Below are 72,089 nucleotides of genomic sequence, written 5' to 3' on the forward strand. Positions count from 1 at the left end.
TTGTTATAATGATTGTTTTTGACATGTTTTAAAAGATAAATGCGAAGGACCTTTGTATACATTTTTGTAAAAGTATATTTGTAAAAGTGTAGAATTGTTAATATTTTAAAAATGTGTATAGAGTTTAATATGGATTAAACATGTCATTGTAATTGTTTAGATTTATGTTTTTGCTAAAACTAATGCATATTTGGATGCACAAAAATTGTGTTTATTTTGCAGACTGAAAGGGGTGAATCTTCATCCTAGGCTCGCAATGCTCCTCCGGAAGATGCAGATCAACATGAAATTAATAACCTATACCGACAAAATATGCCTCACCCAATTGTTTCATATTCAAACATTCATGAGGCAGATTTACATCCGAATTTGAGATTTGATAGATATTGGATAGACTATCCAAAATATCAAAAGAACCTGCACAACCTTGTGTCTAATAATGTTGAGGTACCCAGAGTTATAGATTGAGAACCATTAGAGGTAGTGGAATTGGCCGAGCCAATTAGGAAATTACTTACTCAAAGGTATGGTAATTCTACTTTTAGTGATTGGGTACGTTTATTCAACATGCGTAGACCTGTGTATAGAGAATGGTGTATAGAGTTATTATGTACTATTGAAATAAATGATCGAGTAGATACTTTAACCGATCGTAGTTTTCTTAGATTTTTATTAGGAGGGGAGATGCGCCATATGTCTTTACTAGATATGGCTCGGGCTTTACGTATATATACGCCCGAGGAGCTAGCATCTTATGATTGTCAGAGGTTAATAGTTTATGGTAGGAGGGTGGATGAGAATTTTGATACGAATGACGTATGGAGTAGGATGACTAGCCATCGCCGATTCCAAGGGGGATTATACTCTTATCTTGATATTGATAGAGCTGAATTAAGAGTAATCCATAGGTTTTTAGCCAATTCGATTACACAACGAGGTAAGAATAAGGAAAAGGTAAATGAACAGGATTTGTTTTACCACATGTGTATTCGAGACCCACAGAGCGCTGTAAGTATACCTTTTTGTGTGGGTTATTATTTATTAACTATGGTTGGGGGTATGAGGCGTGGTAGCATAATAGGAGGTGGTATATTTATTACTTTAATTGCTGAATATCTCGGTGTGGATAGAAGTCGGGGGGGATTATTAATGGCAGAACCAGAACCCCGCGATAGAATAGATTTGCATGTTTATCATGGTGCTAAGATCTTAAAGAAACGAAACAACGTGGCAGCACGTTATGATGGCAGGCATCCACAGGTTGAGAGAGATCAACAGCAAGGTCAACCGAAAGGGGGTAATCCAATGACGGAAATGCAAATTTTTATATCTCGACACGAGTATGAAATGGCTATACAAAAAGCATTTCAAGATTAGCAGTATCATCAAAGCCAAATCATAAGTCATTGTACACACGTAGGTAGAAACTACATTCCTACCGTTATGCCCGAATTTGCTCCTTGGACATTAGAGAGCAGACCACCATATCCTACATATGACCCGGCCCAAGCATTTTACAGGATCTATGGATACGCTTGGGACCCATACTGGAACCATCCTCCTCATCCGTAATTTTCTATTTTTGTTTATTTTATTGTAATGTTACTAATTCTTAATTTTCTTATTTCTTATTTCTTATTTTATTATTATAATAGCTTTTATAATTTTCTAACTTTATTAGATTTTAATAATTTTTGAATGTGGTGTGAAAACCCAACTTCAAAAATATGTATATATGTGTTTGTAGTTTATCTCATGTACAAAACAGGGTAAAACAGCGCATTTTCAAAGACTGTCATTAAGTTCAGCAAAAGCTATTAATTTTGACGACAAAACGAAAAACATATGTGATGTACCAACAGACGGAATGAACAAATGATGTGCACCATTTATCATTCAGCAAACAAACGCCAATATATTTGGAAACTTTGGTAAAATTTAATCATTTTTTTTCTACGCTAATCACCCTCAATAATTTAAATTGTTACTGATTTCTTGCAAATGAGGGCATTGCAAGATCTTAAGTGTGGGAAGGGGTTAAATTCTTTCGAATTTTTAAAATTTTTAACTTAAACACTTGGTTACCATTAAAAATACTAGTAACGTAGTAGTTGTATTAGAATCTAGTGCTCTCTGATAACAAAGAACAGCCCTAGTCTTATATACTGACTACCCATTTCTAGTAAAATTTTTCAAAATTTTCAATTAAATGAACTCAAAATCATGTTTATACATATTTATGAACGATAAAACTAGGTGTTAACACCGAAATTATTGTTACCTCGGAAAGGACATAAATTGAGAAACAAACCAAAATGTTAGAATTCATTTAAAATGGAATAGAGGACAATAAAAAGGCAAATAAAAGAAAATAAAAGCCAAGTGTGGGAAAATTTACCAAGTTATCTTAAACATATGTCACATATTTCTGTAATAAATAATTGAAGATACTTTTGCTTTGGACTAAACTAAACAGTTTTACCCGATTTATTATAATATATTTGAAAGAAAGATGGATCTACACGATGAATCAATTCCATCGTTAAAAGGAAGTAAAGTCTTCCTAAAAAGAAACGCGCTTCTTGATTTAGGTCATGAAGTTGTCGTCCAGACCAGCTGTAGGTTGACGAAAAACCTAGAAAAGTCATCTCTAAAATCAGCAGGAAATCCACGGACCTTAGCATAAAACAGGGTCGCCAAGTGGTCAGACTTATCCTAGCCATGAGAGGATCTGTCTTGTAAAATGGGGAGGACGCCGTGCAAATTAGCTGGATAAGACTAATGAATCAGATCCCCAGAAAGGATAATCTCCTTAAAGATCAAAAATCAGCTTTTAAGCCTGATATTACTCAATCCTAGAGATTGACCTTAAAGATTAAGAATTACAAACTCAGGGAATTCAATGATATCTAAACTCGAGCTTGAACGAGAAAATATTTTGATCAAAATTACAAACCGATTTGTTTTCTGAAAACCTATTTTTAATGCGTTCATTACTATTGAACGTAAAATCCTAGGAATTCACCTGGAATTCATTAGGTCACCTGAACCAAATCGGGTGTCAACCGTAAGAACGGTGGTTGCATAGTATGGTCAAAGACAGGACCTTGTGCCAAACCGGAAAATTATAAGGGTGAGCTTTACTATTGCTCCTACCAAGGATAGTAATTGCATCCGACACGTTATAGACCATAATTAAAAGCATGTCACGGGACATTGCCTTAACAGTTGCTTGTTCAATGCTTTCCTTTACAATCGGATGGTAGTTTATCGAAAGGTAATATACGGAGCAAGTATACTAGACGTGTTGCTTTCCTAATACAAGGTTAGCAAGTGGGTAACACAAAACCGCAAGTGTTGAGCTAAAATTTTCAAATCTGAAACCCACCAAAACAATTTGCAAACACCGGTGAAGGGTTATTCCGGAAAATTTATCTAGGGTAAAAGCTAGATTTAATTTTCAAAAGATCAAATGTTTTCATAAAGATCCAATTTCCTAACGGATCTAAATTTTTATAGTCATGTGGGACTGTAAACCACAACGTTACTATCATTGTTCATACCGCCGTAATGAAATCACTGATGTACAAAGTGTAAAGAATAAAGAAGAAACTCTAGTATGTTTTTATTCAAGACTATATTGCTTGAGGACAAGCAACGCTCAAGTGTGGGAATATTTGATAATGCTAAAAACGAACATATATTTCATCGCATTATCCCTCAAGAAAGACAAGATTTTAGTTGCAGTTGTCCTATTTACAAGGAATATTTGTTTAAAAATTAATAGGTGAAAACAAAAGACAGATTCGACGAATTGAAGACGCAAACGACCAAAAAGCTCAAAAGTACAAAGTACAATCAAAGTGGTTCAAATTATTGATGAGAAACGTCTCAAAATTACAAGAGTACAAGACGCAAAACGCAAAGTACAAGATATTAAATTATACGAAAGGACGTTCGAAAATCCGGAACCGAGACATGAACCAACTTTCAACGTACAACGCAACGGATCGGAAATTATAAATTAATTATGTATATAAATATAATATAATATATAATTAATTATATAAATTATATATTTATATTATATTTATAATAAAATCCGTCGGCAGACTAAGATCCAAACTTGTGTGAGCTGGAATCCACAGCTCCGCACTCACGGAGCTTTGAAGACCAAAATGCACCGCACTCGTGGAGCACTCTCTGCTTATAAAAGAACATGCATTTCGATGATTTATAGATACCTTTTATATTTTATATATAATTTTTTTCCCCATTTTTATGTATCAAGTATCACTCCAAATCGTAATCTCAATTTGTAATTTTAATTTTAAGTTAGTGATAATAATAAGGATCGATTAGTCGAATGTTTTAAGGTTTTGTAAGTCGAAACTCTGTCCGTGTACCACTACGCTAATAACAACCACTGTAAGTTATGTTTATGTTATTTTCATTAATGTCTCGTAGCTAAGTTATTATTATGCTTATTTAATGCCGAAGTAATCGTGATGTTTGACTAAAAATATTAAATTTGGGTAATTGGGCTTTGTACCATAATTGGGGTTTGGACAAAAGAACGACACTTGTAGAAATTAGACTATGGGCTATTAATGGGCTTTATATTTTTTTAACTAAATGATAGTTTGTTAATTTTAATATAAAGATTTACAATTGGACGTCCCTATAAATAACCATATACACTCGATCGGACACGATGGGCGGGATATTTATATGTATGAATAATCGTTCATTTAACCGGACACGGGAATGGATTAATAGTCTATGGAATTATTAAAACAGGGGTGAAATTATGTACAAGGACACTTGGCATAATTGATAACAAAGTATTAAAACCTTGGATTACACGCAGTCGATATCCTGGTGTAATTATTAAACAAAGTATTAAGACCTTGTTACAGTTTAAGTCCCCAATTAGTTGGAATATTTAACTTCGGGTATAAGGATAATTTGACGAGGACACTCGCACTTTATATTTATGACTGATGGACTGTTATGGAAAAAAACCAGACGGACATATTGAATAATCCAGGACAAAGAACAATTAACCCATGGGAATAAACTAAAATCAACACGTCAAACATCATGATTACGGAAGTTTAAATAATCATAATTCCTTTATTTTCATATTTAATTGCACTTCTAATTATCACATTTTTATTTATTGTCATTGTATTTAATTGCACTTTTAATTATCGCACTTTTTAATTATCGCAATTTTATTTTATCGCACTTTTATTTATTGCAATTTCATTATCGTTATTTATTTTACGCTTTAAATTAAGTCTTTTATTTATTTAATATTTTACATTAGGTTTTAACTGCGACTAAAGTTTTAAAAATCGACAAACCGGTCATTAAACGGTAAAAACCCCCTTTTTATAATAATAATAATATTACTTATATATATTTGTATTTTTATTAATTAAAACTAATATAGCGTTAAGCTTTGTTTAAAAGATTTCCATGTGGAACGAACCAGACTTACTAAAAACTACACTACTGTACGATTAGGTACACTGCCTATAAGTGTTGTAGCAAGGTTTAGGTATATTCATTCTATAAATAAATAAATATCTTGTGTAAAATTGTATCATATTTAATAGTATTTCCTAGTAAAATATAAGCTATTTCATATACGCCTCGCATAACATCACCACTGGAAGAACTCACAATTGATGACAAACTCCACTTCGTGGAAGAACCCGTCGAAATTATGGACCGTGAGGTTAAAACTTTGAAACGCAACAAGATTCCGATCGTCCGAGTTCGATAGAATGCCAAACGAGGACCTGAGTTTACTTGGGAACGAGAGGATCAAATGATGCATAAATATCCTCACCTTTTCCCAACTCAAACACCTGCCTCAGCTTAAATTTCGGGACGAAATTTCCATTAACAGGTGGGTAATGTAACGACCCAACTTTTTCGACTTGCTTTTGTGCTTTGTGTTTTAACGGAACTGCGTATTTGTGCGTACTGTGCTACTTTATACTCTGGAACCTTTATATACATGGTTTACTTTCATTTATATGTTAAAACGTGCCTTAGAGTACGTAGGATACTTAACTTGATCACCGGATGCTTTATGACCGTTAGTGTCACTTAACGTTTCGATTAAACCGCGAACTGCGCGCACATTTAACTTTTGTCGTAATCGGAAGATTATGACTATGAAATATTAATTATTTTTTATAATAATAATTACTTGGGTTTATGGATGCTTAATTATGCGTAGTAATTTAATTATGCTTACTAGTTAGTCTTGTTGGACTTTCTACCTTGTTGGACTTAAGCCCACCCTACTCTAGCTAGTAGCCCATTTATTTAGCCCACTTATTAATTACTAGTGACCCATTAATAAGTAAGACAAATGCCCATTTATTAGAGAGAACATGCTAACATTTATGTCAAGTATTATCCTTAATGTTGCATGGGATTCCAACATAAGTACCTACTTTAGACAACCATTAACCAAAAAGTAAATCTTGTCTCCCCCTCCCCCCTACCAAAAATCACGGCCAAGAAGGCCTCCCCCCACCCTCATTTCACTATAAATACAAGCCTCATTCATCTCATTTTACACTTGCTCTCATTTGTATTTCACACACACATATTCTCCTATCTTCTCTCTAGTCTTTCTCACTCTAAAACTTGTAAGTTTTTGATTTTTCTTCTTCTTCTTCTCCTTTCTTTTTCGTGTACATCATCATCAATGGAGGATCAAGCTTTTTAGCTTTAATCTTGATTACATCTTGTAGATTCAAGCATGAATCCTTCAAGAACATGGAAGATTCAAGCTTTCTAGCTTTGAATCTTCACCCACTTTGTAGATCTATATATTTTTAACTTTAATCTTGTTATTTTGTTATAAAGATTCAAACTTGTGTTTGTAATCTTCATGTAACTTAAAGATCCAAGCTTTATGCTTCAAGATCTTCAAGAACAACCAATATGCAAGCTTTCTAGCTTGAATCTTCATATCTTTTGTTGGATCTAAGTTTTCTAACTTATGATCTCATTAATTTGTTATAAAGATCAAAACTTTTGTTTATGGTCTTCATATAACTTAAAGATCCAAACTTTATGCTTCAAGATCTTCAAGAACACTAAAGGTTCAAGCTTTCTAGCTTTGTGACCTTATAACTTGTGTGAAAGGGATCCAAGCTCTCTAGCTTAGGGTTCCATCACTTCATTTGACTTAGATCATGTTCATACTTGTTTGATTGATGTAAAGTTTGTAACTTTGTTTGTAAATAAGACTTGTATTTGTGTTAAGACTAAAGATATGATGTAACATTGGTTCATCATCCATCTAAGACTCTTAAATGAGTTGTGTTATTACTTGGTCTTAACATATTGTGTATTGATGGTAGAATCTTGGTCAAAAGTGATGCTAAACCATCAACGAGTTGTACACTTGAAGCTACAAGCATCAAGGATGAGAACCGTGATGAGCATCAAGTACCAAGAACCCCACCGGAGCACTTGTTCACTATTTTTCGGGATCTTATCAGTAACCTGGTGATGTTATGCGAGGTGTATATAAAATAGCTTATATTTTACTAGGAAAAACTATTAAATACAATACAATTTTACACAAGATATTTATTTATTTAGAGAATGGATATACTTAAACCTTGCTACAACACTTATAGGCAGTGTACCTAATCGTACAGTAGTGTAGTTTTTAGTAAGTCCGGTTCGTTCCACAGGGAATCTTTTTTAAACAAAGCTCAACGCTATATTAGTTTACTTTTATAAAAATACAAACATATATATATAAGTAATATTATTATTATAAAAGGGGGGTTTTTACCGTTTAATGACCGGTTTGTCGATTTTAAAACTTTAGTCGCAGTTAAAACCTAATGTAAAATATTAAATAAATAAAAGACTTAAATTAAAACTTAAAGTAAATAACGATAATGAAATTGCGAATAATAAAAGTGCGATAAAATAAACTTGCGATAATTAAAAAGTACGATAATTAAAAGTGCGATTAAACAACATTAAATAAAAGTGCGATAATTAGAAGTGCAATTAAATATAAAATAAAGGAAATTAAATATGAAATAAAAGAATTATGCTTATTTAAACTTCCGTAATCATGATGTTTGACGTGTTGATTTTAGTTTTATGCCCATGGGTTAATTGTCCTTTGTCCTGGATTATTTAATCTGTCCGTCTGGTTTTTGTCCATAACAGTCCATCAGTCATAAATATAAAGTGCGAGTGTCCTCGTCAAATTATTATTATACCCGAAGTTAAATATTCCAACTAATTGGGGATTCGAATTGTAACAAGGTTTTAATACTTTGTTTAATGAATACACCAGGTTATCGACTGCGTGTAAACCAAGGTTTTACTACTTTGTTAACAATTACACCAATTACCCTTGAATGTAATTTCACCCCTGTTTTAATTATTCTAGTGGCTATTAATCCATTCCCGTGTCCGGTTAAATGAACGATTATTCGTACATATAAATACCCCGCCCATCGTGTCCGATTGAGTGTATATGGTAATTTATAGGGACTCCCAATTGTAAATCTTTATATTAACATTAACAAACTTTCATTTAGTTAAACAAATATAAAGCCCATTAATAGCCCATAGTCTAATTTCCACAAGTGTCGTTCTTTTGTCCAAACCCCAATTATGGTACAAAGCCCAATTACCCAATTTTAGTAATTAGCCCAACATCATGATTACTTCGTTTTAAATAAGCATAATAATAACTTAGCTACGAGACATTAATATAAAAAGGTTGAACATAACTTACAATGATTAAAAATAGCGTAGCGTTACACGGACAGAATTTCGACTTACACCCTTACAACATTCGCTAACATACCCTTATTATTAGAATTATAATTAAAATTAAAATTAAAATATAAATTATATATATATATTTTACGTATATATGAGAGAAGAGAGATTGATGGATATATTTTTGGTTCACCAAAGCTCGATTTTATAGGAGATGTGGCCTGACTTTTCATGCCATGCGATCGCATGGACTTTCTTCTTCCTGGCCATGCGATCGCATGGCCAGCTGGGAGAGCTCACATGTTGCTTGTTTCCTTGTGCCGACGTTTTATAAATAATATAATATATTAAATAATTATAAGAATTATTTAAATATTATATTATATTTATGTGCATAGTTGACTTGTAATTTTTAGTCCGTTGCGTCGAGCATTGAGAGTTGACTCCGGTCCCGGTTCCGGATTTTCGAACGTCCTTGCGTACAATTTTATATTTTGTACTTTGCGTTTTGAATCTTGTACTCTTGTAATTTCGAGACGTTTCTTATCAATAATTGGAACCTCTTTGATTGTCTTTTGTACTTTTGAGCTTTTTGGTCGTTTGCGTCTTCAATTCGTCGAATCTGTCTTTTGTCTTCACCTTTTATTATTTAAACGAATATCACTTGTAAATAGAACAATTGCAACTAAAAGCTTGTCTTTCTTGAGGAATAATGCTATGAAATATATGTTCGTTTTTAGCATTATCAAATATTCCCACACTTGAGCGTTGCTTGTCCTCAAGCAATATCGTCTTGAAATACTAGAATCACTTCTTTATTCTTCACACTTTGTACATCAGTGATTTCTATACGGCGGTATAAACAATGGTAGTAACGATATGGTTTACAGTCCCACATGACTATAAAAATTTAGATCCATTAAGGAAATTGGATCTTTATGAAAACATTTGATCTTTTGAAAATTAAATCTAGTTTTTACCCTAGATAAGTTTTCCAGAATAACCCTTTACCGGTGTTTGCAAAATATTTTTGTGGGTTTGGTAGGTTTTAGATTTGAAAATTTTAGCTCAAAACTTATGGTTTTGTGTCACCCACTTGCTAACCTTGTATTTGGAAAGCAACACGTCCAGTTCACTTGTCCCGTATATTACCTTTCGGTAAACTACCGTCCAGTTGTAAAGGAAAGCTTTGAACAAGCAACTGTTAAGGCAATGTCCTCTGACATGCTTTTAATTATGGTCTATAACGTGTCGGACGCAATTACTATCCTTGGTAGGAGCAATAGTAAAGTTCATCCTTATGATTTTTCGGTATGGCACGAGGTCCTGTCTTTGACCACTACGCAACCACCGTTCTTACGGTTGACACCCGATTTGATTCAGGTGACCTAATGAATTCCAGGTGAATTCCTAGGATTTTACGTTCAATGGTAATGAACGCATTAAAAGTAGGGTTTTCAGAAAACAAATCGGTTTGTAATTTTGATCAAAATATTTTCTCGTTCAAGCTCGAGTTTAGATATCATTGAATTCCATAAGTTTGTAATTCTCAATCTTTAAGGTCAATCTCAAGGATTGAGTGATATCAGTCTTAAAAGCTGATTTTTAATCTTTAAGGAGATTATCCTTTATGGGGATCTGATTCATTAGTCTTATCCAGCTAATTTGCATGGTGCCCCCCATTGTACGAGATAAATCCTTCTCATGGTTAGGATAAATCTGACCATTTGGCGACCCTGTTTAATGCTGAGGTCCGTGGATTTCCTGCTGATTTTAGTGATGACTTTTCTAGATTTTTCGTCAACCTACAGCTGGTCTGGACGACAACTTCATGACCTAGATCAAGAAGCGCGTTTCTTTTTCAGAAGACTTTACTTCCTTTTAATGATGGAATTGATTCATCGTGTAGATCCATCTCTTCTTTTCTTTCATTGGGTAAAACAGTTTAGTTTAGTCCAAAGCAAAAGTATTTTCAGTTATTTGTTACAGATATATGTGACATATGTTTAAGATAACTTGGTAAATTTTCCCACACTTGGCTTTTATTTTCCTTTTTTATCGTCCTCTATTCCATTTTAAATGAATTTCAACATTTTGGTTTGTTTCTCAATTTATGTCCTTTCCGAGGTAACAATAATTTCGGTGTTAACACCTAGTTTTATCGTTCATAAATATGTATAAACATGATTTTGAGTTCATTTAATTGAAAATTTTGAAAATTTTTACTAGAATTGGGTAGTCAGTATATAAGACTAGGGATGTTCTTTTTTATCAGAGAGCACTAGATTCTAATACAACTACTATGTTACTAGTATTTTTAATGGTTACCAAGTGTATAAAGTAAAAATTTTTAAAATCCGAAAGAATTTAACCCCTTCCCACACTTAAGATCTTGCAATGCCCTCATTTGCAAGAAATCAGTAACAATTTAAATTATTGAGGGTGATTTGTGTGAAAATGATTAAATTTTACCAAAATTTCCAAATATATTGGCGTTTGTTTGCTGAATGATAAATGGTGCACATCATTTGTTCATTCCGTCTGTTGTGACATCATATTTATTTGTCATCTTGTCGTCAAAATTAGTAGCTTTTGCTGAACTTAATGCCAGTCTTTGAAAATGCGCTGTTTTACCCTGTTTTGAACAATCGACAATATACATACATACAAGTATAATCATGCATGGCAATTTGAAATGGGACTTAATATCCCACTTTTAAATTCTAAATATGAAATATTAGTACACAATAATAATAAAATAATAAAAATTACACAAATTTATCCAATAACATAAGTTTAAACATGAAAAAGTCAAAAGATAAAAACATAAAAATCATAAAAATAACCAATTGGAACTAAATCAGTCTGGATAGGGGTTCCAGTTCATCTCATCGAGTGGGTTCCATTGTTGGTTATAGGTGTTCTGATAGGCTTGGTTATAGTCATACCGGTTAAAGGGTGGTCGGATATCGGGGCTATGTGGCGGAAAATGAGCAGGTCGAGTAGGTACATAGTTATTTGGTACCTGATATGATAGCTGGCTCATGATTTGGTGCTGATGAACTAACCAGCTATCGTGTTGGCGTCGCCTATAATCCTCGTATACTCGCTCGGAGTTCCACTGCTCATACATACTATGTCTTGCCGCGTTCGTCATTGCTTCCTCATCTATACGAACGTGGACGTCAAGAATAGCATCTCGAAAGACATCCCTAATGTCTTCCACCTCCTCCATTTCCTCGTCTGAGCCTCTCTCTACCTGAGGATGAGATCCCTCATAGGGTACTGCCTGGTTACGTCTACTTTTCAATACTTTAGCACCCACATAAACTTTCAATCCTAAGGGCTCAACCTGTTCTCTACAAATCTGTAATGGACCCCCTTGGTTCCTATCAACACCTAAATACTCTCCAATGAGAGTAACAAAAATACCTCCTCCTATTATACTCCCGTCCTGCATTCCCTCTACCATTTTAGATAAATAAAAAGCAACACAGTAAGGGATATTGACAAAGCTTCTAGGATCCCGAATACACTTTAGGTAGAATAAATCATATAAGGTAATTTTTTCTTTATTATGACCTCTTTGTGTAATCGAGTTGGCCAAAAATCTATGAATAATACGAAGCTCGGCCCTGTCAATATGTGTATAGGAGTGTCCTCCTGCTCGTGTAAAAACATCAAAATGTGACATACGCCTCCAAATGGCGTCAGCGTCAAAGTTACTATCTACCCGTTCACCATAATGAATCAAGTTTGTACAATCGGGTAATAGCAACTCACCAGGAGTATAAATCTGTAAGGCCCTGGCCATGTCCAGCATGGACATTCTGTACATCCTACCGCCAAGGATAAACCTAAGAAATCTTCTATCATCTATCCTAACTATATTTGTATCAAGTGATACAGTACTCATCAACTCAACACACCATTCCTTATATACAGGTCTACGAATGGTGAAAAGACGTTCCCAATCTGTAAAAGAAGAACTGCCATACCTTTGAACTAAAAGCTGTCTAACACGGTCAGCTAGATGGACCGTTTCCAAAGGGGCCCAATCAATTACCCTTGGCACCTCTACATTTTTTGTTACCAATTTGAATTTGTTCCTTTGATATGTCTCGTAATCTCTCCATCTTCTATCAAATCTCAGATTAGGATGTAGAGTGTGCTCAGGAATCGTTGGGAATTCTACTGGCGGCCTCATTGGGAATACTATGAATTCATCAACAAACTGTACTGGATCATAATAAGGTATGTGCTGATCAGGCTGTTGTTGTTCCTGTTGTGGTTCTTGTTCGTGTTGCATTTCTGGTTTTGGTTCTGGTGCTGGTGCTGGTCGTCTAGATGATGATGCTCCTGAACCTCCAGTATCGGCTCTCTGTAAAACACATTAAACACAACACACACACATACCCGAAAATACTCCCAAATATTCACCAAATTTCACCAAAATTCACCGTAATTCGTCATTTTTCTTGCTCTAATCATGCCTAGATTCTCATTCCTCAGCAAATTGGTAAAAATTACACCCCTAAACTCTATAAATTCCTAGTTTTTGTGATAATTACCAATTTTTTACCTAATGCAATTTTGTTAATTTCTAGTGTAATTAGTGATAAATTGTTAGTATTTTATGCATGTATAACCTAGATTGATGCTATTTAACATGATTTGAAGCCAAAAACTTCAAAATTTTTAGAAATCTAGGGTTTGTGTTCTTGAGCAATTTGGGGCTTTTTGATATAAACAGGTTATGGCCGATTTTTGTCATGAATTATTGCCAAATTGAGTAGTGTAACATGTTTAGATAGTTAAATGATCAAAACAATGATCCTAAACATGATTTTTAGAGATTAAAGTGGACTTTTTAAGTCCAAAATTCATGAACTTGATTAATTTGATATATTTGCCATTTGAGACTTGTTAAATTATTAGTAATGAATATTTTGACATGTTATTTGAGTTAAATGCTTATGAATTTTGTATACATTTTCATATGTGCTTATTTGAAAAGTGTAGAATTGTGAAAAATTGTGAAAATGTGTATAAGTTTAATTTTGATTTAACATGTTATAGTGATTGTTTTAAGTTGTTATTTTGCTAACACTAATGCATATTTGGATGCACAATTTTTGTGTTTAATGTGTTTTACAGAGAGCCGATACTGGAGGTTCAGGAGCATCATCATGTGATCGCATGGGGTGCCGGCTACAGTGTTTTTTTTTTTTTTTTTAACCTTATACTTTATAAAACTTATAATTATTTAAATTTTAAAAATTTGGTTTCCTTTAGGAGCGAGGGCGTTTCGGATCGTTGTCCTAGTCTGTCCCTTGACAAAATTTTAAAATTTGTCAAATCAAAGCGCTGTTTTTTAAAAGTAAAGATTTTTGGGTTTTTTTAATGTTTTTGGCATACTTTAATTCAATAAGATTAAAAATAATGATAATAAAAGTTCTCGTCCCTCCCTTGGGTAAAGCAATTTCGGTTCAAAGACCTAGTCTTCAACTTACGACGAATTTTAAAAATCATATTTTTAACTTAATGAGATAAAGTAAATTTTTGTTTTTAAATTCACACAACATAAATATAAAATTCAAAATTAAAAAAAATCACACCAAACTTAAAATTTGAAATGCATAAAATTAAAAATTCATATTTTAAAAATTAAAAATTCACACCAGACTTAATTTAAAAATTCAAATATTTACAATTTTAAAAATATTGTTTTTACAAAGTTTACAATATTAATTTAAGGTTTAAATATTTATTTTAAAAACATGGTAAAAATAAAATTAAAAATCTTTTTGGCTTTTTTTTTCACTTTAATCAATCAAATATTATCAAAAATATGCGCCCCTCTTTTCGGTAAAGTAATTTCGGTTCCAAGACCTAATTTAACTCATGACGAATTTTTGAAATATTTTGGGTTGATTGATTAAAGATATTTATACCTTAAGAATAAACGTTAAATTTCGCAGTGATGTAATAAATTTTTGAATGATATCAATAATTTCGGTCGCCAAACCTAATTTTATTTAATACCAATTTAATACTTTTTAGCGAACAAATTAGCGTTTATTATCAAAAGGTTAAAAAAATAAAAAAATAAAAACTGTACAGACATACCTGTGAAATAGATTTCTTAGTTATATGATCTATCCCATTCATAAGATAGTCGGTTTAATTGGTTTTCCATGGCTACATAGGCGTAACCTCGAGCATTCAGTGTCTTTTCTTCTAAACATATGAACGGTCCGTCTCTGCATAAAGTAACAAATTCGGTATTTGAATAGGTTTGATTATTTGAACATTTACCTCCATGTGACCATTTTCCGCATTTGTGACATCGTTCTAGGTGTCGTGCTCTTCTTTTCGCTGCGGATTTTGATTTTCCTTTACCAAATTGTAACTTATTATCTTCGCATCTGGATTCTTTTCTAACTCCGTCCATTCTTTCTCTGATTACTGATACTATTTCACTCGGTAGTATGTCATTATTTCTTTTAGTGATCAAAGCGTGTAGCATTAGACCATGGTTTAGTTCACAGGCAGTCTTCATTTTGTAAAAACCTAAAAAAAATAAAAATTCAGAATGGAGGGAGAAGACTAGTTCTTTAGGGTCTGCTAGGGAAAGACCATTCGGGTTCCATTTTCGAGAAATACACGAAAACAGACAATCTAACTCTAACAGAAATACATATTATCCTTTAAAGACTTGATTCTCCCCACACTTAGTTAGCTGTGGTGTCGAAATTGTGATTAACTTCGTTGTCGACTTCCATCGGACCATGTATGTAATGTTTAACTCTGTGACCATTAACTTTAAATTCAATCCCATTTGAATTTATTAATTCTATCGTTCCGTATGGGAAAACTCTTTTGACTATGAATGGTCCAGACCATCTTGATTTCAATTTTCCAGGAAATAGCTTGAATCGTGAATTGAAAAGAAGAACTCTGTCTCCTTCTTTAAATTCTTTTGAACTTTTGATTCTTTTATCATGCCATTTCTTCGTTCTTTCTTTATAGATTAACGAATTTTCATATGCTTCATGTCTTAATTCTTCTAATTCGTTTAGTTGACTTAATCGTAGACGTCCGGCTTCATGTAAATCAAGATTACATGTTTTCAAAGCCCAAAATGCTTTGTGTTCAATTTCTACTGGAAGATGACATGCTTTTCCATAAACAAGTCTAAAAGGTGTGGTTGCAATTGGAGTTTTGTAGGCTGTTCTAAAAGCCCAGAGTGCATCCTCCAATTTAATGGACCATTCCTTCGGATTTGATCCTACGGTTTTCTCTAGAATACGTTTTAAAGCTCGGTTAGTATTTTCAACTTGTCCACTTGTTTGTGGATGATATGCGGTGGAGATTTTATGAGTTACTCCATATCTTTTAAGAACTTTCTCAAGTTGATTATTACAGAAATGAGTACCCCGATCACTTATTAAAGCTTTCGGTGTTCCAAACCTTGCAAAAAGACGTTTTAAAAAGTTGACTACAACTCGTGCATCGTTAGTTGGGAGAGCTTGTGCTTCCGCCCATTTAGATACATAATCAATGGCTACGAGTATATATAGATTATTATGAGATTTTGAAAATGGACCCATAAAGTCAATACCCCAAATGTCAAATACTTCACATACTTGGATGACATTTTGTGGCATTTCATCACGTTGACTTATTTTTCCGGCCCTTTGACATGCATCACAGGATTTGCAAAGAAGGTGTGCGTCTTTGTAAATTGTAGGCCAATAGAATCCAGCTTCATAAACTTTTCTTGCTGTTAGTTGAGGCCCATAATGCCCTCCTGTTGGTCCTGTGTGACAATGGTTTAATATTTTACTAGCTTCATCTCCAAATACACATCGGCGTATTATTCCATCGGGACAACTTTTAAACAAATGTGGATCTTCCCAGAAATAGTGTTTTATATCACTGAAGAATTTCTTTCGTCTTTGGTACGATAATCCTTTTTCAAGGAATCCACAAACTAAATAGTTTGCATAGTCTGCAAACCATGGGATTTCTTTATAATCTATCTTCAATAGATATTCATCAGGAAAGTTGTCTTGTATGGCTGATTCATTTAGAACTTCTAATTCGGGATTTTCAAGACGTGAAAGATGATCAGCGGCGAGATTTTCTGCTCCTCTTTTATCTCGGATTTCAATATCAAACTCTTGTAAGAGTAAGATCCAACGGATTAATCTTGGTTTAGCATCTTGTTTTGAAAATAGGTATCTAAGAGCAGAATGGTCGGTATAGACCACCGTTTTTGCTAGAACGAGATATGATCGAAATTTGTCAAAAGCAAAGACAATAGCAAGGAGTTCTTTTTCAGTAGTTGTATAGTTCGTTTGTGCTCCTTGTAATGTCTTACTAGCATAATATATAGGTTGAAATCGTTTTTCAATCCTTTGTCCTAAAACGGCTCCCATTGCAAAATCACTTGCATCGCACATTAGTTCAAATGGTAGATTCCAATTTGGTGTTATCATGATCGGTGCATTAATGAGTTTCTCTTTAAGAATATTAAAAGATTTGATACACTCATCTGAAAAGATGAATGGCGCATCCTTTTCTAGGAGTTTATTCATAGGAGTGGCAATTTTAGAAAAATCTTTTATGAAACGTCGGTAAAAACCGGCATGCCCTAGAAAACTCCTAACTCCTCTAACATTGGTGGGATGTGGAAGTTTAGCAATTACATCTACTTTAGCTCTATCCACTTCAATTCCTTCTTTTGAAATTTTATGTCCAAGAACGATGCCTTCTTTAACCATGAAATGGCATTTCTCCCAATTAAGTACTAGATTTAATTTTTCGCATCTAATTAGCATTCGTTCCAGATTAACTAGACATGATTTAAATGTATCACCGAAGACTGAAAAGTCATCCATGAATACTTCCATGCATTCTTCTATCATGTCGTGAAAAATCGCCATCATACACCTTTGAAAGGTTGCAGGGGCGTTGCAAAGTCCAAATGGCATGCGTTTGTAAGCAAAAGTACCATAAGGGCACGTGAATGTGGTTTTCTCTTGGTCCTCGGGTGCTATTGGAATTTGAAAATATCCGGAAAATCCATCTAGAAAACAATAGTAACTATTTCCGGCTAATCTTTCCAACATTTGATCAATGAAAGGTAAGGGAAAGTGATCTTTTCTGGTGGCGTCATTTAATTTTCTATAATCAATACATACACGCCATCCTGTTACAGTCCTAGTAGGAATAAGCTCTTTTTTCTCATTTGTAATGACAGTCATGCCACCCTTCTTAGGTACGCATTGAACTGGGCTTACCCATGGACTATCAGAAATTGGATATATCAAACCTGCATCTAGCAGTTTAATAATCTCTTTCTTAACTACATCTTGCATATTAGGATTTAGTCTTCATTGGCGTTGCACATACGTTTTATGACCTTCTTCCATAAGGATTTTATGTGTGCAATACGAAGGACTTATTCCTTTAATATCATGAATCTTCCATGCAATGGCTGGTTTATGAGCTTTCAACACAGAAATGAGTTGTGATTTCTCATTTTCAGTAAGAGAAGACGATATTATTACAGGTAATTCAGATTCACCATGTAAATAAGCATATTCCAAATGGTTTGGAAGTGGCTTTAACTCTAATTTTGGAGGTTCTTCTATCGATGATTTATATCGATATCTGTCTTCTTCTTTTAGCATTTGAATTTCTTCTGTTGTTGGTTCATATCCATTAGCTATAAGTGTAGCTAACATTTTAGCTTCATCAATTGGTTCATTACCTTCTCCTAAAGAACATTCTCCTGTTCCTTGTAATTCTGGAAATTCTTCTAATAATTCTGCATGTGCATCTATAGTTTGAATATAATAACATGTATCATCTGCAGATTGTGGTTGTTGCATTGCTCTATCAACTGAAAAGGTAACACTCTCATCCTCTATACTTAGGGTCAGTTTCTTACCGAACACGTCTATCATTGCTTTAGCCGTGTTTAAGAATGGTCTTCCTAATATGAGAGGAACTTGAGAATCTTCTTCCATGTCTAAAACAACAAAATCTACTGGAAATACTAAAGTACCAACTTTAACTAGCATGTTCTCCATTATCCCTCTAGGATATTTTATTGATCTATCGGCTAGTTGTATGCTTATTCTAGTTGGTTTCAATTCTCCAAGGTCTAGTTTAGCGTATAGTGAATACGGCATTAGATTTATACTAGCACCTAAGTCTGCCAATGCTTCTATTGAACTAAGACTACCCAAAAAATATGGAATTGTGAAACTTCCTGGATCATATAGTTTTTCTGGTATCTTATTCAACAGCACTGCTGAACAATTAGCATTCATAGTAACAGCCGAGAGTTCTTCCATTTTCTTTCTATTTGAGATTAGATCTTTCAAGAATTTAGCATATCTAGGCATTCCTGAAATCACATCAATGAAAGGAAGATTTACATTTATCTATTTAAACATATCCAAGAATTTGGATTGCTCGGCTTCAAGTTTCTCTTTCTTCATTTTACTCGGGTAAGGAAGTGGTGGTTGATATGGTTTAACATAAGGTTTATCCTTAACTGTGTTATCTTCATTAACCTTTTCAACTACCGGTTCTTTTTCCTTATCTTGGTCAGGTTGTGGTTCTTGTGGAGTAGGAATAGTTTCATCAGAAGTTACAGGTATTTCAGGTGGTTTAAGTGTTGTACCACTTCTTGTGGTAATGGCTTTAACTGTTTCATTTCGGGGGTTAGCGTTTGTATCACTAGGTAGACTTCCCGGTTTTCTTTCACCTATTAACCTTGCTAGGTTACTTACTTCTTGTTCCAGATTTTGAATAGAAGCTTGTTGATTTCTAAATGCTTGAGCATTTTGTTCATTGGTTTGTTTCTGAGATGTGAAAAACTGTGTTTGAGTTTCAACTAGCTTCGTCATCATATCTTCTAAATTCGGCTTTTTATCATCGGTTTGTTGTGGTGGTTTGTTTTGAAAATTCGGTCTTTGCTGGTTGTAAGTATTATTGGATACTTGTTGATTGCTAGGACCTTGTTGGTTGTTGTATGGAATATTTCGGTTATAATTCTGGTTTTGATTGTAAATCGGTCTTGGCGGTTGATAATTATTCTGATAATTATTTCCAGGCCTTTGGTTTATGTATGAAATATTCTCTCTTTGTTCCATTGTTAATTCAATACTGAGACAATCTTTTGTCAAATGTGGTCCTCCACACTGCTCACAACTAATTCGTATTGAGTGAATATCTTTAGTCATCTTTTCCATTCGTCTCTCCACAGCATCTATCTTTGCGGAAATGGAATCTAAGTCATGGCTAGAATCGGCTCTAGCTGCTTTAGATGATCTAATGATATCTTTTTCTTGGTGCCACTCATGTGAGTGGGAAGCAGTGTTATCAATAATTTTGTAAGCATCAGTTTCGGTTTTCTTCATAATAGAACCACCAGCTGCTATATCTATGTCTTTTCTTGTAGTGATGTCGCATCCTTGGTAGAATATTTGTACTATTTGACAGGTGTCTAAACCATGTTGCGGACATCCTCTTAATAACTTTTCATATCTTGTCCACGCCTCATATAGAGTTTCATTTGGTTTCTGTGTGAACGTAACAATTTCTGCTTGAAGTCTTACGGCTTTAGATGCAGGAAAGAATTGTTTAAGAAATTTGTCAACTAAAACGTCCCATGTATCAATCGCCCCTTCAGGTAACGATTCCAACCAATCTTTGGCTTCTCCCTTTAAAGTCCAGGGAAATAACATGAGATATATCTGTTCATCCTCCACTTCTCGGATTTTAAATAGTGTGCAGATCCTATTAAAGGTACGTAGATGTTCATTTGGATCTTCCTTCGGCGCACCACTAAATTGGCATTGATTAGTCACCATGTGTAGAATTTGTCCTTTGATTTCATAATCTGGCGCATTAATGTCTGGATGAGTAATTGCGTGACCTTGGCCAGTGCGTTTAGCTCTCATTCGGTCTTCTATACTTAAAGGTTCCAGATTCTCCATAATTGAATTTGTTGAATCGGTATCACTAGATGATTCTGATTTAATGGTTCGTTCCTCAACAATCTCTGTTTGAATGATTGGTGGTTCCGGAGGAAAGTTTAATGGTTCAGGATCTACGAACCGTTCCTGAATATTCTCCGGATTCTCAATTGTGAGGTCGGGTTCAAAAAATGGATTATCGGAAATTTGAACTGAAGTACTTGGTCTACTGGATGACGATTCTAAAGAAAAATCAACGGCGGTTATATTTGCTAAATGTCTTGATCTAGTTACAGGTGGTGAACGTACAAAAGGTGGTGAACGTCTTGCTCGGTGCATTCACTGAATATCCTATTAGTTTTTAAAAGGAAAGAAAAATTATAATAAGTTATCCAATCAATAGACTTTTCTGATTTTGCCCACGTTTCGAATAGCCAAAAGATGCAGCAGAGGGGCAGGATTCGTTTGGTCTCAATATAATTGAGGACTGTTTGGCTCCAATAACCCGGTCCACGTACAAATCCAACTATTACTACGAACCAGAAAATTTTGATGTCTATTAATTTAACCACTTAAAATAAATTTTCGTAATTTTAAGAAAGTTTAGATAAGAAGTAGAATAAAAATCTATGTCCTAAAACTAGAATAGCGAGAAATAAGAAAGAAAAAGAGTTTGTCGAAAAAGGTCGAAAAAGAAAAATGGTTGAAAAATAAAAGGCGACGAAAAAAAATAAAAGAAACTTATAAAACTTAAAAATAATAACCTAACCTTATTACTACAACTAACTTAAAATTATAATCGCAAATTGAGATTACTAATTGGAATGATAATTGATACATAGTAAAAGGTCGTCTAAAAATATTAAAGCTTACAAGAAAAACTAAATCCCAAATAAAAGAAACTAAAACTTAAAAAGGCGTCGCAAAATTTTAAAGTACCTAAATCTTAGTCTAAAGAAAAAGCACTTAAGGAATTCTACGGCAAAGCCTAAAAATCTAGGAGTAAAAATAACTATAGCAAAAACTAAGTTTAAAACTAAATATGAGCTAAAAATACAAAAGTTATGCTACAACGATTAAAAAGGGACAAAATATAAAAATATATAAAAAGTTGTAAAAAGTACAATTTTTATAAAAATATTATTTTTATATTATTTATTTTATAAAACTATTAATTTTATAATTTAATGAAAACTAAAATAAAACTAAATATAATAAATTAATAATAAAAAAAACTAAACTAATAATAAAAACAATAATACCCTAATTAGGGTTTTAATTATATAATAATAATAATAATTTCGTAATTATTGCAGCAGGAAGTCAAATCTGGCGTGTCAGATGGGCTCATGCGATCGCATGAGTCCTCAGTTGCCCAGCCATGCGATCGCATGGGATAGGGTTTCGGGCCATAGAGTGGGCTGCTACAGTACAGGCCGAAATTTTTTTTTTTTTTTTTTTCTGTTTTAATAAAATTATGTAATATATTTATATAAATTAAATAAAACTTATATTTTTATAAAATAAAGATAAAGAAACTTTTATATAACTTACAAACTCTTAAAAAATATTTATATTTTTGTTTTTATTTTTATATTTTCGAATATTTAAAACGTATTTCTACAAAACGTACTAAAAATAAAAAAAAATTATTTATGTGTGTGGCGTTTCGCTTCGGCGTTTCCCCGGCAGCGGCGCCAAAAATACTTGATGTTATGCGAGGTGTATATAAAATAGCTTATATTTTACTAGGAAAAACTATTAAATACAATACAATTTTACACAAGATATTTATTTATTTAGAGAATGGATATACTTAAACCTTGCTACAACACTTATAGGCAGTGTACCTAATCGTACAGTAGTGTAGTTTTTAGTAAGTCCGGTTCGTTCCACAGGGAATCTTTTTTAAACAAAGCTCAACGCTATATTAGTTTACTTTTATAAAAATACAAACATATATATATAAGTAATATTATTATTATAAAAGGGGGGTTTTTACCGTTTAATGACCGGTTTGTCGATTTTAAAACTTTAGTCACAGTTAAAACCTAATGTAAAATATTAAATAAATAAAAGACTTAAATTAAAACTTAAAGTAAATAACGATAATGAAATTGCGAATAATAAAAGTGCGATAAAATAAACTTGCGATAATTAAAAAGTACGATAATTAAAAGTGCGATTAAACAACATTAAATAAAAGTGCGATAATTAGAAGTGCAATTAAATATAAAATAAAGGAAATTAAATATGAAATAAAAGAATTATGCTTATTTAAACTTCCGTAATCATGATGTTTGACGTGTTGATTTTAGTTTTATGCCCATGGGTTAATTGTCCTTTGTCCTGGATTATTTAATCTGTCCGTCTGGTTTTTGTCCATAACAGTCCATCAGTCATAAATATAAAGTGCGAGTGTCCTCGTCAAATTATTATTATACCCGAAGTTAAATATTCCAACTAATTGGGGATTCGAATTGTAACAAGGTTTTAATACTTTGTTTAATGAATACACCAGGTTATCGACTGCGTGTAAACCAAGGTTTTACTACTTTGTTAACAATTACACCAATTACCCTTGAATGTAATTTCACCCCTGTTTTAATTATTCTAGTGGCTATTAATCCATTCCCGTGTCCGGTTAAATGAACGATTATTCGTACATATAAATACCCCGCCCATCGTGTCCGATTGAGTGTATATGGTAATTTATAGGGACTCCCAATTCTAAATCTTTATATTAACATTAACAAACTTTCATTTAGTTAAACAAATATAAAGCCCATTAATAGCCCATAGTCTAATTTCCACAAGTGTCGTTCTTTTGTCCAAACCCCAATTATGGTACAAAGCCCAATTATCCAATTTTAGTAATTAGCCCAACATCATGATTACTTCGTTTTAAATAAGCATAATAATAACTTAGCTACGAGACATTAATATAAAAAGGTTGAACATAACTTACAATGATTAAAAATAGCGTAGCGTTACACGGACAGAATTTCGACTTACACCCTTACAACATTCGCTAACATACCCTTATTATTAGAATTATAATTAAAATTAAAATTAAAATATAAATTATATATATATATTTTACGTATATATGAGAGAAGAGAGATTGATGGATATATTTTTGGTTCACCAAAGCTCGATTTTATAGGAGATGTGGCCTGACTTTTCATGCCATGCGATCGCATGGACTTTCTTCTTCCTGGCCATGCGATCGCATGGCCAGCTGGGAGAGCTCACATGTTGCTTGTTTCCTTGTGCCGACGTTTTATAAATAATATAATATATTAAATAATTATAAGAATTATTTAAATATTATATTATATTTATGTGCATAGTTGACTTGTAATTTTTAGTCCGTTGCGTCGAGCATTGAGAGTTGACTCCGGTCCCGGTTCCGGATTTTCGAACGTCCTTGCGTACAATTTTATATTTTGTACTTTGCGTTTTGAATCTTGTACTCTTGTAATTTCGAGACGTTTCTTATCAATAATTGGAACCTCTTTGATTGTCTTTTGTACTTTTGAGCTTTTTGGTCGTTTGCGTCTTCAATTCGTCGAATCTGTCTTTTGTCTTCACCTTTTATTATTTAAACGAATATCACTTGTAAATAGAACAATTGCAACTAAAAGCTTGTCTTTCTTGAGGAATAATGCTATGAAATATATGTTCGTTTTTAGCATTATCACCTGGGCAACTGGAAATTTAATTTTCAGTTATTTCGGTTCGATTAGATGATTTTCCGTTTAGACCTTATCTTAATCCGAGTTACGGTTTAGGATTTATGGCCTTCCGAAAGTCGTTACACCATATTAACGTTGTGCTGAAATTTCTGACCGACTCGTACTTAAACTGTCGCCACAGTCAAACGAAGACGATTTTGGTTCTGGAAATTGGTCAGCAACTAGGGGACTCACATACGGAGTCATAGCCACTGATTACATGTCTTTTTGATTTACGTAGAGTTCGTAGCAGCTAACCGAAGTCAGCCTATTGTTTCGATCTCTATTTTTGTCAAACTTACTTAGCTTTTATGATGATGAATGATGATGATGATGACACTTAAACTTATTTTATGCACTATTAGAACTTATAAGGACAACCTACTGACCTAGTAACCTTTGATTTAGGTTGACGGCCTTTCGGACCAACTTACTACTTGCAAACTTTCATTACCGAATTTACCGCTTTTATCACTGTGAGTTATAGCATCCCTTTTTACTTATACTATTTTTGGGACTGAGAATACATGCGCTTTTTATGTTTTATTTATTTGACACGAGTACTTAAACTTTACATATGTGTGGGTTATACAACGGCATAAAGATTCCCCTTAGCACGGTAACGTTTAACTATTGGCTTTTGAACCGGCAGACGCGAATATTAGATATGGATCCATAGGGTTTGACATCCCCACTCGGGCTAGTCGCGCTAGCATTTAACGGGTGTTTAATACTTCGAGGACATACGCACTCGCCAGGTGTACTTTCAGGGGGTGATATTTATATTTACGTTAAGTCTAGTTACCATGTGCCCACGATTATACATATACTTTTCATACTATTTTGAAACATTGAAATCTCGTGGTCAATCTTATATTCCTATTACAACTTAAACTATAGCTCACCAACATTATTGTTGACGTTTTTAAGCATGTTTTCTCAGGTGCTTAGAGGTTTGTTGCTTCCGCTGTTAGACTTGCTGTCATGCTGTTTAGACTTGCTGTTAAGGACCTACTGTGTTAGATTTCCGCTGCATTACTTAGAGATGTCTCAATCATGAAACTTTTAATTTGCATTCGCAACTTATGTTATTTGAATAATGGCTTTTTAATGACCTCTGTGTCACATTATCTTTTGTAAACACTATGTTTTTATGAATGTAAACTGGTTTTCAAACAGCATGTAGTATTCAACTGTGTAAAGATCCTGTTGTTGACGAATCGTACACGATGGTTTTGTACGGGGTGTCACAGATGACATAATACTTATTAGAAATAACATTCCAATTTGCAAGATGTCAAGTCTTGGCTTGAAAAATGTATTTCCATAAAGGATCTTGATGAAGCTACTTATATTATTGGAATGAGGATCTATACAATAGATCCAATTGGCTTATTGGTTTGAATCAAAGTACATATATTATCTTGTAGAGATTTAGCATGCAAAACTCCAAGCATGGAGCTTTGCCAATGCAAAAGGTCATAACCGTGAGAAAGTCTCAAAAGTCCTATCACAGCAGATGAGATGAGACAAATGAAATGTATCACATATGCTTCGGCTATATGATCCATTATGTATGCCATGATATGTACTATGCTCGATTTTTCATTAGTTTTGAGTTTGACGAGTCATTGTCAACATAATCCAGATGAAGTATATTGGATTGTTGTTAAGAATATACTTTAGTATTTGCAGAGTACTAATGATATGTTCTTGATTTACGGTAATTTGGAAGAAGAGATAAGTATTAAGTTTTATACTGATTCTAGTTTCCAAACTGATCAAGATGATTCTCGATCCAGTCACGTTGTTTCTTTGTCATGATGGGCAAGACAGTTGATTGGAAGAGCTTTAGGCAAAGCACTATTGAACAATCTACAACAAAAGTAGAATACATTGTTGACTGAGAAGCTGCTCAGAAAGCTGTCTGGATAAGGAAGTTTGTTGTTATACTCAGAGTAGTACACAACATTTAATCTTCTATAATATGTACTGTGATAGTTCGAGTGTTAATATACTTTTGAAAGAATCACATGTACATTTAAGTATCTGGCACATTCTTCAAAAGTTTGATTACATTTCATTAAGTCATTAAGAGGAATGATATTAGTATTCTTAAAGATTCATACAAATGATAATGTGGCTGACCCGTTCACGAAGCCCATGATGCACAACAAACATGATGATCATGCTAGTAGTATTGGACTTCGTTATGCTGCTGATCTTTTTCATTTGTAATTTAATATTTGGATATTTTTGGAATATTAAGCAGTTTTATATTAATGAATTGACATACTTGATATGGTCGTTTTCATTTATATCATTGTGTTCTATATTAGCATGTTTAATCCATGAATAATTGTTGATTATTCAAAATCTCCATAATCGATCATGTTATGGGAATAACAGGAATTAAGATTAATGTGAAATTTTAGTTATATTCATTGATGATGAATAGTTAACTTGTTGAGACCAAAATTCATATGTATTCATTGATTATGAATATTGGAATGACCCAACCATGAGATGTCACTACATGGATCGTAGTCAGTAGTGAATCTTTTAGTGATTATGTCTTTGTGTCATTAGACTTGAGATGCACGCCCGTCTTGATGAGTGTAGCATTGTACTTTGATATGGTTAAACGCTGTCCTGAATAAGGTTGTTATAAAGACCATTTTTGGGTATAATGTAAAGCTCGTGATAGACACGTGTATGCAATATAGGATTTGTTCCTCTAAAATGTTTGGAGTTAGATACTTTTTGAGCTCCTCGATGAATGAATAAGATATTTGTGTGGCCGCACCCAGATGTAATTAAGATGATACTTAATTAATTTGGTGATCTAATTCAGTTCTAAGATCGAGAAACAAAATTGTTAAACAAATGAGAATGACCGATGATCCATATCTCAAGTTTAACTAAAGTATCTGAAACAAAAGGACGAATAACATTTAAAACTTACCATAAACAGTTTCGAGAAACTACCCTCACATGAATTTGGGGACAATGACGTGTTGCTAGACGCTTACCATTGTTTGTATAGTTACTTAGTGTTGTGTCATGCACAAGTGAGAGTCTGTAGGATTAATGTGCAAGGTACAACATATAACTATTTGGCCAACTTCATTTGAGCCTTCTGGGTCACACACATATACACCGAGACGTCAAATAAAATATATATATGATGTATATATATTACTCAAGTAACAAAATAGTAAATCGAAATTAATTCATTTACTATTCATATGAATAGGAAATGAAACGAAATTAATTAATTTACTATTCACATGAAAGCGACATGATAGAAATTATTAATTATAAATTACATATTTTGACAATTATTAGTGGTGTAACTGGATCTTTGGGAAAGAATAATCGTGTGCATGTTTCATTAAATAAGTGAAAATTTAATCTTGATAAATTTTGTTCATAAAATAATAAAAGATTATTATTTTAACTATCCGCTGCGTTAATCTGATTTAAAAGTACACACGATTTTCCAACAAAAACTTGTTAACCTGGCAGTTAGTAAGTTATAGAGACCCGTTGAGATGGGATTTCTTAATCAAATTCGGAGCCGGGATCACCTACACCCGACCAATTCCCATCCTATTGATTAACACTTGCTATTATTCGATAAATTCATCTTTTATTCTTTTGGTCGAAACTTTTAACTTGAATCTCACTAAAAGCAACCGGTTCGATCTAACATATTTTCTGAAAATCTTTTATTTCTATTCTTCATATCTTATATCTATGATATCCGCTTACCTCGTCGACCATTTCCCCCACTACCTAGATACCCTTGTTCTCCCTTCCATTTGTCAATACTCAAGTACTGGCATTATTCTTCTTTTTGCTCGCCAAATGAACACGCTAATTTTGAATGAGTAGATTATTTTGTACCATATCACTAGGGATGGCAATGGATCGGATATGGATCGGGTGATGCCGTATCCATATCCATATCCATTTAGTTTTGTTCATCCATATCCATATCCATATCCATTTAGTTTCAGGTCATCCATCCATATCCATATCCATATCCAGTGGATTAAGCGGGTTAATGGATATCCAATGGATACTAAAAAAATGTTATAGTATTTTCTAATATGCGATTAAAATAAAAACGTAGTACAGTGAAATAAATATAACATGTCATAATTAAAATATATCCATAAGAATGTGTAATCTATGTCGAAGATACTATAAAACATAGCTTATGAAAAATTAAATATAAAATTTGTAAGTTTATTTTATTAGATATACGAGTTTTATTGTAATATATTATAGCTATTTCATTATAGGGTTGAAAATAAATTGTAAAACTAACGGTAAATGAACTTGTAATAGTAATATGTAAGCATATATCTATATTTATGTATTCGTATATGTATTTCGGGTGGTAATGGATATATCCATGGATGAAACTTTTCATCCATGTCCATATTCATATCCATTTAGGTTCATCCATATTCGTATCCATATCCATTTAGGTTCATCCATATCTATCACGAAGCGGGTGGATCGGGTGAATATCCACCGGATCGGGTGGCCATTGCCATCCCCGCTACCATGTAGGATCATACTCTGTTATTTTTACCCATAATACACCGTACTCGATCATGCTAGCCAAATTAACACGCCAACTATACACGCCAATTTGTATTGTTTAGTCTTTATCATAATTAAATGAATACTTAGGTCTGCCATCTGAAAGACTTTGTGAAGAATCATAATCAAATGAATGCATATTGTTTTATAATTTATAACAACATTATCTAATATATATGTCAAATGAATTAGCCATAGTAACTTGTTTTTGTCTAGCACATAATCTAATATCTACATATGAAAATGAACATGGTCGCCAATCTTTGTCACCTTTTATAAAGTTTGGTATTCTTGCTTAAAATTTATCTGTAACTTTTATTTTTCTAATAAAAAGTAAAGGAAAATAAGCAAAGATTTTAACATCTTGCTTCTTCTCTAAATATAAATTGATTTGAAAGCTAAAACGTTTTATTTTCTTATCACGTTGATGTTCAACCAAGATGAGGTAGGGCCTTAAGAAAATAAAATTGATTATTAATGGTCATTTAATTATTGATGTAACGTATGCTTCTAGAAACGTAAACACTAAACAAAATATCAGGTCGAAAACGCCATATTTATATTTATATTTATATTACATTATATTATATTATATTATATTAATATTAATATTAATATTAATATTAATATTAATATTAATATTAATATTATTAATATTAATTAATATTAATATTAATATTAATACTTAGTTAATAAAAGTGGTGGAGCTTTCCGTCGTTTCAGTTATATCGAATTGTCGTTTTGAGTTTGCGTTTATATATATATATATATATATATATATATATATATATATATATATATATATATATATATATATATATATATATATATATATATAGTCCATCAACTTCGACTATATTTACACAACGGCTCCTGAAGTTTACGCTTTTTCAGGGATAAAAAGTGTAAATATATAATTTTATTAAAATAAAAGAAACTAATTTCATCCGAATTTATAACGGGCCCTATCTTATCGCTCAGTGCGAGTTAAATTTTTTCGAGACTACCGTTCAACTCGAAAAAATCTTACGAACCCAACGGGACTAACTATACGCGAAACGGACACTTTTTAAAAAACGCTAAACACAACGACAGCCCGTATCTTTCTGTTCGCCGCGAGTTAAATTTTTCCGACAGCACCGTTACGCTTGAAAAAATTTATGGAACAAAACAAAACTAACTACATTCGAAACGGATACTTTTTAAAAAACGATTAACACAACGACATCCAAAACGGCGCTTAACACATGGGCTGTGTTCCCCTCTGTAAATACACAACGCTACGTTAAATATGAATTCGCAGGCTGAAAGCCCCTGCCGCAACGCACGGGCCGGTCCGGACTAGTTTATACCTAAAAGCCCCTCATATTTGTGTCGTTCGACTTATTCAAACGACATTACTCCACTTTTATAATTACTCCATATTATTTAACACGCAAAGATCGGTCAAACGGCACCATTCGCAACATGTAATAGTCTTGACAATGACCTAGTAACTAAGCCACGACTTGACTTCTAGGTGTCGAACATGCCAAAAAATACCCTTTCTTAGCTTATTTTGTTGATATCGTAAAATTGAATCCAATGGCGCAAGAATGAAAGAAAACGGAGTAACTATATTTAATAAGAAATTAATACGGAGTATGTCTTTTTTTTTAACTTGGTTACAAAATATCTTTTTAGCTACAGGTTATACTAACTATTTATGACAATTAATTTGATATATCTCGAAAGGGAATATTTTTTTTTTTAAAAGCAAGAAAAACTTTATTGTTGATAATGATAGTAATTACAAATATACAGTATTCTTGAAAGGGAAAGCTAATAATAAAATAGGACAAAATATATATAGGTTTTGAACGATTGTCGATAGGCATATTATTTTTATAAAATTATTGAAATTGTGTTTAACGTATTTAACCTATAAGTGAAATTATTTCTCGAAGCAACATAACCTATGTTAATCAAATCTATAGTTAATATTAAAATCCTATAATGATGATGTCATTATTAGGTTAATTCTTTTTTTAGAAAAAATTAAAAAGAAAAAGAAAAAAAATCAAAGCATGGTGGGTGATGTCATTAATCTAAATAATTTTGAATTAAAATTAAATCTTATTAATTAATTATTATTATTAAATCTTATTAATAATTATTTTAATTATTAAAATTAAAAAATTTTGAATTATTTTAATTAATTATTTTAAATTGAGTACAAGAAGATATAAAAGCTAGCCAGAAGAAACTAATTCTAAATTTATATTTTAATTTACACTTTTAAAATAAAATGACAACCAATATTATCTCTTATGATTGAATGTGGATTGTTTAATATGCATTTTAGGTGTTTGATGAAATGTTATGCTGACGAGTTTCTTAGTCGGACTTTGTGGTTCCACGGATCATTAAACTAAATAACTTTAGCATTTACGTTCACTTAATACCTAAAACATATCATTAAACTTTTTTGTTTAAACAAACTCGTAGTTCCACGGGTCATTTTACTAGTAAAACATACATGTAGCAATGAGCGGGTCAATCATTAACTAGTTTATTAATATTATTATTATACGAGTAGTGTATAATATAAAATAAAATTGACTAAGGAAGGCAGTAATAAGATGATGAATAAGAATGGGTCTTTGTCTTTTTTCTAACAAGTATCTACACATTACATATTCCAATTTCATGCATTTTATATTTTATATTTTCCGCAGCCCCACTGGTTTGACCAATTATATTCAAAATAAGTACGTGTGTTAATCACACTGTCGTTTCAAGTGATTCCTATGTCGTTTTTTGAGCCGGTAGAAACCATATTACCCAGATTTCCCTCTTTCATATTCAATACAAGCTCTTTCCTTTCCTACTTTCACATTAACCGTTTTTATTATTCTTTAATTTTATTTTATATTCTATTCTATTCTATTCTTGATCAGATTTAAAGCTTAAAACTCATCTGTTTGCATCATCATCCTCTAAAGGTATGATTAAATTACACATTTTCATGGTTAATTAATGAATTCTTAGTTGTGGGGTTTGGTTGAATTTATGTTATAAATTGAATTGTTTGATGGGCTTTTGTTGCAATAGTGAATTAAGTTGATTAGTCAGATGGATGGTTATGCTAAATGTATATAGTATTGACTTTTTATATCTTTAGTTTAAAATATGCAGTGGAATTGCATATATTTCTATGTTTTATCTTTTGCTCATGTGAATTGATGACTTTTTATCTGCTGTTGGGTTTTGACTTTTGAATTTAATTGTTATAAGATTTTGTAATGGCTTTTTGAAGCTATATTGTGTTCCTAATTTTTGGAGGTCAAACTTCTATTTGCAAAATTGTTAATTGCTATTTTGCATATTTAACACCATATTGTTTTTTTGTTTGTAACAGAATGTATCCTTTGATGTAATTAAAAGTTATTCTGCAGAAAGTTAAGCATATTCATATGAATTCGGAAATTAAAAAGATTTCTTTATTGACCTATAAGGTCAAAACATGATCATAAGTTGTGAAGTTTCAACTTTACATATTAGGGGAGAAATATTTATAGACTTTTAGGATCTTCAATTGTTCCATTCGGTTAATGATATGCGATTTTGGACCAAATTTTTTCAGTTTCTCATCCTTTTATCATGTGAAATGTGGTATTTTCCTTCAACAAGCATAAAAAGATTATTTACCGATTTTCTTCTTTTTTTGCAGATCAAATTCCGATAAAAAGATGAACTTTTTTTGTACTAGGAACATGACCGATGAATCATCAACTTCTGAACCAAATATCGCTAGTTGCCCATTTTTACGTAACATTAACGAACCAACTAATTTCTCCTTTTCTTCATCAGTGGCTATCCCATTTCCTGTAAGTTACCTTCCATTTATTTCTCAAATTTAGTAACTTTATTGCAATTATATGCTGGTCATATCATCTTTTATCTATTGTACGAACATTTCGTCTATAAGCAGTAAAACATATTTTAAAGAACACCAAAAAGACCACTCCAGTACTCGAAAAAAAAAAAAAAAAACAGTTGAAATGTTTTGAACACATATCCTCATGGTTTTATATCTTTTCTGTTGGTTAGGTACGAGGAACCAAAGGTCCTATATTTGAGGACGGTCCCAATTTTGATTCGGCGTTTAGGGTCTTCCATGGGCAAAATGGTGTAGTTCCGCTTTCTGAGCCATTATCACTTGGTACCCAGAAATCGAGGTCTGAACCACCTCCACCGCAGTTCAACCCTTTAGTTGCGAAAGCGGCTACTATAAGTCTCTCGGGTTTTGGTGGAGCCTTTGGGTTCGATATGTTTAATGAGATGTTTAAGAATCAACAAAGAAAACACAAACCATCTAAGAAACAGTCTTCACAGGTACATTAGCTAATTCTGATTATTTAAGGTTAAAGTAATTATCAGAAAAACATAAAATTAACTTAACTAATCACTCTTCTTAACTTGGTTTTTAGAGGCTTTTACTTTAATATGAACATATATGTATATCCTTTTCTGGATAGATATCTTTTATTTTGTTATATGAAATATAAATATACTCTTTATACTGTATTTACTTTACAATAAAAAAATATCATTATCACACTTCACACTGTATTTTTTGTTTACAATCCTCTTTGTATTTTTGTTTACTTATGTACATGTTCCAACAGTCCCAATTGATTACTTATGTACAATTTCAAACAATAAAAACACACACAAACACTGTCTCATACAACCCAATTGTTATAACTGATTGATGACGTGATTATGATCATTCAAGATTACATAATCACTTTTAAACAACACGATTAAAAACACCGCAAGTCAAATTTTTTGAAAGCTTCCTCTAAAACAAAGCTTTACAATTTTTTGACCATTCGAATGTAAAAAGTTATCTAACTCGTCTTCTAACTAATTTTACAGAAACGAGACTTCAATCATGAAGCAATGGGTGAAGAATGGCTACAAAACGGAAAATGTCCAATGGCCAAATCGTACAGATCAGTCACTAACGTCCTTCCAATAATGGCGAACGCGTTTAAACTCCCATCAGGCATAAACTACAGGTGTCCACCTGTCATCGTGGCGGCTCGAGCCGCTTTAGCCAAAACCGCGTTTGCAAAGAACCTAAGACCCCAACCACTGCCTGCAAAAGTACTCGTGATTGGGGTCATGGGTATGGCTGCAAATGTTCCGTTAGGGATATGGAGAGAACACACTGAAAAATTCTCACCATCGTGGTTTGCAGCGGTTCATGCAGCCGTTCCATTTATTGCCATGCTTAGAAAGTCGGTTTTGATGCCCAAATCAGCCTTGGCGTTTACCATAGCAGCTTCTGTTTTGGGTCAGGTGATTGGGTCAAGGGCAGAACGGTATCGTTTAAAAGCAATGGTTGGTGGGTCCAGTCAAGTAGGGGTTACGGGTGGACATTGTGGTGAGGTGGTCGAATGGGAATCTACAAAAATGCAGGTTGCTAGACCCATTTCTTAAGAGGTTTTATTGATTTTGTTAAGTATTGTGTTGTATTGTTTTATAACTTTTATAAATAAAGTTTTTTAGGTGGGGATTTTTGTATGTTGTTTCTATAGTTCATAAGTTTGTCAGCTGAGTATAGAGCTTCCTTGTAATGTGATTAAGGAAGTTGATTAAATTGATCATTTCTATTGGTATTGTGTTAGTTTGAGTAGTATGAGAAACAAAAGTGAGTCCTTTGAATTGAAGTTTTAGTGTGATTGATTTCATTTTACTTTGATGCGACTTATTTTAACCACAAACTTATAAGCAATTATTTTGGACCAAACATGAAATACACTTGGTGAGTATTTCAAACAACGTTGGTGTTTTCGCATGAGGGAACGAGTATTTCTTAAAACTGTAGAAGGTATAACGGTATAACTAATTACTTTGAACAACCTATAAGCTATACCCGATCATTTTACATTTTTTGAAAAAAAAAAAACCGCTATGTACCGAGCTTTACTACGATTTTAAAAGTGACGTCCTACTTCAATTGTCATACAACACATCAATGAATGCTTTTGACGAGTATTTACAGATGTCTAAGCGGAAGCTAATTGAAACTTCACGAAATTTTTGCAAAGTGTATATTTTTTTCTTTTAACTGACATATATTCAAATGTGAATATGAGAGAAACCACTTATGAAGACATGCAATGATTGTATGTTAAACATGAAAAGCTTCATGGCTCTTCGAGAATGCTTGGTTGTATAGATTGTATTCAAGTTTACAGCTTATGGGGTGAGCTTACAGCTTATGGGGTGGGTCCTATGACCCTACTAGTGGGAAATTTTTTTTTTTTAGATAATGCACTCTTCAAGTTGTATATAACTATAGAATCTTATATATTTTTAACATTTATAGTTTTTTTTAGAGGTAAACAACCAATAAATTACCTTTCAAATATAGTTAATTGAATTTTTTTTGGTGACCCCAATGGGTTTTTCGTCCTGGATTTGCCACTGCCAGCAACTACTTCGAGCAAAATACCATCGGTCATCGGGAACACCAAAAAACGTCATATTCGCTGAAATCCGGAATGCCCAGAGACACATATGCTCACGAGTCGCCACTTGCTGCTAAATTTTCCTTGTTACGCGCTCATTTTATGGATCTTAGAGGTTGCAGACGTTTTGGGTTTAGGCCTCATTCGAGGGGGTTTTATCATACATGATGCCTGTGTGGATTTGTCATATGGGTTTCCTCCTGAGTAGCGGTATGATTGTAATGATTCGTAGCAAGGAAATGATCGAATGATTGAGTGTTGACATTGAGTTTGATTTCCGTTAGTGACTTCTAACCGTCGTTAAAAAAAGCACCTCAATTGCTAAAAAAAAAAAAAAAAAAAAAAGGTCATAACTCGGGAGCTGCTAAAACCTCGCGGTTAGGTTTCCCTGATTTTAAAATCATAAAAACCTCTTGTATCGGTGACTCCCTACCGTGTAACATAAGAGAGAGGTCCCAATGGTTGTGTCTTGCTCCACGTCCACACCCCAACCCACGAGGACGCCATTGGCAGCGGCTAATCCTCATGTCCCTCGTGTTAGTCTTTCTGTTAGTCCTCGGTTCTTTTGTAAAATATTTGAGGAGGAAGTATATGTATTTGTTTATTGTACTAGTAGTACTAGTAGTATTAAAATTTGTATATTCTTTAATTAAATAATACAGTATAAGTGAGTCTCTGATACAACTATGTGTCCTGGATTTAGTCTGGGAGACTTTGAGTCTCACCCTTCATTGGGACCTCTCTAATAATCAATCAAAATTTTTGAACGGCGAAAAATAATTAATCAATCATGTCTGCAAACATGACCGATAGTTCATCTCCGGCAACGTTTGGTGAGCCTTGGCCGGAATTAAACGCCGGTCTTACTTACCGAGACCTTCTCCGTTCACCTGATTCTGGTCCTTCTCGTTCTCTCTCTAAGAATACACTGTATTCTCTCTTTACGTACGCGTTAAATTAAGTTTTGATTAATAAATATTTCAGGTCTGAGGTTAATTGACTTCTATTCACGCAAGTATCAAAATTCAGCTCCATTATTAGGGTAATAACCTTTTCAATTTAAACTACTGGCATTAAATTATATAATCACAAAACTTAATAAATGTTACGGAATAAATTAATCCTTTATTTTTAGGGTTTTAACTTTAGTATATGTTAAACATCTTATAATAATGTATAGATATAAGCCAAGCATATAATGCTTATACACTAGAAGATGAAGGACAGTAAGAATTCTTAATTTTTATTGTAGTTCAAACTTCAAACCATATTAATCGAAAAATATAGCATATTCTATTTTTATACTATAATTAAATCCCAATTGAAGTGTTTTAATCTGTGAATCTATTCCATGTGCATGTATGTGAACCGGCGCATCTACGTTTTTTCAGCTTATATGATAATTTCCATCAATGCATCTATTTATACATGAGATATGAAAATGCCAACATTGTAAATTTTTCTACTTATATGATTCTTTTCGAAAAATTCAACGTTATTATTTTGATAGTGTTCTCGCATGATCCTTAGCGTATTTTTATTGGTGTGTGTGTGTGTGTGTGTGTGTGTGTTGCCTATTCATTGTACTTATTTTTTGAATAGTTGGTTGCAGAGGATAGAAAATGGTCAGGTTGGTATCTTGATATTGGTATTACTTTGATGGAGTATCGAAGAAGATGGCTGTTATTAAGAGTGGAGGTTTTTGTTGAATGCAGATTACAGTCGATGGTAAAGTTGTTGTTGATCCAAACATTGTTCTCAGGTAATCTTATCTTATCAATGATTCAAATATTATTTAATCTTTTTATACAACAAAAATTGTTCGTTATTATTCGAGACTGTATGTTTTAGGGCTGGTACAGAACTAGTATACCAGAGACTTCCATGGAGAGAACCATATGCGCCATACCTGCTCGAGGTTTTGTTTGAAGATGATCATTTGGTACGTAGTCGATACACAGCGTATTGGTTTAGTTTCTTTCTTTTTTTTTTTTTTTTGTTGATTAGCGGCTTCATTTGTTCTCAGATTGCTATAAATAAACCATCTGGTCTACAAGTTTTACCTGGGGGATTATTTCAACAGCGAACTGTCTTGACACAGCTTCAATGGCGTGTAAAGAATCAAAGATCCGAATTGACAGGTCAAGAATTGTCTCCAGTTCCAGTTCCAGTTCATCGGCTTGGAAGAGGCACATCAGGTAACGTATTCTTAATTGCTCACTTTATTGTAACATAGCATAGACATGTTTTGTGAAGCTAAATAATCATTTTTGTTATGCACATGATATATAATATATAATCATTTATCTTTGTTTAATATTTTAATCACCATGAGTCCCTAACAGGAATATTACTTTGTGCAAAGACAAAGCTTGCAAAAACTCGGCTTGCAGCTCTTTTTGCTGACAAAACATCGGCAGTTGTGGGCAACAGGTTAAGGAAAAATTGATTCATTCTTTTTCATACCCTTCGAAATTTCTGCGTGTTAACTATATTGCTCACGTTGTTTTCAATATGTATGTGGGTAGAAAAAGCGACACTGAAGTTAATAAGGCCGTGAAAATGTCAAAGGTATACAGGGCGTTAGCATGTGGAATTATAAATGAAGATGAGGTGAATCTTTTTGACGTGGCTTTTGTTATTTTTTTATGAATCTTTTTTTGTCGTATGCATAATTCGCAGTATATAATATCATTTTTATTTGGATAAAAGTTAAAGTTTACTACCTCTATTGAGTCATATCTTTGGATCATAAACACATCATGTTACAGATTGTGATTGGTCAGCCAATTGGAACGTTAAAATATCCCGGAGTTGCAAAAGGATTATATGTTGCATCACCTTCAGGTATCTCATTATACAAGTGCATGCTCGTTGGTCATAATATTCGGTTACTATATTTGAATGTTATATTTACAGTAACCATACTTCCAAGATTATCGAGGTCAAGCATTTGGTAAAAAACAACCTTTTGGCGAGATGTTATCTTTTATAGCTAATCACCATAACTGTGATCTTTACCCTTTATATGTGTCTTGTCATACAGGAAGACCGGCATTGAGCAAAGTTCACGTTCTGAAGAGAGATGTACCGAATAACCTCACAGTTGTTCAGGTGACATGAATCTTAACGATAGACTTGTGTGAAGTGTGTTTGTTTTTTTGAATTTGAATATTAATCCAATATATTATTAGTATCAGGTGGTATGATTTATTATCTATCAAAGATTACCAAGTTTTTAAGAAATTGTTACTATCGCAATGATATAATGTGATGTGAACTAGCAAATTTTAATTATTAAAATGTAGTTAAAAGTAGCATCGGGACATCAAAGATCACTTTTTTTGGCTTTAAACATGAATATAAGGGTTTCTTTTTTGGCTCAATTTAGATATAACGTGTTCTTTATTTCCGCTTCCTACCTTTTTACACTTATGTGTTCTGTGGCAATGTGAGCAGGTGGAGATTCAATCTGGTAGGCCCCACCAAATCCGGATTCATCTTTCGTTCATTGGTCATCCTTTAATTGGTAAACCTTTTTTCATGCTCTACACGTTATTATGCCTCTGTTTCTTTTGTAAACCCTCTTTCTTTCTTCACAATAATGATATGATCATGAACGTAATAGAAATTTCTGTGTAGTTAGCACCCAGATCAAGGTGCTTAACGATATCCTTATTTTGGCAGGTGATCCACTTTATGTTAGTGGTGGGATACCACAGCTATCTGCTACCGAAACCCTAGATGAGACATTTGCTGAAGATGGGTAAGACACTTATCCTAACATCAAGTTTTAATGAAACTTTCTCAAGGGTTATGCATCCACATTCCGTAATTTAATAAGATAATAATGCTGCCCGGGATTCAACAATTTATTTCACAACTTTACAAGAATGTGCCTTTGTCAACTCATACAAATCCATCTATATGGATTTGTTATCAAATCAGACTCATTCTTGCATGTCATTATACCAACACGTTGCATTTTGTGTGTGAACATTTGCTATTTGTGCATTCTACATGAAGTTTTATTTTTTGGAGTTCCAGAGCTGTAAAGTTACTTGGTCTGTTAGCAATATGTAACAATTGGTGTTTTATTTTGTTAAGAGGGTATAACAGGCCTGCAAATCCTGTTCCCGGAGACTGTGGGTACTACTTGCACGCTCATCAGTTAGTTCTTTCTCATCCGATGACTAATGAGGTTTGCCTAAAACTTTAAATAACTGTAATGTTTGACTATATATATTTTTCATATAATTATTACGCCATTGCAAGACTAATATTTACTTATCTAAAATCAAATTGCAAACTAGTTGTCAAGTTAATTTTAAGTTATTGATGCTCAGAAGTCAAAAGTGGGAAAAAATTACGTCGTTGGTCACTCATATTTATCACATATTTCACGTTAGCCACTGACGTTTATTTTGGACGCGGTTGGTCACCCAACTATGCACATAGTTTCATGGTTGGTCACTCGGTCTGACGGACGTTTGTGTCAGTCCGTTAAGTGCTTCACAGGAGTAACTGTGAGGAAAGAAGGGAAAATGGTAAATTTACGAAATTACCCTCACATGTTACTCATGTGAACCACTTAATGACCAACCACGAAACATGTGCATAGTTGGGTGACCAACCTCGTTCAAAATAAACTTTACTGGTTAATGTGAAATATTTGACAATCATGAGTGACCAACGACGTAATTTTTTCTCAAAAGTGGATCTAATTTAGGGACCGACTATTATGCAAGTACATTATAAGCGTAACATGGTAAATAGCCATATCAGAAATCAAGGTTAACAAAAATCCAGTCAATTGTAGCATTTCAAAAACTTTATATGATTTTTTAGTATAACTATGACTTGTTTGAATATATATTTATAAACTTATTTTTTTTCCTGCAGATGCTTAAGATAACAGCAGAACTACCATCAGCCTTCATAAATCATGAACTGACAATTTAATTATATAGAAGATATTAAAGCACGGTGTATCGGTCTGTCTGGTCTCTATTACTTGTCAATTCAATACATTTTGTGATAGAACTTGGTTATTTTACAAAGGTAATAGACCTGTTTTTAGCAAAATTAGTTTGTTTTTTTTTTTTTTTTTTTTACAATTTAGAGCATGTTAGGTGTAGATTTCGACCTATTTTAAACATGATGCTGATGCAGACAATCGTTCTCTACTAGGTGTTGAGTACTAATTGTTTTTATTCAACTATTTGTTTATTTGCTATATAATACTTTCCCATGTCTTATTTGTATTTGTGCATCTTTATACAAAATAAACTCCCTCCGTGTCCAACTTAATAGGCCATTTTTTGAGATATTTTAAATTAATTATCGTCTATCAAATATGGATTCGTATTGTTTTTTATTAGTATTAAAATTAAACAAGTGAGACGAATCTTTTATTAATGGGGGATGATTCTCACACACACTTTTTTGATCCTCGCACACTAATTGAGTATTATTAGAAGAGTAAAAGGTTAAAATATGTGTGTGAGGATCAAAAAAGTGTGTGTGAGAATCATCCCCCTTTATTAATTGGTGAAAACTTAAAATGTTATTTTAATGTAAAGTAAGTATTTATGATTATTTATTTTTAAACTATGTATTTTTTTTTGTCTAGAAACAATTAAAGTGGGACTGAAAGATTATTTAATTTGTGTCCTATCTTCAGTGGTGATTTCAAGATCAGAATTCAAGAATTCAATGGGTCCAAAAAATTATTTTCAATGTTAATTTTGTTTGAACATTATTTTAGTGGTTATTTACCTTTAAAAAACTACAAATTCGAAAAATATGTGAGATCCGAGTAGTTAAATTTAGTGATGTCATATATAGTTTTTAAAGAAAAAAACTATAAATTTTAAAAACATAGGGAGTCTTTTTATTAAGTTTAGTGGTGTTTAAAGAGTATATAGTAATAAAAAAAATTTGAACTAATTGGGTCCTCTACCTAGATTCGCCATTGCCTATCATTGACGTTGACTATTTAGCTTTAACGTAAGCTTTTGGTATATTTAGTTACGCCTTTGCATGCGTAATCTGTAATTCGTTAACCCACTAGCTTTTATACTTTTTGGTCAATTATCTTCGTTCATACTACCTACGAGTAAAAAATAAAGGCTATTATAACTACACATATAACCCAGAATTAGATTATTATTTTTACAAATGGCTTTGCACGTTTATAGCTTGGAATAGGGCGGATTAAGTGGTAGCCTGTATCTTCATATTTAAGCAAATTGCAATACAATTCAACATTACTTTCACTAAACACATTTTAATGTTAAATTCACTAAAAACACGTTTTATTGAAAGACAAGTTGTCGGCATCACTCAGAGGGAACTTAACCACCTTCACGATCATATGCCGCGCATGCACGCGCTTTCGGGAAGAAAACCCGAATCGCATTGCAGGAACCCGATCCTTAAAAACACGTTAATGTCAAAACTTTAAAATATCTTTATAATCCTTAATTAACATTATACTTTATGAGTTTATAATCTTTTAAATACATGAGTATTGCATTCTTTTTATTCCATTACTGTTTATATCTGAAACAACATACTAACTTAGAATGATGTACATAATATACGTAATATAGATGATCTACCATGATAAATAATATATTTGAGTGACCTGTGAAATATATAGTCACTACTTTTAATCAATAAATCAAAAATAGTTATTCAGTGCTCAAAAAATAACACATGAAAAAATAAGCATAGAACTAAAAATTACACGCAAATTATAATATTAACATGATATATTATTAAATCTATTTTACATTTAATTTTTAAGCAAACTCTTACATTGTTACTTAAGTAAGACTCAAGTTATACTTTAATTTTATAGAACATATAAGCTCACATGATCCCAAACACATGCCAAAATAAGGCTTTTAATTTGAGCAATGATGAGAGGCTACTTTTGTTTCCTAATTTATGTATTGGCCTTGATCACCATTCTCAGCCCCACCACAACCGGTACGTCAGCTGCCGATCGAGTTCATCGGTACCAACGCTACAATGACAAGATTCACAACTTGCCAGGACAACCGCCAAATGTGACGTTTAATCAGTATTCAGGATATATTACGGTTGATAAGAAACAGGGCCGAGCTCTTTTTTATTGGTTGATTGAGGCGAGTAATGTCCCGGCCTCATCAAAGCCTCTTGTACTCTGGCTCAATGGTGGGCCAGGGTGCTCATCAATCGCCTATGGAGCGTTCGAGGAAGTTGGACCCTTTCGAGTGGGTCCCGATGGGAAAACTCTTTCCTTGAATCCATATGCTTGGAACAAAGGCAATTTCTAAGCTTATAGTACTAAAGATCTATCTTTTCATCGTAAAACTTTTTCTTTCGCACGTGCACATTTTGTTATTATGTACGTATTTCACATGTTTTATGATGCAGAGGCGAACATGCTCTTTGTTGATTCACCGGCTGGAGTTGGTTTTTCGTATACCAACACTTCTTTTGACCAAATTACGGGCGATCAAAGAACAGGTTCTTAGCATTCCCTAATCGATTTCGAAATATTCAAACTTATAATGCACAAAAACTCCATTTATGATGTATAATGTTTGTGTAAAATTGAACTTTTCAGCAAAAGATGCATATGCATTTCTTACCAATTGGTTTCTAAGATTTCCACAATATAAACATAGGCCGTTTTATATCGCAGGGGAAAGTTATGCAGGTTAGTATCACTCACACACATAATATATTCATATATTCGTTTTAAGTCATATTCGACGCATAACCATATCAAGATAGCCTAGTAGTTGTAGCTCTGATATCCTCGTAAGAGGTCTCGAGTTCAAACCTCGCTAGCAACATGTTTTCCTGATTTGTTGGATCACTTTAGACCCAACAAAATGTCTAACATATAAGCTCATTGAGTTCCTTATTACTCACCGAATTTCAGGTCACTATGTTCCTCAATTATCTCAAATCATAGTACGTTATAACAAAGGTGTCAAGAATCCTGAAATCAACTTTAAAGGTTTCTTGGTAAGCAAGTCACCATCTTTAAATCTTGCTAATTCGTTACACTACGATACACGCGTAGATTAAGGAACAATATCTAACTTGCCAAGTTTTTTTGATTAGTTAGGAAATCCACTACTCGACGATTACTATGACAACATTGGGACGTTCGAGTTCTGGTGGAACCACGGTTTGATATCAGACACAACGTATCAAATATTGAACGAATCATGTCCATATGACTCGTTTTTGTTCCCGAGTGGAGATTGTTACAAATACATACTACGAGCGTATTCTGAATTCGGCGACATCAACTTTTATGGCATTTACGACCCGCCTTGCCATGAATTGGGCACTAGGCTACCTTCGGTACGGTTACCTTTTATGTAAATTTTTGTACGAGTAACGATAAATAAACCCAAAATTCGACCTAATACCACATCATGTCAACCAACTTTAGAGGGTTGACGTACGATATTAGGCGAATCTTCCTAGACCAAATTTTAAACTGGTAAATTGATAACGTTTACCAAGACAGGGGTTAGAGTATTTTAAATGTGAGCCTAATCTAGTTATCCCGTAAACGTATTTTTAGCCCAAATTTCAATCTCATTTATTGTTTCTCTATATGTTTTTGTATATTTGTTTTACATGTGTTTTTGTTATTGTTACTTGGATTGCAGCCATGGATGTTAAGAGGGAGTGATAATTGCATTATAAAGTACACAAAGTTGTACATGAACCGACCCGATGTACAAAAAGCTATTCATGCTAACGTTACACGATTACCATATTCTTGGATCACGTGCAGGTGATATATTCAAACCAAATATAATAACGAATCATAATCATATATCCAATAAGGATGATATATTTATTTCATTAAATTTGATTACTCCGTAATTCACTAGAATTATGCGAAAAATACTTGTAATATGCGCGAATATATAAAGTTAAATTTTGTTAATTTTTCGTAACAGTGATATCGTCAGGGGAAGTTGGACAGATTCACCAACGACAATGCTTCCGATTTTTAAAGAACTTATCAAGGCGGGAATTCGAATATGGGTATTTAGGTACTTAATTAACAATTTATAATGATGAAATTAAATTAAATTGATATTAGGCTGTTTCGACATTACTGTATTTATTTTTTAAATTATGGCTATAAAAACAGCGGTGACACGGATGCTGTACTACCGCTGACTGGTACTCGTTACTCCATCAGAGCTCTGAAATTGAAAACCCTTGTTGATTGGCATGCTTGGTATGATAAGAAAAAGGTACGTACATAATTAATTTTTTTAAGTTTCATAATGCTCCTCATTTCATTTTGTGTGTATTTCACTATTTTGTCGTTGTTTCAATAAAATTATTGATAGTACCATTTGCTTTTATTGGGTATGCTATTCTATTCTATAGCAATAATGATATTTACTAGTACAATGATGTGTATAAGATTTTAAACGTTGAATGGTATGAATAGGTTGGTGGATGGAGCCAAGTATATGAAGGGATGACATATTTGACAGTGACAGGGGCTGGCCATGAGGTTCCAATGGATCGCCCCAGGCTTGCTCTTACTGTTTTTGCTCACTTCTTAAACACCATTCCTTTACCATCATCTTCTCATTAATTTTTATCTTATTTTTATAAATAAATACATTTGCTTAATTATATGAATTTTCTATTTGCTATTACTGTAACTTTTAATTTCTCATAACACCTAGTATATTCTACATAGAGATCAATTCATGTGTATTGTTCTGCTCTCAAACAAGTGACAATATTTGATGTCAATCTTAAATCCTAATCCTAATCCTAATCCTAATCCTAATCCTAATCCTAATCCTAATCCGATTCAAATTATCCCGCCTATTGTTTTATGTCATTATGTGCTTTTGTTCTGTTCTTAACAACCTGAACCTGCAACACATTTGCAATAAGAATGTAAAGAAAAGGTAATCGAGACCACTCAAGTCATAGTTAACCGGTTAGTCAGATATATGTAAAATTTTCAAATCACTCCAAATCCAATTCCCTTTCTAATTTTCTCACACTTAGTCAAATATTTTCTCACATGCCCATTTTCCAAAGGGCTTATAGCATAGTAGTATCAAGTATTTGAGGACCCCTATCAACTAAGAGGTAGGGAGTTCAAACCTCGTAGTAGGCATGTATATGTTCATGGATAAATACGTACCGGGGGTGTGAGTTTGCCGCTTTTCTTTCATATTAGCCAAAGGTCTTTATTAAATTCGTCTTTTTATCAACATCCTCTCTTTGTAAATGAAAAGGAGGACCTGCTAAAAACAGTCTTTACGAGCGGATAAAACAGTACTTGTCCTCCCCTGGAAAAAAAAAAAAAAAAAAAAAAAAAAAACAACTTCCCCTGGATAGAGAGGATTAAGTATTGTTTCTAAAACATTTGTAAATCAACATAGGTTACATTCAAAAATGTAGTACTCCGTAATATGTATTTTTCAAGGTTACAGAATAAATAGTATATTCCTAAAAAGTTATCACACTGTGTTTGATGGAGCAACATCAAATACAAAAAACAGGGCTAACACTTCAAATTTACAACACAACTCAAAACATGGCGACAGTTAATTTCTCGGACAGTGTTTCAGCTGAGAATATATTTTTTTCCAGATGAATCGTACGAGAAAACTCGACAAACCAAGAATCATATGATAAAAATTTGGTTCTTAATGTCATCTAGAACAATTAGATTAAATGACATTATCATTAAGCTTGTTTGATATATATAATATATAATTCTAAAAGTGATTCAATGAGATGGTCTGCACAAATTGAATCTGTAAGCAAAAGCATGTTCATATTTACAAGATAATAAGTCATAAATGATTACACACTTGAATCGGCTCTTGAGTTGTGCAATCAGATTTGCAGATAGGGCATATTTTCTTCATTAGCAACCATTTCTTAATACAATCCATATGATACTCATGCCCACATTTATACATTTTTCCAAGCTTTTCGCCATTCTTGTACTCCTCCTGTTGATATTCAAAGTCAGAACAAACTTTTAATTATCAAAAGACAAAGGACAAAGGACATAGTATAGCAACCGCATAAAATAATGATCATCATAACCCCTCTACACTCATAAATGTTTGATTTTAGCTGTACTATTTTATTCGACATAAATGGTGGGAAAAGGAGGGCAAGGCTGGCAGGCGAACAGAAATAATTTTTGTCTGCGTCGAAATGGGTTACATTGGGTTGGCCCATATGTCTAGATTTACAAAAATTAAAATTAATAATAATAATCCAATTTTAGTACTTATAGAACGAATTAGTAGATTTTAGTCAATTAATAGTATTCTTTAGGGAACCTACATGTTTCCCTTTAAGCCAATGTTATTTATTGCACTTGACCAATCACAGAAAAAAACAAGCCCCAAGCCGACACAGCCAATAGTTAATGCGTTAAAATTGGCACGCGTGATGGTGACCGTAACATGAATTTATAATAAGAACATCAAAAATCTGTGCAGGGTCACTTACGAGGCAGATTGAACAACTAGCTTCGTCACGGCTCTGGTCCATAGAGTAGTAAATTAGTTCGTTTAAACATTTAGACATTTCATCCTCACACAAACCAGCGTTCACATGCCCTATGCTTTCCTCAAGAGCAAGTAGTTCCTGTTCAATTTGTCAAGCATGATGGTTATGAAAAAAAAGAAACATACAGAAACACAATTTATTCTAAACATTTTACATTCTATATTCGATAATATTTAATTAAATAGAGGTTGCATAAATGGTGTGACTTTCAACCAGTTGACATTTACATTCCCAATCAAACAATCAATATTTATATGGGTCAAAATTACCACCTTTATCTTATAAGGTATTTAAAAAAGAAGTGATATACAAATGATTGTACTAATAAAAAAGAACCTCAGAAAACAAAGGTAAGTGTTTTAAATCAAAGTATCCAACCTCATAGCTCATGTCGTCAATGTCGAGCCTCATATCTTGATACTCATCAGACATATTGCTTGAATTCATATAAAAAGATGACTGCAGGGGAATTAATATGAAAATAAAAAATAAGACGAAAGTTGCATCGTATGTGAGACAATAAAAAATGTTGATAGTTATCAGTGAAATAAGTGGCACACCTCATATCCTAATACTTCATGGGAATTCATGGCATTCACAATAGGACTTGCACCCCTTCCTCTATAGATATTTTCGGGTGGAAAATGTAGCTCTCGAATTCTTAAACCACCACCAAGGGTATTACAGTAATTTGACCCATTTCTATAGACATGTGTATCTCCTGAAGAATGGTGACTGCGTCCATCTCTAATGTACTGAGTGTGGGGAACATGATGATGATGCGAAGATAAAACATGAGTCCTATGAAATTGATCATGTTGGCAGCCATTGTTATCAAAAGAACTCCCTCCAGCACAAAATTGACGTTCATCATGTCTTGGCCCATTAATACCTGCATTTCCACAACACTAAGGGTTAATCGTATAGTATAGATGGGAAATTTGACCCGTTTACAACTACTCTGTTATAAGTACAGTGAAAGTAAAGATTTTTTACCCATAGGTGGAATCCTTTCTTGAAAGGAAGCAGCATAATGAACAGAATTCCACTCTCGACTCGCCACATCAGCACTTAGATTGACAGGGTGGACAGGCAGAGAGTAGTTCGAAGAGTGTGTTATTGGTTGGTAATATTGAGAAGTGTAGTTTGGAACATGTGTTCTTGGCATCCAAGGTTCCAACTCAGATCTACTTCGAACATTCCTCGTTGAATCTTGACCGTCAATCGAGAGACCAGATCCTCTAAACATTTGAGAATTAGATGAACTCCCTGCCCCATAAAAGCTGCTCGAGCTACCTTCGGATATAATAGTGTTCTTTCTCTTATATGATCCTCCATTGCCAGTGGGGCCCATTGGTGTGACAGATGTGTTATGACTGGTTGATGGATATGGATGACAAGGAGGCCTTGGGAAAGGTGGAGTGTGGTGTTGTACTTCCCTGTTAACGTACGTTGAATGTCGCTCGTCTTGTGGGCCCCATAAATCAGAATGATAATTTGAACGTACCCCGCCTCTTGCTATATGATCTATTGGAGTGACAGAAGGACCATTATCAGTGGCAACACCCCTTACTGAAAAAAGGTGATCATAATAAACTCGGGTACAGATATAAAAAAAATAATATCTCATAACAAGAAAATCTGTTAACCCAAAGGTGAAAGAGTAGATAAAATCTTTCTTAATAATAATTGATCTCTAGTGGGTCGTAATTTAGAAAATAAACTATAATGGAAGCAGGTCTCCAACGAGGTTGTAGGTCGCACAATATTGACAATGCACAAAACATCATAATCAGACAGTTACATAATTATTAAAATAATGAACCTTGTATTATTAAAATAATGAACCTTGTAATCATTTAATACACTTCTTATAAAAGGATTTTAATATGTTGGGCAAAATACTTTATGGACCAGTTTAGTCGTTTAGACCTAAACCAACAGTTATCCAATTTACCCATATTGCCACCTTTACAAGTTACCAGTAAAAGATAAGCAACACTTGCATCGACTAATAAACAATATTTACTTCAAAAAAATTTGAATACAAGAATGTATGTAAATAAGAAGTTACCCATGGGACCGTAAGACGGTTCTGCAGGAGTATGATTGTAATGATGTTGATCAGACCCTGGTATCATAAATTGATTTGACGCCTGTCTATGCCCCATCCTTTTTGACAGAAGTTGATCTCAATCGGTCGTTTAGTACTGTTCTGTAGATACATGAGAAGAGTGTATAAGATCAGATAAAAAACGGTAGCCAATATCCGTCTTACAAGTATTTCCATTAAGCAGTGTCACACAGGTTAAAAAGACACAGAAAGTAACATTCGCATCGAAAAAGGGACCACCGAGTAAAGGTACAAATTAACCATTGATGTAAAGTGTTGTTGAATGAATAATGCTCACACCAATACCAATCATTTCCGAAATGGATCCATAACAATGAAACTTCGAAATCCCATTCAGTAAATAAATAAGTTGTGGCTGGCTTATATATATGCTTGTCATGCACCGTAACGCTACTAAGCCTACCAATATTTTTCCATCATTACTTTACTGGTTGGTCATACATAGAAGACGAATTGATAAGCCTAAAAACAGATTGTGTAGTAGCAAAGACCATTGGCAACTGTGCAAGGATACCCTTACAATTTTGAATACTCTAGGCCTTCAATTACACTTCTACTTTGACCTAAAAAAAAAAAAAAATCCAAAATGCATATTGTGGGACTAAATAAGGATTTTTATCTTTCCTAAATCATCTTGAAAGCAACTAGACTTACCTGCCGTGAAGTTGAAAAAACGAGGTTGGCTGATTTTGGCATCAGCCAACCTGAATGGTAATTTAAGTAAAAGAAGATGGTGTATGGAATACGAATACGAATCCCTTTCGAAATTGAAATTGTAATCGAACACAAGGGTCTTCGGTTTACCAGTACATATACACACAGACAACTCCAAAGTGGTAAATTTCAATGAATCCATTGTGTGATATGAAGAACAAGCCACCATATAGGTCACATAGCACATGAAGAAGATACATTAGTTTATACTAATATACTTGAGTTAATTCTGATAACATGCGAGTCTATTCCTAATTATTAAGAAACTTGTGACCTCAAGCAAGCCATATAGGTCACATAAATGGTGGCAGCAGCTCTGCACCTCAGACCCTAGTGTAGAACTTAAAAGGAAACCTGATTTCATGTTCCCATGTTTCTATATGTGTAATATTGGTTGCAGTTTAGCAATTAACCGTGTCATGAAAAAACTGGATGAAATGAACTCTTTATAGGAAACTATCTTCAGAATATATTATCTAACATCAACAAAAAAACCATTAACCAATCAGATCCTTATATGAAAAAAGATACCAAAAAAACATTATTATAACGCCACTAGAATAATAATAATATCAAAATACACAAGATCTGGTATATCCTTCCATTGTGACTGTGTGTTCGCCTGTTCGTAGGGTTGTTCTTACGAAGGCTTAACCTGCCTTTTAAAACAAAGAATTGTTTAAAAGCTAGAGAACTTGAAATATAACGTCTAGAAAATGAATTGTGTATTTGTGTTGTACAACAGTGAAAAGCAATGACATTTATCAATATATATGCAACAATCCCTTCTTAGATGTAACCTGATTAATGCAACATATCCCTTTTTTCAAAACATTCAATTTAAAGTTTAGACAATCGAATTGCCAATTAGTAACCATAATAGTATATAAATCCACATTGCCACTTCCATTAAGTTACTTTGTTGTAAAACATTAAGTTTATTGTCTGTGGGGGGTAGATATAAAAAAAAGTTGTCTAATGTAAATAAGAATAAAAGAGACCATATGATAGAGGCATTAATAGACAGCATACCTATAACAGTGCCAAATTAGCAGAGAATAATCAACTCGTGTCTACCGATAGCGCCAGCCCAGCCCTCTCAAGGACTAGAACAAGAGGTATTGTCACACTACATGCAAGGTTGCAAAAATCGTTGCTCGAGGGTACTCGGTCGGGACTTGTTAAGGAGTACTAGGAAAATCGAGGAGTACTCGGATGTTGACTGATCCAAGTTTGACTTTGACTAATTTTCACCGAGTTTTGACCGATTTTGATCGCGGGTTTTGACCGATTTTCCGAGTAACCCCGAGTCTTGGCCGAGTTTTGACCCATTTTCCGAGTAATCGCCGAGTATTCCCCGAGTTGCAAAAACCAAGAACTCGCCGAGTAATTCCGAGTTCTGCAATACTGACTACAGGTTGAAACCCTGGTAGATATAACTGATGGTACAAGTATAGTAAGTACAAGATAAATTTATATAGATCTAGTCACTAAATTGCTATTAGTCTAATATAAAAAGCTTATCCACTACATATGGAACTACTTCTTATATATACATAAGAAACGTGTACATGTATTTATGGTATCTAAAACTTTTACAACTACAAATGATTTGTCATACCCAATCAGCTTAACTATACACTTTAAGTAAATGCGATCGTCTGACCTTAAAAATCACAGGTAAATCTTCGACAGCTGAGTAGCAGTCACATATAAATGTCATTTCACGCATTAAAATCAGAGATTGTTAGATCCATGCACAATAAGAAACCCACAACTCAGTACTCATAACCAACACCGCCCAGGTGCAGCGGCATTCTAGTTCAAATCTTACAAGTCAGCATTTCAAGGATCATATAACCCAACATTTTTTAATGTGGCTGATAATTATGTTCTTCAGTAGCACTATATCATCAAAACAACATCTACTGTGGACCTCTGCATGCAACTCTTAGTCCATTACAACACTAAGTCATATTACCGATGACCTCCAAAGTCCCAAACTTTATAGTCTTGTGGTTTAATAACATCTCAGACCTCCAATAAACGCATTATGAAAAACCCGACACTATCATCACTAGCTCAATGTATCGTTGTATAAAACCCAATTATCTTTATAGATGTACCTAAATAGTAAAAATTCTAGGATCCAACCCCGGTGTAAATGGTACCGCACTCACTACAAAATGTCACTTCTTGCAATGCGTAGAACCAATTAAGGTAACGTAAATAATTTTCATCCACTACTGGATGTAGAAATTCATGCTCAATATGAAGTTTAGTGATAAGAATAATCATCTCCCCTCACATGCTTGGTAGTGAAAAAAAGACTAGTTCTAATCAATATTTGCATACCCCTTGTGGTATTTATGAGACAAAAGATGGCATGCACTACCATTTCAACTACTCAAAAGGTTTTTGCCCCTAAAAGTAGTGTTTTTAGCACAACTGGATTACAGGCTAAACTTGCATTCTTTTAGGCTCCAAAGTCACGTCACAAATGGGAATAAGACCTACATTTGTGCAAAAGGGAGAGCCCTCTCTTTAGGTTTTCACTAGAGAAACAGAACTGCAGCTATCAAAAAGATGATAGGAATAGAGAACTCAAAAACAGTTGTTCAGTTGCTTGGTTAGTTAAAAGTCCCCTGCAATGGAATGCCATATATAATTCAGAAAATGATAGAATAAAGGAGCAATAGCTCTACCATATGAGTATCCTACCAATGACTAAACTGTGCTAACTAGAACGACATATATCTATGTACGTGTATGAGGTGTACGAAATGACTAAAGTATGATGTTAAATTACTTGAAACAATAAAACCTAACCACCAATGTAAACGGACGCATTTGTGCTTGTGTGTGAAAGAAAATCAATCAGACTTCGATAATAGAACCACTCACCAGTCAATCCTGATAATAGAGATGTACTATATGGAAGCAGTTCAGCTGCCTATATGTATTATGAGGAATCGTCATATATCATCAACATATTGATCCTGCGGTAATACCTTAAAAGAGAACACGTTGACGAAATGGTACCAACTTCCACAGGAGCTTAAGTTCACATCCTACGAATATACAAGGCAATTACATTTGCACGCTCAACCTATCTTAGTGAAGGTTTGGAACACTAAGGCTCCGTTTGGATCACGGAATCCAATGGGATTCCGGCGGAATTCGAATTAATTTTAGACACGACGTGTGTCTAAATTCAATTTCAATTCCGCCGGAATACCATTGGATTCCGTGAGCCAAACGGGGCCTAAACAAATGTACAAGTTATTTAGATATAAACGAATGAAGTTCTTCAATTAATAAATACAAGAAAAAAGATAAATGATAATAGTATTATTAAAATATTGAGCAATAATATACTATAATATTTAATTTTAATAGTAATAATAATAATGAAACGAAAGAGAAAGAGAGAGGAAAAAAAATTTCATTAACAAATGTAAACCCCCAGTTTAGATCAGTACAGACTAACCCTTTTTTTTTTTTTTTCCTTTTTGAATGGAAAAAATTTATTCTTGCTAACTTCATTTTACAAATCCTTAAAGTCTAGTAAGACAAACCAATTTTCTTTTACAGATCCTTAAAGGTTAGTAATATTACCCAGCTTCATTTTACAAATCCTGTACGGTTAGTAATATAAGCCAACTTCCTTTTACAAATCCTCAAAGGTTGTTAATATAAGCCAACTTCATTTTACAAATCCGTTAAGGTAACTACAATTAGCTAATTTAATTTCACACATCTAATTTTGACACAAACAATTACTATACAACAAACAGTAACACATACAAATATACAGAAATCATCATCTCTGCATATCTGCCAAAGCAGCAATATATTTTGTGCTTGTAAAGTGTGCTTGGAAACACAACAATCAATTGCATGTGCATCATATACGGAGTAGCACTTATCAGAATGATCCATATATAGCAAAAAGAAATTGTGCTTCGAAGTAAACCTTACAAAAAACCGAAAAACAACTCGAGCAGATGAAGCATGACTATACTCAACATAACGAAGATCAACATACAAAACCTAAACGTACACGAAAACGCTTAAAATATTCAAGGATCTACATTATTTTTTGTTGCATGTAATAACAACAACAATCACAAACGTTCTAATCAACATAAACACTAATCGAAATATTTATATCTTCAAAAAATTTAATTATCAAAGCTACAGAAAAAAAAATTAACGAAGTTGAACCAAAACGTCTAACAAATAGATAATATTATTTTCAAAAACTGCCAGAATATAACAGAGCATAAGCATATAAGGCGATAAGTAAAACTCGGAGGATATAATAATAATAATATAATCGAACATGATATACATTCATACGAACGAAATTAAGTGACATAAACCCTAGCAAAACTTCTCACAAACAATTATACGGAAATTGTGACGATATAATTATTTAATTTTAATTCGATTAAACGAAGATATATATATATATAGATTATTGAGATAAACAAACAAAAATAGTAAACGAGAAACGGAAATAACGATCAGATGTATGATGAAGAAGATGATCGGAAATAGGAACGTACCGTCGGCGCCGGCAAGTCGATGATCAGAGACGTTGGATTAGAAAGAATGGGGTAACTTTTTGGTGTTTATGTTTGTGTGTGTTTGATTTACCTTTTTGAAGAGACCACCGTTTGCGTGGGGTTGCATTTGTTTATGAAGCGACAGAGTTCCATCCGCAACCATATAAGAAAAGGAAAATATATATTTTCAATCTATCTATCTATTTCTATTTCTATTGAATTGAATAAATAAGTTTTTAGTCCGTATGATTGTATAAGTTGTAATATTTTCTATAACAGTTGTAACATTCTAATTTGATAATATCATAATTTTTAACTTAATTTATATTTATATAACAAATAATGGCAATACATTGGAAATCTATATCTATATAGTATAGTCTAATAAACCTCTAAAATGATAATGTCATCATTAAACTTAAATTTTATAATGATGATGTCATAATTATATATTAATTTAATTCAAAAAATAATACAAAATCTTTTATAAAAGGAAATATTAATCTTTCCTAAATTGTAATTTTATTTTTCTAAAAAAATTTAAAAGACATTTATTATTATTTATTATTATTATTATTATTATTATTAAAAATATAAATATAAATACTCAACTTTGAGCGAACTTTATGCTTGTAAAATCAACGACAAGTTTCTTAGTCGTAATCCGTGGTTCCACGGGGCAATAAACTAAATGACTTTAACATTTACATTCACTTAATACGTAAAACATATCATTAAACTGTTTCGTTTAAACATACCCGTGTTTCTACGGGTCATTTCACTAGTATATATTTGACAAGCCTTCACAATGCCCACATTAATGACATTGGGTCGGGTTTGGGACGGGTCTAGGTAATTCTAGACCCAAACCAGGTTAGGAAACCCTGTCCCAAACCCGATACCATACATGTCGGGTGCTCATTTACTTACTAATCATCGAGTTATCGAGTATCCCCATGGGTAAACGGAGTTCCCCATTTACATAGTAACTCCCGCGTTATTGGATTTTCTCGCGGATGTCGAATATTCTCATTGTTAGCCATTATCATTCACCATTCACTTATTTCAATTTATGTATCAATGATGCTATTAAATTTATATAAATATTATTATTATTAAATTTTATTATTGATATTAATGAAATTGAAAATCCCTTCAGGTCTGGTATACGGGTATATGGATCGTGACACGGGCCGGGTATGCGTGTTTGTATCTAAATCCATCCCCATACCTAAACCAAAAAAAATTAAAACCATCCCCATACTCGGCCCAAGACACGAATACCCGAACCTAAACCCGGCCACAAAGTATCAGGTTTCGAGTTTACCCATCGGGTACGGGTCTTTTTTCCATCCTAAAATGCTCAACATCGTGAGGCTACACAATTTATTTATATAGTTATTCAAAAAAAAATTCTCAATATCTTTGAATGTATTTTTACCACTGCATGACATTAATATTAATTAACGGGTCATCTATTCTATCTAATAAATGAGAGTTTTTGATAAGGTCGTCATATAACTTTATAAGTTGTAATATTTGCTATAAGAGTTGTAACATTCCAATTTGATGATGTCATAATTTTTAATTAATTTATATTTATATAATGAATAATGACAATACATTGAAAATATATATTTGAAAAGCCTTCACAATGCCCACATATGGATGACAATGGGTCAGGTTTAGGACGAGTCTAGGTAATCCCAAACCCAAACCGGTTAGGAAACCCTGTCCCAAACCCGGTACCATACCTGTCAGGTCCTCATTTACTTACTAATCATCGGGTTATCGGGTTTCCCCATGGGTAAACGGAGATCCCCATTTACATAGTAACTCTCGGGTTATTGGATTTTCTCACGGGTATCGAATATTCTCAGTGTTAGCCATTATCATTCACCATTCACTTATTTCAATTTATGTATCAATGATGCTATTAAATTTATATAAATATTATTATTATTAAATTTTATTATTGATATTAATGAAATTGAAAATCCCTGCGGGACTGGTATACGGGTATATGCCGGGTATACGGGCCAGGTATGCGGGTTTGTAACTAAACCCAACCCCATACTCAAACTCGAACAAAATTAAAAGCATCCCCATACTCGGCCCAAGACACGAATACCCCGAACCTAAACCCGGCCCAAAAGTATCGGGTTTCGGGTTTAACTGTGACACCGCTATTTTTTTTTTAATACGTGGCGGAAGCATAATATTAATTAATTACGATATCAACATTTAATATTTACATATCCAAAACATTTGACAGCTAGCATTAAACTAATACATCTGGTGTCACGTGACATTACAACAAAATTTAGTTTTAACAGAAAAGACACATCAGAGTTTCTTCATTGTCAAACACAACATCGCAAGCCCGTCTTCTCCCCAAAAGCATAATCTACAAAAGCTAATAACCTGTAGGGAGGAGATGGAGGGGAATTAGCACGAAGCTAAGTGAGTACGACTAACTACAGGCCATAGCATACAGAAGTGTTATACTAATCATGTCACAATAGTCTAACACACAAACATCACCCAAGTGCCGTCTACAGAGACTCTGGCGGCTCGGCCAAACCATTAACCACCAGCTGATCGGGCTGGGGCTTACCAGAAGTTCCTCCACCACCGTATGTATATACATAATCCACACGTGACGGACGCGTCATTCACATATATATACACCACGGCTGTCTAGGCCACCACATGAGGAACCCAACCCGCAGGTTGATCTCTCCTACCGAGGCCACCACACAATAGGGACGCACTGGGCTCCAGCCGACAAGCATCAACCAACATGCAGTCATCACAATGTACCAACTATCCACAATAATAAGTATATCTAACAAGCATGGCAGTCATAATATAACATGCTACTATATACTATATACTCCAGTTAGTCCCACTCACCAAATACCAGCAAACGAGAAGGTATTCAGCTATCTAATCACTGAACCTTCTCTTTCTCCTTTTCTCCTGAGAAAACATATACACAAGTTAGTTTCTGTCCCTTAACACCAAATAACACAATATAAAAATTTTTGTCAGAAAAACTGTCCGCTAACATTTTTCTCCTTAACACTTGTGCACTTTCAAAATTTACATCAAAATCATCAAAATACAAACGGGCAGCATAACGGCTAAAACTCAACACTTTGGTAAAATATTCTGCCCTGGACACTCAGTCGGTCGACTGACACTGACAGTCGGTCGACTGTCTACACAATCGGTCGACTGACCTTCTCAGTCGGTCGACTCACTTGGTATTACATCAATCGGCCGAATGTAATTCTCAGTCGGTCGGTTGTCATCGTCAATCAGTCGGTTCACCCTCGGTCGGTCGACTGTCGACCGACAGTCGGCCGACTGTGTTCATCTTCTTCAGAAGCTGAACAAAGGCTACGGACTTCAAGCTAAATTCACCAAAACTCGATCTAGAGCTCGTTTTCGACATCAAAACTTACCACAACTCAATTACTACATGTTATAGACTATAAACCCACAACAATTTGACCATAACAACACTTAAATCACTTGTTTTGACACAAATTCAAGCTTTTGAACAAATACACTTAAAAACACCATTTTAACACCAAATTGATCATGAAAGCTCATGATTCATACCTTAAAAGAATCAGTAGAGTGTAAAGAACGTGATTCCAAGACCAATTCGAGCTCAAGATCAACAATGGAGAATTAGGGTTTGATTGTAGGTGAAAGGGAGGGTACGGGAGTGTTTGGGATTTTTCTAGAAATGGGAAGAAGAACACAGGCCACTAGTCACTTAATTGGGTTTAATTCCCACACTGTGTGACACACGGGTATTTATCAGTTATCTGATATCTTTCGTACATCATTTGGCAACCCAAACGAAGTCCAAATTACATAAACAAACCTGTTCTGTGACCCTTGTCACAAACTGGTCCTAACCACATTATTATTTAATAGTAAACATTAAATAAAAATAAAAGCATATAATAACACAATACTAACTTAAGGGCAATCTAGTAATCTTACATCTAGGCCCGATTTAGGATGTTACAAATCTACCCCCTTAAGAAGATTCCGTCCTCGGAATCTGGTCAAGGTCAAACAAATGGGGATAGCGCGCTCTCATTAACTCCTCGGTTTCCCACGTCAAGTTAGAACCTAAACTGTGCCGCCATTCCACTAACACCATTGGAATCTGTTTCTTTCTCAACTTTGTGACTTTCTTGTCCACTATTCTAACCGGCTCTTCTACTAGTTTCTTAGTCAAGTCGACTTTCAAATCTTTCAATGAAAGAATCTGACTTTCATCGTCTATTTTGCACTTTCTCAGATAGCACACGTTGAACGTGTTGTGAATTCCTGCTAACTCTGATGGAAGATCTAAAACAACAGTTTGATCATTCAGAATTTCTATGATTGGAAATGGCCCAATAAACCTCGGAGCTAGTTTACCACGTTTGCCAAATCTGATCACCCCTTTCCACGGTGATACCTTCAAGTATACACGATCACCTACATGAAATGTTACCGGACGTCTGCGCGGATCAGCATACATCTTTTGTCGATCTCTAGCTGCCTTTAATTTCTCACGTGCAATTTCAACTTTTTCTGCAGTTATCTGAACAATCTCGGGACCTGCAAATTGTTTCTCACCTGCTTCTAACCAACATGTCGGAGTTCTACACTTACGACCATACAACATTTCATATGGTGGCATTCTGATACTCGAATGATATGAATTGTTGTAAGCAAACTCTATCAATGGAAGATGCGAATCCCAAGAACCACCATACTCTAAGATACATGCTCTCAACATGTCTTCTAACGTTTGAATCGTTCGTTCACTCTGACCGTCTGTTTGTGGATGATATGCTGTACTTAAATTCACACGCGTACCCAGATTCTGTTGTAGACTGTTCCAGAAGTTCGATACAAACCTAGTATCTCTATCAGAAACTATTGACAACGGTACACCATGACGACTAACGATTTCTTTCAAGTACAACTCTGCCAAATCACTCAACGAGGCTGTTTCACGAGTAGCTAAAAAGTGAGCACTCTTTGTTAAACGATCCACAATCACCCAGATCATGTCGTGACCTTTCTGGGTTCGGGGTAACTTGGTTACAAAATCCATCGTTATATGATCCCATTTCCACTGAGGAATTTCTAACTGTCTTAGAGATCCATACGGTTTCTGATGTTCTGCCTTAACTTGCGCACAAATATGACATTTTTCGACAAAATTTGCAACATCTGCCTTCATTGTTGGCCACCAATACAATGTTTTCAAGTCTTTATACATCTTTGTACTACCTGGATGCACTGATAATCTCGATTTATGCGCTTCAGTAAGGATTAAATCCCTCAAATCTCCAAGCATAGGCACCCAAATTCGGTCATTATAGGTCTTTAATCCTCTAGAATCATTGCATAGGTCAAATTTTCTTTTAGTCATTTGTTCAGTCTTTAGGTTTTCGTCATTCAAAGCTACTAACTGAACGGTTTTCAATCGATCAATCAGGTCTGAAACTATCTCAATTCTCATAAATCTAACATTTTCGACTGTTTTCTTGCGACTCAGAGCATCTGCGACCACATTTGCTTTACCCGGATGGTATTTAATCTCACAGTCATAGTCTTTAATCAATTCTAAACATCGACGTTGACGCATATTTAATTCTTTCTGTCAAAAGATATATTGAAGACTCTTATGATCTGTATAGATTTCACAATGTGTACCATACAAATAATGTCTCCAAAGCTTCAAAGCAAACACAACTGCAGTTAACTCTAAATCGTGAGTAGGGTAGTTTCGTTCATGATTCTTCAACTGTCGTGAAGCATACGCTATAACTTTATTTCTCTGCATCAAAACACAACCCAGACCTATACATGACGCATCGCAGTAGACCACAAAATCTTCTGTTCCCTCTGGTAAAGCTAAAACCAGCGCTTGACATAACAACTGTTTGAGAGTCTGAAAAGCCTTTTCTTGTTCATCAGTCCATCGAAAGGCTACATCTTTTCTAGTTAACTTATTCAATGGACCTGCTATTTTAGAGAAGCCTTTGATAAATCGGCGGTAATAACCTGCTAAACCCAGAAAACTCTTAATTTCTGTCGGCATTTTCGGTGAGTTCCAATTCATTACGGCCTCTATCTTAGACTGATCCACTTTAATACCCTGTTCACAAATCACATGACCCAGAAACTGTACTTCCCGTAACCAAAATTCACACTTAGAAAACTTACCGTACAACTGTTCCTGTTTCAAAAGTTCTAACACCAATCTCAGATGTGTAGCATGATCTTTCTCGATTTTTGAATATATCAAGATATCATCTATGAAGACAATCACAAACTTGTCAAGATACTGATGACACACCCTGTTCATTAAATCCATAAACACTGCTGGCGCGTTTGTTAACCCGAATGGCATAACTAAAAATTCATAATGACCATATCTAGTTCTAAACGCTATTTTCGGTATATCACTCTCGGCAACACGTACCTGGTGATACCCTGAACGTAAATCAATCTTTGAAAAGTAGGAAGCACCCTGTAACTGATCAAATAAGTCATCTATTCTTGGTAACGGATACTTATTCTTGATTGTTCTCTTGTTTAAATCACGATAATCTATACACATACGAAGCGACCCATCTTTCTTTTTCACAAACAAAACAGGAGCACCCCACGGTGAAGAACTTGGCCGGATAAACCCCTTATCTAACAGTTCCTGAATTTGAGACATCATTTCTCGGATTTCTGACGGAGCTAATCTGTAAGGAGCTTTTGCAACTGGCGTAGCACCTGGAACCAAATCAATTTTATACTCTACTTCACGTACTGGAGGTAATCCTGGTAAATCATCTGGAAATACTTCTGGAAATTCTGACACAACGGGAATATCGGTCACCTGCTTCTTCTCTTTCTTAACATCAATCACGTAGGCTAAGAATGAATCACACCCTTTCGTTATTGCCTTCTGAGCTTTCATTAGGGAAACCATAGGGAAGTTAAATCCACTGCGCTCTCCCCTAGCTATCACTCGGGATCCGTCGGCCAAACGGAAAGAAATCATCTTCTTATCACACTTAATATTAGCCCTATTAGCTCTTAACCAATTCATGCCTATGACTACATCAAAGCTAGGTATAGGCATCAACAAACAGGTTAAAGGAAAGGAATGGCCGTCAATTTCGATGGTAATTCCAGACACAGATGATGTGCATGGAACCATTTTACCATCAGCTACTTCTATTCCCAAAGGCGCATCTAACATTCTAACAGGCAACTTCAACTTATCACAGAAGCCTAAGGACATAAAAGATCGATTCGCTCCTGAATCAAATAACACACGAGCTGGCAAGGAATTAACCAAGAACATACCGGTAATGACGGCATCGGTAGTGGTTGCAGTGTCTACCGTCATCTGAAACGCCCTTGCCTCTGCTGTTGGAGGATTCTTCCTCTTCTGCCCGGCAGAAGAAGCAGAAGATTCCCCGGAAGTAACTGACCTCGCCCCTGACCCTGCCCCAGAACCAGCTCTTGACGCAGATGGACAATCCGCCGATCTATGACCTTCCTTATGGCAACTCCAACAAACATTTGACTTAAAAGAACAAGTTGTTGATTCATGACCTTTCACTCCACATTTCAAACATCTTCGGGTCATTGGAGAACACGGTCCGGCATGAGTCGACTTACAAACATTACACCAATCAGGCTGACTTGAACTCGATCCACTTATACCGGACTTACTCTTCTGTTTAAACCCACCTGACTTCTTCCCACGAAATCCTGATTGCTTACTTGATTGCTGGCCAGACTGACCACCAGTTTGACTTTCTGATTTTCCCCCAAAAGATCCACTTTTTGAACTTTCTCTTTTCGCTGCCTTGATATCACCTTCAGTAATCTTCGCCATCTCATGAGCCTGTGCCAACGTGGTTGCAAATCTCGCAACTGTTCTATATTCTGGCTTAATCACCCACATAAAATGTTGAATCTTATCCTTTTCAGTCGGTACCCACTGTTGAACAAACCTTAACTTCGATGTAAAATCTCTGAAAACTTCATCAATCATCATACTTTCTGTCATCTTCATACTCAGAAACTCAGTTTTCAATCTTTCCATCTCATACTCAGAACAATACTGCTCCCGAACCTTAGCAGCGAACTGTTCCCAAGTTATTTGACTGATCTGTTCTTTGGGTAAATATGCAGTAATAGAATCCCACCACTCCATTGCTTCACCTTTGAGAAGCCTACTAGCAAACAGTACCATAGATTCAGGCTCACAAAAACATGCTTCTAATGCTCGTTCTACTTCTCTTAACCAATTGAGCGTCGCTGTAGGGTTTGTGTGACCACTGTACTCAGGAGGTTTGCAGTCCATAAACTGTTTATAGGTACACTTCCTTCTTGTCTCAGGGATTTGAAATGGGTACATCATTTGATTAGGAAAAGTCTGGTTAAACAGAAATGGCATTTGATAGTTTTGATAGGTATTTTGTGGAAATTGTGACTGAGAACTGCCACCGGCTTGATTATAAAAATTAGGAGGAAAGGTTGTGTTCAACGCAGTGGTATTTGGGTTCCATTGCGCCCGTTCTTGTTCTAATTCCTTAATTTTCTCCTGAGCTTCTAGTAACCGACTTTGAAGTTCTATTACTTCTTGAGAAGTTTCTTCTTCTGAAGACACATGTCCATCTTCGCCAGGGGCTCTAAAAGTACCAGTTCCAGGGACAGTGGGGCCAGTAGCGTTAGCTTCGTTATCTGCCATTACTGCACTACCACAACACTCACACCAAAGCTTAGTATAAACTCTGTTAGTACTAACAACTAACACATAACCTGTCCTAATACTCACTTAACCCATCCCCAGCATGTTATGTTTGACATGACTCTTCTAAGTTTGGGAACATGACATGTAGATCACAATGTACATGCTGCCAAACTAAGCTCTGATACCAACTTGTGACACCGCTATTTTTTTTTTTATACGTGGCGGAAGCATAATATTAATTAATTACGATATCAACATTTAATATTTACATATCCAAAACATTTTACAGCTAGCATTAAACTAATACATCTGGTGTCACGTGACATTACAACAAAATTTAGTTTTAACAGAAAAGACACATCAGAGTTTCTTCATTGTCAAACACAACATAGCAAGCCCGTCTTCTCCCCAAGGGCATTATCTACAAAAGCTAATAACCTGCAAGAGGAGATGGAGGGGAATTAGCATGAAGCTAAGTGAGTACGACTAACTACAGGCCATAGCATACAAAAGTGTTATACTAATCATGTCACAATAGTCTAACACACAAACATCACCCAAGTGCCGTCTACAGAGACTCTGGCGGCTCGGCCAAACCATTAACCACCAGCTGATCGGACTGGGGCTTACCAGAAGTTCCTCCACCACCGTATGTATATACATAATCCACACGCGACGGACGCGTCATTCACATATATATACACCACGGCTGTCTAGGCCACCACATGAGGAACCCAACCCGCAGGTTGATCTCTCCTACTGAGGCCACCACACAATAGGGACGCACTGGGCTCCAGCAGACAAGCATCAACCAACATGCAGTCATCACAATGTACCAACTATCCACAACAATAAGTATATCTAACAAGCATGGCAGTCATAATATAACATGCTACTATATAATATATACTCCAGTTAGTCCCACTCACCAAATACCAGCAAACGAGAAGGTATTCAGCTATCTAATCACTGAACCTTCTCTTTCTCCTTTTCTCCTGAGAAAACATATACACAAGTTAGTTTCTGTCCGTTAACACCAAATAACACAATATAAAAATTTTTGTCAGAAAAACTGTCCGCTAAAATTTTTCTCCTTAACACTTGTGCACTTTCAAAATTTACATCAAAATCATCAAAATACAAACGGGCAGCATAACGGCTAAAACTCAACACTTTGGTAAAATATTCTGCCCTGGACACTCAGTCGGTCGACTGACACTGACAGTCGGTCGACTGTCTACACAATCGGTCGACTGACCTTCTCAGTCGGTCGACTCACTTGATATTACATCAATCGGCTGAATGTAATTCTCAGTCGGTCGGTTGTCATCGTCAATCGGTCGGTTCACCCTCGGTCGGTCGACAATCGACCGACAGTCGGCCGACTGTGTTCATCTTCTTCAGAAACTGAACAAAGGCTACGGACTTCAAGCTAAATTCACCAAAACTCGATCTAGAGCTCGTTTTCGACATCAAAACTTACCACAACTCAATTACTACATGTTATAGACTATAAACCCACAACAATTTGACCATAACAACACTTAAATCACTTGTTTTGACACAAATTCAAGCTTTTGAACAAATACACTTAAAAACACCATTTTAACACCAAATTGATCATGAAAGCTCATGATTCATACCTTAAAAGAATCAGTAGAGTGTAAAGAACGTGATTCCAAGACCAATTCGAGCTCAAGATCAACAATGGAGAATTAGGGTTTGATTGTAGGTGAAAGGGAGGGTACGGGAGTGTTTGGGATTTTTCTAGAAATGGGAAGAAGAACACAGGCCACTAGTCACTTAATTGGGTTTAATTCCCACACTGTGTGACACACGGGTATTTATCAGTTATCTGATATCTTTTGTACATCATTTGGCAACCCAAACGAAGTCCAAATTACATAAACAAACCTGTTCTGTGACCCTTGTCACAAACTGGTCCTAACCACATTATTATTTAATAGTAAACATTAAATAAAAATAAAAGCATATAATAACACAATACTAACTTAAGGGCAATCTAGTAATCTTACATCTAGGCCCGATTTAGGATGTTACATTAACCATCAGGTACGGGTCTTTTTGTCATCTTAAAATGCTCAACATCTTGAGGCTACACAATACATTGAAAAAATTACGCCGTTGGTACCTGTGGTTTGTTTACATTATCATGACAACACCTAAAGTTTTATTTTTGCGTAGTTGGTACCTAGATTTTGTTTAACTTGTGTAGTTGGTACCCCTGACTAACTACAGTTAAATTTAATGGTTAACCCTGAAAGGACCCGTTCATATACATTATAAACGATTCACAATAGTTGATTACATCGCAAGGTATTTGACCTCTATATGATACAATTTACAAACATTGCATTCGTTTTTAAAAGATAAACTTTCTTTTTAACAAAAGTTGACAGGCATGCATACCATTTCATAATATCCACTATCCAACTATAATTGACTTAATAATAATAATCTTGATGAACTCAATGACTCGAATGCAACGTCTTTCGAAATATGCCATGAATGACTCCAAGTAAGATCTCTAAAATGAGCTAATGCACAGCGGAAGATTCCTTTAATACCTGAGAATAAACATGCTTTAAAGTGTCAACCAAAAGGTTGGTGAGTTCATTAGTTTATCATAATCGATCATTTTCATCATTTTAATTGACCACAAGAATTTTATTTCCATTTCTCATAAATATACGTCCCATGCATAGAGACAAAAATAATCATTCATATGGATTGAACACCTGGTAACCGACATTAACAAGATACATATAAGAATATCCCCTACCATTCCGGGACTTCCATCGGACATGATAAGATAACATCGAAGTACTAAAGCATCCGGTACTTTGGATGGGGTTGGTTATGTAGTGACCCAAACTTTTCCATGTTTATATATATTAATTGAGATTGATATTTACATGATTAAATGTTTCCAACATGTTAAGCAATCAAACTTGTTAAGACTTGATTAATTGAAATATGTTTCATATAGACAATTGACCACCCAAGTTGACCGGTGATTCACGAACGTTAAAACTTGTAAAAACTATATGATGACATATATATATGAATATATATATAGTTAACATGATACTATGATAAGTAAACATATCATTAAGTATATTAACAATGAACTACATATGTAAAAACAAGACTACTAACTTAATGATTTTTAAACGAGACATATATGTAACGATTATCGTTGTAAAGACATTTAATGTATATATATCATATTAAGAGATATTCATACATGATAATATCATGATAATATAATAATTTAAAATCTCATTTGATATTATAAACATTTGGTTAACAACATTTAACAAGATCGTTAACCTAAAGGTTTCAAAACAACACTTACATGTAACGACTAACGATGACTTAACGACTCAGTTAAAATGTATATACATGTAGTGTTTTAATATGTATTTATACACTTTTGAAAGACTTCAATACACTTATCAAAATACTTCTACTTAACAAAAATGCTTACAATTACATCCTCGTTCAGTTTCATCAACAATTCTACTCGTATGCACCCGTATTCGTACTCGTACAATACACAGCTTTTAGATGTATGTACTATTGGTATATACACTCCAATGATCAGCTCTTAGCAGCCCATGTGAGTCACCTAACACATATGAGAACTATCATTTGGCAACTAGCATGAAATATCTCATAAAATTACAAAAAATATGAGTAATCATTCATGACTTATTTACATGAAAACAAAATTACATATCCTTTATATCTAATCCATACACCAACGACCAAAAACACCTACAAACACTTTCATTCTTCAATTTTCTTCATATAATTGATCTCTCTCAAGTTCTATCTTCAAGTTCTAAGTGTTCTTCATATATTCTACAAGTTCTAGTTACATAAAATCAAGAATACTTTCAAGTTTGCTAGCTCACTTCCAATCTTGTAAGGTGATCATCCAACCTCAAGAAATCTTTGTTTCTTACAGTAGGTTATCATTCTAATACAAGGTAATAATCATATTCAAACTTTGGTTCAATTTCTATAACTATAACTGAAATGTCCCGTTCTTATTGATTAAAAATGTTCCATATTAATTGATTTCGTTGCGAGGTTTTGACCTCTATATGAGACGTTTTTCAAAGACTGCATTCATTTTAAAACAAACCATAACCTTTATTTCATCAATAAAGGTTTAAAAAGCTTTACGTAGATTATCAAATAATGATAATCTAAAATATCCTGTTTACACACGACCATTACATAATGGTTTACAATACAAATATGTTACAACAAAATAAGTTTCTTGAATGCAGTTTTTACACAATATCATACAAGCATGGACTCTAATTCTCGTCCTTATTTAAGTATGCGACAGCGGAAGCTCTTAATAATCACCTGAGAATAAACATGCTTAAAACGTCAACAAAAATGTTGGTGAGTTACAGGTTTAACCTATATATATCAAATCATAATAATAGACCACAAGATTTCATATTTCAATACACATCCCATACATAGAGATAAAAATCATTCATATGGTGAACACCTGGTAACCGACATTAACAAGATGCATATATAAGAATATCCCCATCATTCCGGGACACCCTTCGGATATGATATAAATTTCGAAGTACTAAAGCATCCGGTACTTTGGATGGGGTTTGTTAGGCCCAATAGATCTATCTTTAGGATTCGCGTCAATTAGGGTGTCTGTTCCCTAATTCTTAGATTACCAGACTTAATAAAAAGGGGCATATTCGATTTCGATAATTCAACCATAGAATGTAGTTTCATGTACTTGTGTCTATTTTGTAAATCATTTATAAAACCTGCATGTATTCTCATCCCAAAAATATTAGATTTTAAAAGTGGGACTATAACTCACTTTCACAGATTTTTACTTCGTCGGGAAGTAAGACTTGGCCACTGGTTGATTCACGAACCTATAACAATATATACATATATATCAAAGTATGTTCAAAATATATTTACAACACTTTTAATATATTTTGATGTTTTAAGTTTATTAAGTCAGCTGTCCTCGTTAGTAACCTACAACTAGTTGTCCACAGTTAGATGTACAGAAATAAATCGATAAATATTATCTTGAATCAATCCACGACCCAGTGTATACGTATCTCAGTATTGATCACAACTCAAACTATATATATTTTGGAATCAACCTCAACCCTGTATAGCTAACTCCAACATTCACATATAGAGTGTCTATGGTTGTTCCGAAATATATATAGATGTGTCGACATGATAGGTCGAAACATTGTATACGTGTCTATGGTATCTCAAGATTACATAATATACAATACAAGTTGATTAAGTTATGGTTGGAATAGATTTGTTACCAATTTTCACGTAGCTAAAATGAGAAAAATTATCCAATCTTGTTTTACCCATAACTTCTTCATTTTAAATCCGTTTTGAGTGAATCAAATTGCTATGGTTTCATATTGAACTCTATTTTATGAATCTAAACAGAAAAGTATAGGTTTATAGTTGGAAAAATAAGTTACAAGTCGTTTTTGTAATGGTAGTCATTTCAGTCGAAAGAACGACGTCTAGATGACCATTTTAAAAAACATACTTCCACTATGAGTTTAATCATAATTTTTGGATATAGTTTCATGTTCATAATAAAAATCATTTTCTCAGAATAACAACTTTAAAATCAAAGTTTATCATAGTTTTTAATTAACTAACCCAAAACAGCCCGCGGTGTTACTACGACGGCGTAAATCCGGTTTTACGGTGTTTTTCGTGTTTCCAGGTTTTAAATCATTAAGTTAGCATATCATATAGATATAGAACATGTGTTTAGTTGATTTTAAAAGTCAAGTTAGAAGGATTAACTTTTGTTTGCGAACAAGTTTAGAATTAACTAAACTATGTTCTAGTGATTACAAGTTTAAACCTTCGAATAAGATAGCTTTATATGTATGAATCGAATGATGTTATGAACATCATTACTACCTTAAGTTCCTTGGATAAACCTACTGGAAAAGAGAAAAATGGATCTAGCTTCAATGGATCCTTGGATGGCTCGAAGTTCTTGAAGCAGAATCATGACACGAAAACAAGTTCAAGTAAGATCATCACTTGAAATAAGATTGTTATAGTTATAGAAATTGAACCAAAGTTTGAATATGATTATTACCTTGTATTAGAATGATAACCTACTGTAATAAACAAAGATTTCTTGAGGTTGGATGATCACCTTACAAGATTGGAAGTGAGCTAGCAAACTTGAAAGTATTCTTGATTTTATGAAACTAGAACTTTTAGAATTTATGAAGAACACTTAGAACTTGAAGATAGAACTTGAGAGAGATCAATTAGATGAAGAAAATTGAAGAATGAAAGTGTTTGTAGGTGTTTTTGGTCGTTGGTGTATGGATTAGATATAAAGGATATGTTATTTTGTTTTCATGTAAATAAGTCATGAATGATTACTCATATTTTTGTAATTTTATGAGATATTTCATGCTAGTTGCCAAATGATGGTTCCCACATGTGTTAGGTGACTCACATGGGCTGCTAAGAGCTGATAATTGGAGTGTATATACCAATAGTACATACATCTAAAAGCTGTGTATTGTACGAGTACGAATACGGGTGCATACGAGTAGAATTGTTGATGAAACTGAACGAGGATGTAATTGTAAGCATTTTTGTTAAGTAGAAGTATTTTGATAATTGTCTTGAAGTCTTTCAAAAGTGTATGAATACATATTAAAACACTACATGTATATACATTTTAACTGAGTCGTTAAGTCATCGTTAGTCGTTACATGTAAATGTTGTTTTGAAACCTTTAGGTTAACGATCTTGTTAAATGTTGTTAACCCAATGTTTATAATATCAAAATAGATTTTAAATTATTATATTATCATGATATTATGATGTACGAATATCTCTTAATATGATATATATACATTAAATGTCGTTACAACGATAAACGTTACATATATGTCTCGTTTCAAAATCATTAAGTTAGTAGTCTTGTTTTTACATATGTAGTTCATTGTTAATATAATTAATGATATGTTTACTTATCATAATATCATGTTAACTATATATATAACCATATATATGTCATCATATAGTTTTTTTTACAAGTTTTAACGTTCGTGAATCACCGGTCAACTTGGGTGGTCAATTGTCTATATGAAACATATTTCAATTAATCAAGTCTTAACAAGTTTGATTGCTTAACATGTTGGAAACATTTAATCATGTAAATATCAATCTCAATTAATATATATAAACATGGAAAAGTTCGGGTCACTACAGTACCTACCCGTTAAATAAATTTCGTCCCGAAATTTTAAGCTGTTGAAGGTGTTGACGAATCTTCTGGAAATAGATGCGGGTATTTCTTCTTCATCTGATCTTCACGCTCCCAGGTGAATTCGGGTCCTCTACGAGCATTCCATCGAACCTTAACAATTGGTATCTTGTTTTGCTTAAGTCTTTTAACCTCACGATCCATTATTTCGACGGGTTCTTCGATGAATTGAAGTTTTTCGTTGATTTGGATTTCATCTAACGGAATAGTGAGATCTTCTTTAGCAAAACATTTCTTTAAATTCGAGACGTGGAAAGTGTTATGTACAGCCGCGAGTTGTTGAGGTAACTCTAGTCGGTAAGCTACTGGTCCGACACGATCAATAATCTTGAATGGTCCAATATACCTTGGATTTAATTTCCCTCGTTTACCAAATCGAACAACGCCTTTCCAAGGTGCAACTTTAAGCATGACCATCTCTCCAATTTCAAATTCTATATCTTTTCTTTTAATGTCAGCGTAGCTCTTTTGTCGACTTTGGGCGGTTTTCAACCGTTGTTAAATTTGGATGATCTTCTCGGTAGTTTCTTGTATAATCTCCGGACCCGTAATCTGTCTATCCCCCACTTCACTCCAACAAATCGGAGACCTGCACTTTCTACCATAAAGTGCTTCAAACGGCGCCATCTCAATGCTTGAATGGTAGCTGTTGTTGTAGGAAAATTCTGCTAACGGTAGATGTCGATCCCAACTGTTTCCTAAATCAATAACACATGCTCGTAGCATGTCTTCAAGCGTTTGTATCGTCCTTTCACTCTGCCCATCAGTTTGTGGATGATAGGCAGTACTCATGTCTAGACGAGTTCCTAATGCTTGCTGTAATGTCTGCCAGAATCTTGAAATAAATCTGCCATCCCTATCAGAGATAATAGAGATTGGTATTCCATGTCTGGAGACGACTTCTTTCAAATACAGTCGTGCTAACTTCTCCATCTTGTCATCTTCTCTTATTGGTAGGAAGTGTGCTGATTTGGTGAGACGATCAACTATTACCCAAATAGTATCAAAACCACTTGCAGTCCTTGGCAATTTAGTGATGAAATCCATGGTAATGTTTTCCCATTTCCATTCCGGGATTTCAGGTTGTTGAAGTAGACCTGATGGTTTCTGATGCTCAGCTTTGACCTTAGAACACGTCAAACATTCTCCTACGTATTTAGCAACATCGGCTTTCATACCCGGCCACCAAAAATGTTTCTTGAGATCCTTGTACATCTTCCCCGTTCCAGGATGTATTGAGTATCTGGT

The 72,089-nt window shown here is 34.0% G+C and overlaps 4 protein-coding genes across 10 annotated transcripts; 3 read left to right on the top strand and 1 right to left on the bottom strand.

Moving 5' to 3' along the window:
• The first annotated feature begins 31,985 nt into the window (after nt 1–31,985).
• Nucleotides 31,986–34,820, top strand: LOC139893624 (uncharacterized). The gene is made up of 4 exons (XM_071876794.1): nt 31,986–32,127; nt 32,856–33,012; nt 33,236–33,520; nt 34,067–34,820. Exons 2-4 carry the CDS (start codon nt 32,875–32,877, stop codon nt 34,631–34,633), a joined length of 990 nt encoding a protein of 329 aa, XP_071732895.1. The 5' UTR covers nt 31,986–32,127; nt 32,856–32,874; the 3' UTR covers nt 34,634–34,820.
• A 1,557-nt stretch (nt 34,821–36,377) lies between these two features.
• On the top strand, nt 36,378–40,910 carry LOC139893622 (RNA pseudouridine synthase 5-like). Of its 2 annotated transcripts, XM_071876791.1 has the most exons (14): nt 36,378–36,566; nt 36,652–36,709; nt 37,270–37,297; nt 37,383–37,429; nt 37,519–37,609; nt 37,694–37,865; nt 38,013–38,100; nt 38,196–38,280; nt 38,439–38,514; nt 38,714–38,781; nt 39,127–39,196; nt 39,355–39,433; nt 39,775–39,868; nt 40,570–40,910. In XM_071876791.1, exons 1-14 carry the CDS (start codon nt 36,458–36,460, stop codon nt 40,627–40,629), a joined length of 1,125 nt encoding a protein of 374 aa, XP_071732892.1. In that variant the 5' UTR covers nt 36,378–36,457; the 3' UTR covers nt 40,630–40,910. The 2 variants fall into 2 exon arrangements, with proteins under 2 accessions (XP_071732892.1, XP_071732893.1); XM_071876792.1 differs by lacking the exon at nt 36,378–36,566 and having other exon boundaries at nt 37,280–37,429.
• A 1,680-nt stretch (nt 40,911–42,590) lies between these two features.
• LOC139893623 (serine carboxypeptidase-like 27) lies at nt 42,591–45,304 on the top strand. The gene is made up of 9 exons (XM_071876793.1): nt 42,591–42,981; nt 43,093–43,185; nt 43,286–43,378; nt 43,607–43,692; nt 43,792–44,037; nt 44,352–44,479; nt 44,649–44,744; nt 44,846–44,951; nt 45,155–45,304. The coding sequence occupies exons 1-9, from the start codon at nt 42,591–42,593 to the stop codon at nt 45,302–45,304; spliced, it is 1,389 nt and encodes a 462-aa protein (XP_071732894.1).
• A 1,136-nt stretch (nt 45,305–46,440) lies between these two features.
• On the bottom strand, nt 46,441–54,817 carry LOC139894625 (uncharacterized). Of its 6 annotated transcripts, none has more exons than XM_071878027.1 (10): nt 54,682–54,817; nt 53,015–53,181; nt 51,777–52,755; nt 51,143–51,509; nt 49,337–49,477; nt 48,259–48,834; nt 47,823–48,154; nt 47,641–47,721; nt 47,203–47,340; nt 46,441–46,691 (listed from the first exon to the last, which is right to left on the bottom strand). In XM_071878027.1, the coding sequence occupies exons 5-10, from the start codon at nt 49,431–49,433 to the stop codon at nt 46,530–46,532; spliced, it is 1,386 nt and encodes a 461-aa protein (XP_071734128.1). In that variant the 5' UTR covers nt 49,434–49,477; nt 51,143–51,509; nt 51,777–52,755; nt 53,015–53,181; nt 54,682–54,817; the 3' UTR covers nt 46,441–46,529. The 6 variants fall into 6 exon arrangements, with proteins under 6 accessions (XP_071734128.1, XP_071734126.1, XP_071734127.1 ...); XM_071878025.1 differs by having other exon boundaries at nt 51,143–51,549; XM_071878026.1 differs by adding an exon at nt 50,524–50,769 and having other exon boundaries at nt 51,143–52,755.
• Between the last annotated feature and the right edge of the window lie 17,272 nt (nt 54,818–72,089).

The sequence above is a fragment of the Rutidosis leptorrhynchoides genome, chromosome 2, assembly GCF_046630445.1.
Source record: "Rutidosis leptorrhynchoides isolate AG116_Rl617_1_P2 chromosome 2, CSIRO_AGI_Rlap_v1, whole genome shotgun sequence".
NCBI classification, from domain to species: Eukaryota; Viridiplantae; Streptophyta; class Magnoliopsida; order Asterales; family Asteraceae; genus Rutidosis; species Rutidosis leptorrhynchoides.

Coding starts and splice junctions, on each gene's coding strand:
- LOC139893624 (XM_071876794.1), top strand. CDS start 32,875: ATGAACTTTTTTTGTACTAGGAACATGACCGATGAATCATCAACTTCT. Junction 33,013..33,235: donor CAGTGGCTATCCCATTTCCT/GTAAGTTACCTT, acceptor TCTGTTGGTTAG/GTACGAGGAACCAAAGGTCC. Junction 33,521..34,066: donor CTAAGAAACAGTCTTCACAG/GTACATTAGCTA, acceptor CTAATTTTACAG/AAACGAGACTTCAATCATGA.
- LOC139893622 (XM_071876791.1), top strand. CDS start 36,458: ATGTCTGCAAACATGACCGATAGTTCATCTCCGGCAACGTTTGGTGAG. Junction 38,515..38,713: donor ATATGTTGCATCACCTTCAG/GTATCTCATTAT, acceptor CTTGTCATACAG/GAAGACCGGCATTGAGCAAA. Junction 39,197..39,354: donor CATTGGTCATCCTTTAATTG/GTAAACCTTTTT, acceptor TTATTTTGGCAG/GTGATCCACTTTATGTTAGT.
- LOC139893623 (XM_071876793.1), top strand. CDS start 42,591: ATGATGAGAGGCTACTTTTGTTTCCTAATTTATGTATTGGCCTTGATC. Junction 43,186..43,285: donor TACGGGCGATCAAAGAACAG/GTTCTTAGCATT, acceptor TGAACTTTTCAG/CAAAAGATGCATATGCATTT. Junction 44,952..45,154: donor CTTGGTATGATAAGAAAAAG/GTACGTACATAA, acceptor TGGTATGAATAG/GTTGGTGGATGGAGCCAAGT.
- LOC139894625 (XM_071878027.1), bottom strand. CDS start 49,433: ATGGGGCATAGACAGGCGTCAAATCAATTTATGATACCAGGGTCTGAT. Junction 48,835..49,336: donor ACCGTCTTACGGTCCCATGG/GTAACTTCTTAT, acceptor ACCTTTTTTCAG/TAAGGGGTGTTGCCACTGAT. Junction 46,692..47,202: donor CTAGTTGTTCAATCTGCCTC/GTAAGTGACCCT, acceptor GAATATCAACAG/GAGGAGTACAAGAATGGCGA.